The sequence below is a fragment of the Sturnus vulgaris genome, chromosome 18 (assembly GCF_052056855.1).
Source record: "Sturnus vulgaris isolate bStuVul1 chromosome 18, bStuVul1.hap1, whole genome shotgun sequence".
In the NCBI taxonomy this organism is placed as follows: domain Eukaryota; kingdom Metazoa; phylum Chordata; class Aves; order Passeriformes; family Sturnidae; genus Sturnus; species Sturnus vulgaris.
The window spans coordinates 6755313-6826258 of NC_142260.1; the positions used below are offsets into that span (position 1 = coordinate 6755313).

The 70946-nt window shown below is 44.0% G+C and overlaps 3 protein-coding genes across 10 annotated transcripts in view; 2 read left to right on the plus strand and 1 right to left on the minus strand.

Moving 5' to 3' along the window:
* FGF19 (fibroblast growth factor 19) overlaps positions 1-3912 on the plus strand; it is a 5357-nt gene extending 1445 nt beyond the window's left edge. The window contains exon 3 of the mRNA XM_014878864.2: positions 2058-3912. Within this exon, the coding sequence (XP_014734350.2) occupies positions 2058-2390 (333 nt within the window). The 3' untranslated portion in view covers positions 2391-3912. The remainder of the gene's footprint in view (positions 1-2057) is intronic.
* Positions 3913-6296: 2384 nt separating this feature from the next.
* LTO1 (LTO1 maturation factor of ABCE1) lies at positions 6297-28827 on the plus strand. 7 transcript variants are annotated; one of them, XR_015807565.1, is made up of 7 exons: positions 6297-6362; positions 7667-7772; positions 8626-8696; positions 9137-9254; positions 17093-17189; positions 23660-23811; positions 28263-28402. XR_015807565.1 is itself a non-coding variant. In XM_088175629.1 (6 exons), exons 1-6 carry the CDS (start codon positions 6322-6324, stop codon positions 28520-28522), a joined length of 693 nt encoding a protein of 230 aa, XP_088031755.1. In that variant the 5' UTR covers positions 6297-6321; the 3' UTR covers positions 28523-28827. The 7 variants fall into 7 exon arrangements, 6 of the variants coding, with proteins under 6 accessions (XP_088031755.1, XP_014734353.1, XP_088031757.1 ...); XM_088175629.1 differs by lacking the exon at positions 23660-23811 and having other exon boundaries at positions 28263-28827; XM_088175630.1 differs by lacking the exons at positions 6297-6362; positions 23660-23811 and adding an exon at positions 6472-6859 and having other exon boundaries at positions 28263-28827.
* CCND1 (cyclin D1) lies at positions 18568-35374 on the minus strand. 2 transcript variants are annotated; one of them, XM_014878863.2, is made up of 5 exons: positions 34897-35374; positions 32957-33172; positions 32321-32480; positions 27175-27323; positions 18568-22164 (listed from the first exon to the last, which is right to left on the minus strand). In XM_014878863.2, exons 1-5 carry the CDS (start codon positions 35092-35094, stop codon positions 22009-22011), a joined length of 879 nt encoding a protein of 292 aa, XP_014734349.2. In that variant the 5' UTR covers positions 35095-35374; the 3' UTR covers positions 18568-22008. The 2 variants fall into 2 exon arrangements, with proteins under 2 accessions (XP_014734349.2, XP_088031754.1); XM_088175628.1 differs by lacking the exon at positions 34897-35374 and adding an exon at positions 33263-33497.
* Positions 35375-70946: the final 35572 nt, after the last annotated feature.

Sequence of the window (70946 nt, forward strand, 5' to 3'; positions counted from 1 at the left end):
TTCAGTCAGGAAAGGACTTGGCCCATTCTCAAAACTCCCAGTATCTTTAATAACAGCAACATTGATGTTTCTGAATGCAGATAGAATGATAGAAGAATGATAGAATGTGGAGCATAGAATTAAGCCTTTCTTTCTGAATTTCTTTGCTTTTCTGGGCTCAAATCAGTCAATGCTGAGATGAGGTGCACAGGTTCAGATGATATGGTGGGTCAATTATTAGCTTAATTCTTTAACGTATATCCAAAACAAATCAGAGCCTGGATTCTGCTCCCATTGGAGCTACCAGCTGAACTTGAGCAATCAGAGAATTTTAAAACGGCTCTCCTGTAACACCATTTTGAAAGCATTCACGTTGACTGGAACTGCATTTGTTGGTGTAGAGTATTAGATGCAGGCTGGGGTTTTATTCTGAACACACTACCTCTCGTAGTTGTGCTGTCTCATCTCCGTGTTGTGACACCTGCTGTCACCTCTGTGCTCACAGCCCAGTCGGCAGCTCTGCAGGTAAATCTTTACCTTATCAGCACCACGCTGAGGACTGGGAGAACAAAAGGGCAAACACGGTGTCTGGAGGCTGAACCTGTGTTCCTGCAACACGGCCTGTTTTGACACTGGAAAACTGATGACTGGGGCTGGTTTCTGAATGTGCTGTGTGCTGTAGTCAGTAGTTCAGGGGAAATGCTGAATATACTGACGTGATTCCTCCTGTGAAAAAAATTAATCTGGAAATACTTTAAAAGTCTGTTTGGTACTTGTTTAAAAAAACAGACTAGAGACCATCCCAATGAAGTGAAGAGGGAAAGGTATAGCTGAGACATGGGGATTCAATCAATATCTGTTGTTTGTAGTGTCCACTTCTTGAGCAAGAAGCTCTTTTATTTCATCATCCTTTTTTTAGGGAGGCTGAGCACTCATAAAGACAGCTAACAATCCAGCCCTAATTTTTTGTCGTATACATATAGCTTTCTGAGATACAACGTGTGTGTTGAAGGATAAATATTGCATCATTTTATTTGGAGAAAACATTTTTTTTTAAATTACTTTATTCATTTAAAACATGCTTTTAAAAGATAACCAAATTATCTTTTTTAAGATAAATTAAATTATCTTAATTCTACCTTAATAAATTTAAATTATCTTAATTTTACTCCATGTTACTGAAGGTGTCTGAGAAAGGCCTAAATATGCTCTTTGTTCAGACAGGCATGTAAGGACATTTCTGTCTCTGCAGACTGAGACATAATCAGCAATTCTCTTTTATTGACCACAGGTTCAATCACCTGTAGTAGCTGAGCCTGAAATAGCACCAGAATTTTAAGCAATGCAGTGCTGGTGTAAAGATCTGGAGAGGTCTGACCTGCTGATATGGGTCTACTATACAAATATAATATATTATTTATATATTTTATATATATATATGTATAACTTAAGATGTTACAGATATATAATATCTGTACGGGCCTTTGCAAATGTAATCCTACAAATTCATACCTAAGGAAATACATTCTTCTGTACAAAATTCTAACTTGTGCTGGTATTAATTCAACAGTTCTCATGAAGATGGCACTTTTTTAAAGTGTCTTGGGCAATTTCAGCAAATTTTGAGTGGAAAAAGGCAGAAATTGCCTTTTAGCGGTGTTTTACTGATTGGCCAGTTACCTTTCTACAGACCTGATCCTGAAACCTTTGCACAGGCAAATATCTAACAGATCAAGAGTTCTATACTTGGATCAGGACTCATGACTGCAATTAAGGACAGTTCATCTAAATCACCACTGGCATCTGAGACTTTTTTCCAGTGCTCAGGACAGGATAAGTGTGGTGGCTGTGGAGAAGCAAATCCCTGGATTCAAAGCTTATGTAATGGTGTGGACATGGAAAGAACTTCAGGGGTTCTGGACTAGACTAGACTAGACTAGACTAGGGATTGGGACAAGCCAGAACGACACCCCCATTGAGGGACAAGAGCTTTTACCATCCAAAGTTTGTTTTGTGATTGAATACAACCAGCCTGGTGGGTATATTGTGGGTAATTCTCGCTATTCCTTGCTCTTCAGCTCAGGTATTCCACTGAAGACTGTTCCTTTGAGGAGGAGATTCGCCCGGATGGCTACAACGTGTATAAATCCAAAAAACACGGAATATCAGTGTCTTTGAGCAGTGCTAAACAAAGACAGCAGTTCAAGGGGAAAGATTTCCTTCCCCTGTCTCATTTCTTGCCCATGATCAACACCGTGCCTGTGGAATCAGCAGACTTTGGTGAATATGGTGATTACAGCCAGGCCTTTGAGCCAGAAGTGTTCTCGTCGCCCCTGGAGACGGACAGCATGGATCCCTTTGGCATCACCTCTAAACTGTCCCCGGTGAAGAGCCCCAGCTTCCAGAAGTGACTGTGCTCCCACACGTGTTTTTACAGAAATATTGCAGAGTACTGCAGGGTTTTTAGCTTTTTGTACAGTGATACTGGGGAACTTTTTTGTGTATTTGAGTATGGAGCCAGCCTCATTCTTGTACCTGTAAGAGATGAGTGCTAAGAGGCTGTTCTAAAATTTAAAGAATTGCCTATCCATAGTTTTGTTTGGAAAAGGAGGGTTAAATTCGAAAAGTTTAGCAGCTTCATCAGAACTCCTCCATAGGTGGTGATAAAATAACTGTAATTTTTCTATACCAGCTTCACTTCCACCTATATTCCCCACCTGTTATATCTGCTCATATGAGGAAATGCAGAAAACCTTTTCCTCTTCAGACACCTCAAATTCAAACATTTGGACCAAAACTAGATGAAGGAAAACATCCTACCAGATATAACTTCAGTTAATGCTCTTCTTGAAAGGCTGCTAACAACATTCTGGGAAAAACTTTCTACTGAAAGCATACTACTGAAGAAACAAATCTGGTTGTATATTGTGCTTTTTCTTCCCTTAAAAATAAGGGAATAAAGGGAAAAAAGTCTCCCTTCCCTTAGTGCTAAAAAGTACTTTAGGAAACTTGATCATTGATTTCTTTTGTGGGCTAAATTATGTTCTCTGTGGCATCAGAATCATCCAGCATAGAGTTCTCATCAAAACCAGTGAGAATTCAGTGTGTGGTTGGAAGAGTGCCCAGGGCTAGAATTTATGTTCATCAGGTAGGGAATGAGCAGCTCAAACAAATGTTTAAATGAAGATTCTGTTGTATATAAGCATGTATATGTCATTAGCAGAGATAAACACTGAGAACGGATGTATAGGTCAAATCAGTTGTAAAATAGTTTTTTGTGTTTAACCTTCAACCACCAGGAATTCTTTCAAGCCACTTCCAGGCTTGATTTAGCATCCATGGGAATCAGTGAAGAGCTGGTTCAGTGAGTGAAAAGCTGCAGAACTGGGTCAGGATTCTCCTTGTAGGAAGGGATCGTGAGTACCTCTGGCCAAGGCACCTGATGTCTTCAAGTTCTGTTCTCCGTTTGAAAAGATTCAATGAGGGAATAACCAAGGTGAAGCCAAAGAGAAAAAAAAAAAAAGAAAAAGAAAAAGAAAAAGAAAAGGATGGTTCAGGGATTCTACTTTTTTCCAAAGGTTCATTTGTAATAGATATTTCTGGACAGAAAAAAAAAAAAAAGCTCTACTGGAAATACCGGTGTTCTTCTGACCTAGCACTTCATTGCCAATGCAATATTTATAATTAATTTATTGAATACGTACATCTGTTTATTTTGTTACTGTTATTTATGCTCAAGATTCTATTTATATACTTCTGAAGGTGGTTTTTTTTAGTTGTAACAAATCTTGTGAAGTTTTGTAATCAATGGAATTTTAGCCAACAGTAGCCAATTTTTAGCCAATTTTTAAATAGCCTGAACTTTAGCCAATTTTTAAATTTCTGTGCATTATCAGTAGTGTAATGTGTACATTTGCAATAAAAGAAAATCATCTTCAACTCTGAAATCTGCTTGACTCTTTTGTCTCTCCCTAAGTGCCATATCCACACATCTTTTAAATACCTCCAGAGATGGTGACTCAATAACTTCCATGGGCAGCTTCTTGACAAAAAAATCCTGTGGGTAGAAGGCTACTCCCATTTTAAAATGGGAACCGTTCTAACCAGTGATGCCCGGAAGAAAATGATGAGTTTTGCCTGAAAAAGATGTCAGTTTCTGGCAGGAAAAGAGCCCGAATGTTTCCATTTTGAAATGCTGTGAGTCACAGCAGAATTCTTGGCTGGCAAACATCTCCCATGGTGTTTTCCCATTCTCTTTTGTGCTGAGCCACTGCCACACATCCGGAGGATTTCCACTGCTCGTGTGCTGGGAGAGGTATTTCTCATTTTCAGGTTGACTTATTCCAAAACTTTTCGATTTCAGGGGGTTTCATTTCCAGTTTTGATCAATCACTATATTTTCTTTGAAAGCTTTTCAAGACCTTTCTTTAAAGAAATACCAAAATACAAATGAACTTTTAAAGTTCGGTCAAAAAAAAAAAAAGTCACTTTTCTGCTAAAAAATTGCACAGATTTGACAGGAAACATGGCAAATAATGGAGTTTGGAGGCTACACAGTTTAACTGCACCAGTGAGAGATTTTTTGAGTGGGTGTAACATTGTGAGTGTTTCTCTAGGATGCAAAGACAAGCAACCTCACATTTTAGGAACAGCATCTTGAGCTCTCTCATGACTCTATTTGCTGACATCTTTGGATTACCATCTTCCACTGGCAGCACGATGATTTTTCCTGCAACAGCATGGTTAGAGGTTGGTTCAATATTTATTCAGAGGGAAGAATGCCAGGAGCTAAATTAACCCACACCGCTTCCTGGAGTGCTTCAGTTTTCGCTGGAGTTTTCCCGTCCCAGCTCTGACCAAACCTGGCTGTTCTGCTTATAAAATCTGACAAGATCTCGGCTTGAGGTGGGAGGATTGCTGGGAAATGCTTCCCCATGCCCTGCGACACCTGACTCGGTCAGGAACCGGGTGTGCAAAGCCTCCAAAAACCACCTCGGGTTCTGTGGGAATGTAAACACCTCCACCAGCCCTCAGCACACACGGCCCCTCTGTCCATCAGAGCTCCTCAAAGACAGCAGGACAATGGCGGTGCTTTCATTTGCAGCAGCACATTTTACTGCCCTAAAAGGTTTTTAAAGCTCAGGTGTCAAATGTCTCCTTGTGAAGTCTCAGCTGGAAGCTGTGATGTGCAAATACGAGTTGTTAGAGGAGTGGGGAGGCTGCAGGAAAGGAGATACTGAGCGTCTTCATTTCCACTTGGAGGAAGTGTAAAGACCTATAAATCAATTCAAAAGTCATAGTGTCCACTTTACCTCTGCTCAAATCACTGAAACCCTGTTGGTGGAAAATTTGAAGGCCACTCTTTCTACTCTCCCAGTGTACTTTGCATATGAATGGGGAACAACATGATAAATTAAATAAAATTTCCCTTTTTTTCCTCAAAAATATACATATTCCAACACCAGGCTGGCAGAATTGTGTGACCCAGAGCCACGTTTTCATCAAGTATCTGGAAAGTAATACTATAAGTTAACTTTAAAACACATACTTATAAATGAGTATAAGTGTTTCTTTTGACCGGCGTTGATCTGTAACAGCCCGTAAGTATTTTAACAGAGTAGCCTAGAATGGCACAGTACAGATTAAGTGGGTATTTACACCAAAAATATTTATGTTTTAGAACCATGGACTGGTTTGGGTTGGAAGGGACCTTAAAGATTATTTCATTCCAGGGGCAGGGACACCTCCCCATCTTGCTCAGAGCCCCATCCAGCCTGGCCTTGGACACTTCCAGGGATGGGGCATCCACAGCTTCCCTGGGCAACCTGAGCCAGGGCCTCACCACCTTCACAGGGAAAAACTGTGCGCATATGCACCAAAAACACATCTCCTGAAAGCCACAAATACCAGTATTATGTGAGAGGGATGTGCAAACTCCACCATTCCATGGGCAGCGACAGGACCCGAGAGAACGGCCTGAAGCTGTGTCGGATATGGGGAAAAGGTTCCACACCCTCAGGGTGCTCGGGCACTGGACCAGGCTCCAAGGCTGGCAGAGCTCAGGGAGCGTATGGACAGCACTTTAGGGCACAGGTTTTTAGGACATGGGGTGGGATTTTTAGGACACGGGGTGGGATTTTTAGGACACCGGGTGGGATTTTTAGGACACCGCCGTTTCCCCACGGACTCCCCGGGCGGCCTCTGTGGCGGCGCTCGGGCGCCCCCTAGTGGCCGCACGCCGCCGTCGCGTATGGGCGTGGCTCACCGCGAGGGGCGTGGTTCGTGCTCCCAGGCCACGCCCCCTCCCCCGCGCCGTCCGCTCCCGGCGTGCCCCGCGCCGCCATGGCCGACCTGTTCGATGAGATCGTGATGGCCGAGCAGAGGTGAGGGGACAGGGGGAGCTGGGGCGGTCCGAGAGGGGCTCCTCGGCACCGCGGGGCTCCCCTGTGCCTGTGCTTCCCTGTGCGAGCTGCCAGGGGAGCGTCAGGGAAAGAAGGGCGAGCGCTGAGCCCGAGGAGGAGGGCGGGGAAAATTCGCCTCTGTGCGCGTTCTGAGAGACCGAGCAGCGCGGAACGGCCTGAGGCTGAGTCTCGGGAAGGTTAGGTTGGATATCGGGGAACGGTTCTTCCTCCAAAGGGTGGTGGGCGCTGGAACAGGCTGCTAAGGGAATTTTTCTCAGCACAGAGTGGGACTGAGCCCGGCAGGCTGGATCGATGGGCCGAGACCAGCCGAGTGAGGGTCAGCAAGGCCAAGTGCAGGCTCCAGCCCTTGGGTCACCGCAACCCTGCAGCGCTCCAGGATAGCGGGAGAGTTCCTGGAAGGCATCTCGGAGAGAAAGGGCCTGGTGGTGCTGGCCGAGAGCTGCTGAACACAAGCCCAGGTGTGCCCAGGTGGCCAAGAAGGATAATGGCCTGTGTCAGCAATAGTGTGGCCAGCAGGAGCAGGGCAGTGACCGTCCCCCTGTTCTGGGCGCCGCTGAGGCCCCACCTCGAATCGTGGGATCAATTTTAGGTCTTGCACTACAAGAAAGACTTTGAGGTGATGGAGTGTGTCCAGAGAAGGGAATTGAGCTGGGGCAGGCTCTGGAGCACAAGTCTGATGAGAAGTGGCTGAGGAAGACTGCGGAGAGAAAATTTCTCAGCCTGGAGGAAAGGAGGCTCAGGGAGGACCTTCTCTCTCTCTGCAACTCTCTGACAGGAGCCCCCCCATGTGGGGGTCAGACTTTTCTCCCTGGTGACGAGTGACAGGACAAAAGGAAGTGGCCTCGAGCTGCACCAGAGGAGGTTTAAGTTGGATATAAGGAAGAATTTCTTCATGGAAAAGGTTGCCAGGCCTTGGAAAGGGCTATCCAGGGAGCTGCTGGAGTCACCGTTTCTGGAGGTGTCCAAGGAACAGCTATATGTAGCACTCGGGGCTCTGGTCTGGATGACACAGTGGTGATCATTGAAAGGCTGGACTCGATGATCTCAGAGGTCTTTCCCAACCAAAATGAGCCTGTGATTCTGGAATTTAAATGGGTTTTATGTGGTATTTCTAAGCTTTGGAGGCGATGCACGTTTCTGTTGCCTGGAGTTGCTTGTATGTAGTGTGAGCTCGACAGGACATTAACAAAGCTGTGATTCTGCATTCCCAGGTTCCATGGGGAGGGGTACAGGACATTAACAAAGCTGTGATTCTGCATTCCCAGGTTCCATGGGGAGGGGTACCAGGAAGGGCTTGCAGAGGGCAGCCACGCTGGGATGGCAGAGGGCAGGAGGTGTGGAGCACTCCACGGAGCCAGGATCGGCTCAGAGGTAAACGGGGAAGCGCTTCAGCATTGGAATCCTTTTGTCACTAGGAAGTGACAGGCACACAGAAACTTTCAGGCAAAGCCTGATGCACAGGCAGGCTGAGGCCTGCTGTGTTTCACTGCTCTGTCTCTGTCCAGGAGGACCCATTAAAGTGTTTTAAAGGTTCTGTTTTGAGCTGGAGAGTTGAGTAGATGTGCTTGTGTTGTTGTATGGAGCTTTGATAATATTTTTCCCAAATTTATGGCTAAAGGTTCTCCCCCCAACCCCAGTCTCCTGTGGCACAGCATAGGGAAAAGCATGGAATCTTGAGACATAAAGAGGCAGTTCTGTGTGTCTCATGCACTCTTTGTTAATTCTGATGCTGTGAGGGTTTGTGGCACTGTTCCCCTTCCTCACGTGGAGCCAGCTCTGTGTGCTGGCACACCTGGATTGATAACCATTCCTAGGAATTCAGGGGCTGGAGACTGGTAGGGAGGCACCTCAGCTCATCCCATATGTCTGGCTCCAGTTTGTCACAGCTCCAGGGTGAGAATGGCAAACAAAGCCAGCAGCTTCCAGAGCTGGATGGTTTTGTACAAAATGGTCCTGGACAGACCATAAGAGAGAAGTGCTCTAATCTGCTCATACAGGGAAAGCTGCAGAGGGAGGCAGGATTAGAGACATCAAGTGAGAAGATGGCTTGGGTAACCTTACACTTGTCAGCTTTTCCAGCTTGGAAACATTTTTGTGTATCCAGGGTTTAGTATCCTGAAAAGTGAGATACAGTGTAGTGCTTTATTTTTGTTCGACTGTCTATACTGTGTGTTCTTTGGGTTTTTTTCTTTCCCTCATGACACTCTTTTAAATTCACTTTTAGATTGGTTGCTACCTTGGGTTTGCACTGACGTGGCACTGTCTGCTCCAGAAATGCACAGATGAAAAGAACAGGTGAGGTTTAAAAGGCTAAAAGTCATTTTGCTGTGACTTCCATGTTTCTCATCTTGTTTTTCTGTCCCGTTTTGATTAATCTGTCTGTCAGAATTGCCTTTTTGGTTGCATTTCTTTATTTTGCCCAATCATCTAATCAGTATTTTTGTTGATTCCTGATTATTTCTCAACTTTGGACTGGTAAATTGAAACGGAAACCTTAAATCTGTCAGTTGTGCTTAATTCCCAACTTGGAATAATTCCTAGTTTAGATAATTTCTTAAATGTGTATGGAACATACCTGACAATGGGCTAAATGGGAGAAGTTGAGTTAAAGAAGGATGGGCTGGGTTTTGTCTCTGGATTATTATATATCAGGATAATTTTCATACTGTTGAATTGAAAATAATTCCTGTATGAGGCTCATTGGGGTTTTTTTTAATTTGATTTTTTTTTCCTAGCAAAAAGATGAAGGCTCTGGATTCATTGATAGGGATGATTCAGAAATTCCCGTATGAAGACCCCACTTATGATAAGCTGCAAGAAGATTTGGAAAGAATCAGAGGAAAATTTAAACAGGTTTGTAGAATTAAGTTGTTATTTTAGCACATAAATGCATTTTTTAAGATATTTAGTTTCTAATGCCACTCCAAAACACAGTATTTGTGTGGAGCAGTTATTGTTCCCCTTCTGCAATCATAGCAAAATACTTGAAGTGAAATAAATTAAGTGAAAATCCATGATAGTTGAAAATTTCTCATCCAATAACAAATGCAAAACAAAATAAAAAAATATTCTTTTAAAATCAAGTTGGAAATAATCTTTGACAATTTGTATTACAAGTGGGACCAGAAGAAGAGAAATAGAGCAATTGGAAGTTTTGTTGAACATTCTTCTTGGAAAAACAGACCCTTTGAAACACTTCTGTGTATTCTTTTTTTAGGTTTGTTCAATGCTAAATATTCAGTCTGATTTTAGAATTGGTACTGAGAGATCTTCACTAACATTTTGAATGCAACAGATGAAGATAAACGTGGATGACCAAAGAAAAAAAGCATTAAAAGAACAGAACTGGAAAATGTTTATCTACTTTTATATTATAAAAAATCAAAATAGTGAAGAGATGTTGTTAAAAGGGAAGAAGAAGAATCACTGGACTTGCAATGTTATTTAACATTTATTATCTCCAAGTTTTATTTAGGATATTACACACACTAGTGTGTAAATCTGTTATATAGAAATATTTGTTTTAAATCTTTGCTAGTCTTTTACTGATAATTCCTCAAAAGGAAAGCAAGCATTTGCACAGTTTCCTTATTTAAAGGATGTCTGTTACTTAAAAGTCTGTGTATGCAGATCATTCAGTTTACACAATGTGTAGATGCTGTGGGTGAAGGAAAATAAAATCAATTCCCTGCAGATTTTGCAGCAGGAAATATTTTTTGTGGGCAGAGGGTGGAATGCAAAGGAGAAGGATGAAGATACCTGCTCAGAATATGGAATTTGCACCTGGATTTTCCAATAGTTTTGCAGACTGACAGGGGGAAAGGAGCAAACTCCACAAAATCGAAGCCCAACAAGTCACCAGTTTAAATGGTGGGTGAGATAAACGTGACTGCCAGAAAAGTTGTGATTCTCATTGACTGTATTTATTAGTACCTCTTACACTGACCAGCCTTGAAAAGTGATCTCTTTAGTCTCATTCCAAATCAATGGATGCTGCCACCTGCATGTATTTAACTGTGTTAGTTGAGAGAAATGCCTGGGACAGGCTTTGGCTTGGCCTGCTGGATGTCTTTGCATTCCAGTTCTGTAAGGAATTCCAGAATTCCTTTATCAGCTGTACCCTGTGTGTGTCTGTCTCTGCCTGCATGGCACAGTGCAGCCTCATGAAGACAGATTTGAAGGTTTTGGTTCATTTAATTGTCTTACATGCGAATTTTGATGCACACAGGCAGTGTCAGAGCCATCTAGTGGATGTGTGGGATTGTAGGAGTTCACAAATATTTGTGTCGGTGAAATTGTTAAAATAGGCAGTACAGAACGTACACACTCATGATAATCCTAATTATGTGGAGAATTTCTTTGAAATGTAACATTGAGGTAGGAATTAATTTGTACTTGTTTCCTCATTTGCAAAAATGGCAGGGTTATGAGAGGTCCAAGTTGGAGAGCTCCAACTTCTATTTGTTTAATAGAAGTGTGTGATATGTGAGTGACAAGCCAAGGTGCTGCTCCAGAGATTGTATCAAACACAATTATTTTTGTTCAGCTCGGGAGAGAAAGGGTCTTTGGCAGTCAGGTGGTGACTGTTATTTGGAAGATTGACTTGGTGGCTAATTTCTTGCTTTGCTTTAGTTTTATTTTTAATAAAATAATATTACAATAAATTATTATATAAATGTGTATATACTGAACTGTAAGTATTGTATCAACCAGCATTTCCAGCTGGGATGCACCAAGTTTAGGGTTATCTATTAGGTCTTTAGTATTTTAATTAGGTTTTTAATTAAGTTTCATTTGTGTGTACACACAGATGGAGTCTCTTCTTCCATGAGTCTGTATTTTTCTGAATATCTGCTGTTTTACACCTTGTGTGAGCCTGATTTGGTTTATTAAATGAGGTACAGTTCAAAATTCTGTTGGATGTGAATTTTGTGCTTTCTTTGGTGCCAGTGTTTTTGTTTTCTGCAGTGAGTTGTGGGGGTTTGTGTGACGTTCAGGGCTGTGGCAGTGGAACATTCCCAGCATTCTGGAGAGGTGTTTTTATGCCTGATTTAAAGCCCAGGTTACATCAAGAATATTCATTTGTCTTTGTCTTAGGGTCACAAAGATATGGAAAAATATGCAGGTACATTATGATATTGGTTATTAATAAAGCAGGACATAGAGATTGTGGCTTGGTGCTGATTGTCCAAGAAGTTTGAAATTTTGCAGAGGTAAGACTTAAGAATACATCTCTGTATTCATTCACCACCCCTGCTTACAGCTCAGTAGTTAGGGAGGAATGTTTGAAACATTTCACTCCCAATTTCTGACTTGCCTGGACTGCGTTCTAGCTTGTTTTGTCTCTTCATGATCATCTCTCAGCCTGTGGAATATGGAATTTTATTAAAAGGTGGATACACAGCTCATTACTTCTAGGCTGCTGAAGTCACTGCAGTCCAGAAGAGTTGTGATTTTCCTTTCTGCAATGTGTGATGAGTACAAGAAATAGTGAATTTTGAGGCAGAGAGGTAAACTTTGAATACCATTTGGTAAAGTTCCCAAGCACAATTCTTGTTCTGTCTTCATTAAGTAACTTCCTTTCCATTTCTTGTCAACTGTGATCAATCAAGGTGATCAATTCCAACTTTAAATGAATAATTGCAATCGACAGAAATGGGTGAAATAAATCAGAAAAAAAAGAAGAATCTGGGTGTGCAATTGTTTGCTTCAAAACCAACCCTGTAGAGGTACTCTCGCTCATTTGAATCCTGATCTGTTTTTTGAAACAAGGTTGTGATGATTTCCACGTGAAGTTAAATTTGGATTTAAATTTTCCAGTAAATCAGTTTCAACGTTTATAGAGGTTTTAGTTTTTGAAGAGATGGAAGAGCGTGTTTGAGCCTACACTGTATTTATGAGTGCTAATTTACACTTTGGCTGGAAATACAACTTCCTGCAGTGGAATAAAGGGAGATCCATCTGTCAAAAGTCTGCCTGCACCCTAATATCCCACAGTGCTTTAGAGTAAGAACTTAATATTTCTGGTAATGTTCTAATTCTTTCTTTTCTTGGTGCCTTTTGAATTTTTTTTTTTTAGTTGCCCTTTGCAACTTCTTACAACTATGGCTTCTGATCTAATTGCAGCCTAAAACTTCAGCTTTCATAGTTTGGCAAGTAACCATGAAGATTCTCATTTTACAGTCTGCCAGAGTTGTTTTTTTAATGGATAAAGTTGTGACAGTACACATTCCCACAGAAGTGGATGTATCACCAGGGAAAATGGGGATTTGGGAGGTGTGAGGAGTTCAGCAGGTTCCCAGTTGCAAGTTGTGGTGTCTGGGACTGATGGTTCCAACTGGAGCAATGCACTGCTGAAGCACTTCAGTGTGTCCCAGGGTTTGGAATTGCAGACCAGCCTAGCCTGGGGTGATAATAAAAATAGTAATAAAAACTCAGTGTCCTGATTTGAAAGCTTGCACAGTCAGTCCATTTGTAGCTAACGTGAGTATCTCTTTGACATCACACTGTGAATGCTCCTACCTTAATCACTGTTTATTCCCTAAGTGTGGTAATTACAGTTTTTCAGCATTTTTCATGCTTGAATTCTTTAGTACTACTTCTCAAATGCTGCACTGCTGTGTAGAAAGAGACATGGTCACTAAGCTCATCTGAAACTTGGGAGACCTCTTAAATCATGGAATATATGAAAGGGGAAAAAACGCACACATTATTTCACTTGATTCAAAAGCACCTTGCTGTACAATGTTTTAAATTGTTTTGTCCTATTCTATAACCATAATTAATTGAGCACTAGTGCAGCATTCTGTGTATCTGATTTTGGGGAGATTTCTAAATAGGAATAAGAAATGGTTTTCATCTTGGAAAAATTAGAAAGCTGTGTTCTAGTTGTGCAGAATTTGTTTGGGTGGCATCTGAAATAGTGGCCTCCTGTCTGAAAGAATTTAACTGATACTTGTTCCTAATAAAATCATGGTGTTTTATTTTAGCAAAATGTTCAGCAGAAAGGATGTTGATTATTCAGTCCTTGCATCCTGACTGTGCATCAGGCAGAATCAACTCAGCATTTGTCACTGTCTTCCATTTCTGATTTTTAGCCCCGTATTTTGCTGCTTTATCTCAACACTTTTTAACTTCCAGCATCTTCAGGATTCTGGGGAATAATCAACACTATGTGGAATCTTTCTTGACAGTAGGAACTGTGAGTCAGCAACCCTTTAATTTTTTTAGTTGCAGCCATTGTTCCAGCAGCAAGCTTTGCTGCTATTGTCCACTGTTTGTCCAGCTCACGTTTACTGGACTGTGGGAACGGATTAGGGTTTCATGGCTTTTTTTTTCTTCTTGCATAAACTCTTGATCAAAGACATTCCTTGGATGACAAAACACTGTATACTGTGTCACACAGCCCTGACCAGACTGCACCAACAGTAGTTTAAAAACACATGCCTACATTGTTCTCTAAACTGGCCTGCTTTTTTTTTTTGCAATGTATGTGCAGACATTGAATTTTTGAGACCCCGCTTACCTCTGTTAAAAACAGACACACATACAGAAGTTATTATTAATAAGCACTTGGCAGTTTCTGAAATACAAGTGTAAAAGCAAATTACTCTGAGACAAGAACAGATAGAACAGAATGTCATTTCTAAGCGGAGCTAGGGGTTACATCTGCAGTGTATTTCCTTCCTGAGGACACCTTGGTTGTGGGGCAGGTAGTCAAATACACTGAAACCTGAAGTCACATGGATTATGGCATCATTTGATGTGTCATAGCCAGAACACCTGATGAGGGCAGAAAATGACTGGACCACGATTTGGGAGTTCATTAACCTGCTTCACCATAAATACATTGTTAGAATGACATTTTGAGAACCTGACTTACTATAGTTTTATGTCTTGGTTTTCTAAGTTCTCTTATGCAGTAGGAGGAGGACAAATTTCAGAAAATTCTAGTAGCATCATTATTCCTCAAACTAATGAGAGAGAAATAAATGGTGTTAGAGAAAAGCATGGAGACACTTTTCCAAGGAGCCTTGCCTTGTGATTTGCCTGAAATCCTTCTTCAGCAGAAATGTGGGGGAAAGAGATTCCTGAAGACACATTGAGCAGGTTTACAGAGACATTTAAAAACATGGCAGGGCTGAATTTGTGTGATTGGAAAGGAGAACATGGGTTGAATTTGTGTGTTTGTGGAGGACAGAAACAACGTTCCATGAACATGTTTGCGTTGTTTGACTCTGCAGCACTTTTCAGCACTGTCATGCAGAAGGGAAGGCAAATGAAACTTCTTTCACTAACACTGGAAAATCATATCCATAAGGGAAGAGGCCTTCTGATCCTTTGCAGTCCAAGGGTCTCCATGGAAAGAGAAGCCTGAAAAATATGTGGCTGATGGATGTGTTGTCTAACAGGAACAAAATGGTCAGAGTGAGTGACTGAAACGGCTACAGAAATATTGAGTCAAACCCATAAAATAAATGTATTACACTTAGAAGAAATAATATTTACTTAGGAGTAAATAATTTATGATGTCTTTTGGAAATTTAACAGCATACATTGGCTGAAGCTTTGCTCTTCATATTTAAAATAACCTACTATAAAGAACTTTGGTCTGTGAGTGTTCAGGGAGGAAAGAAAGCTGTTCAAAAATAATACTCTGTATTTGAACAATCTGGAGTGATACAATCTAATAAAGGGGAGAAATGAAACATCAAAAAGCTCAATTGCCCGTTGCAGACAGTTTGCCATCAGAGCAGTGGCTCAGGACACCAGGTCACTGCCTCAGGCTGGCTCAGGGCTGTTGTCGTAATGCCCTGCTGGTGCTTCCGTGGGCCTTGGGTGAGGATTTGCCCCTCTCAGCCCAGCTCCCCGCTAATGGTACAAATCCCAGACAACAAACAGCAACCTGGTGGCTGGCACAGAGACCAGGCAGCTCTGGAATATGGCTTGTGAGGGAATTAAGCTGAGTGTCACAGGGCTGCTGCCAGGTGGGGTGGATGAAACAAAACCACTCAGCAACACAATATCTAAAATGTATTTACTCAGCAGGGAAGGGTGAGTGGGTAGCAATTTCCGTTCTGTGATACACATGCCACGAACGAGACTCAGAGCTCTAGATCTCTGTTCCCCACGTGCATCCAGAGGAGGATTCCTCTGGCCAGTCCACGTGTCAGGTCCTGGCTTGGAGCTTGGCTCCTGCATGTCACAGTTCCTCCTTTGATTCAGTGTTCCTGGTGCTGGCAGAGATCTGTACCTGGGGCTCTCTCCAGCCCTGAGGGATTGCCCTCTTAGCCAGTTCTTGTTTCATGTGTCTGTCAGCATAAGCACTCCCAGGCCATTCTCTTTTTCCACACTTGCTGAGGAGGAGGCTCCTCTCGCCCTCTTCTCCTTCTGTAGTCGAGGTCCTGCCCCAGGCAGGGCCCCCACAGAGTAAAGATGCTGTCCATGTGCCTTATTCCCAATTTGCCATGGACACGGCATCTTTCTGCCAATAATTCCTCCTTCATGTGAGAGCCCTCAGGAAAATGATGCCTGTGAATACTTGGTGAATTCCCTGAAATATGAGACGTTTTAATACCTGGTCTTCATACAGGCAGAAAGGAGGACAGGTCTAGGTAGTGCTCTGCAGGTGCTATAGGATCAGCAAGGGACTATTTCTGTTTTCACTCTTAAATGTTTATCACATTAAAGAAGCACTTTTGCCTTCCTCCTACATTTGGTCCTGCTTGTCCATAAAGAACAAAATCAGAGGTCTAGCAAATGTCACATTTTAGGTGCAGTCCCATTGACTAATTTACAATCCTTTTCTCATCACTTGATTGCAATATGGTGTGGAACTCAGAAGCCACATGGGAATCTATGCTGGCCATGCCAATGCAATTACTACGAGCAATTATATTTGTGGGATCATTAAAATACCTTGTTTGTCTGAAGAGATACATTTCTCATAAAATGATGCTGACAGGAATTCATTAAAAAGCCATCATTTATAGCTTTACTGCCATTGTCCCATTGTAGGAATCTCAGAGTATGTAGCCCATGTGCATCGGTCATCCCTGTGACTTTTAAAAACAAGAGCTCCAACCTTCTCTTTCTCCTCTATCTTCTGGAGTTTTCTATCACTTAAAATGCCAGCTGTGCTTGAATGCAAGTGGATTATGAGTTTTTTTCATTTGCTAGTTCTTGTTTATTCTTTAATAAAGACCATTTGAATTTAAGTGTTCATAAAAGGTCCAAGGTTGTCAAATGGCCTGAATTTGGCAATGGAACTGGGGAGGTTTTAGGGAGGTCTGTTGGAGGTTTTTCTTCATGCATGTCTCAATTTGATACAAAAAATACAGTAGTTTTCCCTTTAATCAGCTACAGCATAGCCTAGCTGAACGTGCATTTTTTTACAGCCTATAGTAAATTGTTTTTCTTGCTACATTCTTGTCTTTCTGCCCTTTGCAATGTGAGTAATACTGGCATAGTTCACCCAACGTTCAAGTTTAGGAGTCTGCATTTAGAGATGATGTTCAGAAGGAAATTGTAAATAATAGAGCTGACTATGTGGGCTTAAACCTACTTAAGTCACAACACTTAGTCAGTTTAATAGCATTTATAAAAGAAATAAGAATGGCAAAACCTACTTAACACATTCAACCAAACACAGGTTTACATTTGTCACTGAATCACTGTAATGTTTTTATCAGCACAAGATTTTTGTCAGAAGTCAAGATCCTCTAAGTGTGTCTTCACTTGGTTTTCAAATGCCTAAGATCAGAGGGATGAGCCATCAGCCATACAAAAGTAAGCTATTTGTTCTTTTTGGGATTTCTGGGGTTTTCTTAATATGCTGGGGAAAATGAATCATTTTTGGCCCAGACCAATTTAAGCTTTGGCTTGATGTGATTTTGAAGCCCGTGTGAGTTTAGCTGAGGTCATCTTTCAGTGTTTTACACGTCCCAGTGTAACTCAGTGTACAGAGGAGCTGCCCCTTTCAAATGGAACAAACCAGACTCCGTTTGCACTGGTTTTCCTTCACCCACCTGATCTGAGATTTCACAGCAGGCCACACAGGCTTCAGGTTTCTGAAATGGCTGGGAAACCACCGAGCTCATCTGGGATTCTTCTGATGCAGGTGGTTTCCCATCTAGTGGTAACTGCCCTGAAAGGACCTTATTCTGCACTAGACAACGATTAACACGTTAGAAGTTAGCTCTGGAGTTTCATTTTTCATTTCCTGTGCTGCACTCCCTGCACAGAATGAGTTGTAACGTGAAGTTTAGTCAATGGGAAACTCAGAAGGCAGATACTGAATTTCTCAGTTGTGACAGGGAGGACAAGAACTCGGCCTTTCACATAGATTTTTTTAAGGCAGAAATAATTTCACAGAATAATCAAATACATAGGTTATAAGCTTGGCCATCTCCACTGAAAATAAGCTGTTTCTGCTGTGTTCAGCTCTGAAAATAATAATTGATAATGTGCACCTCCCATTTTCAGAGATACTTTAGAATGTGTATTGGAGCAGGTTATATTTTTTTTCTCATTTTACTTTGTAATAATATCTAATTCCTATCCTAGGTCCAGTTCTTTTTTTTTACATACTTGTAGTATGTAAATATATTTAAATATTTTTAAGGTTGAATTTAATATTTTATATTAATATTTTTCAGGCTTATTCCTTATTATCTTAGCTATAAAAGCTGTGTCTGAGGGGAAGGCACAGAAGAAGAAGGCAGCTTAACCATATGGCTTTTAAAACCACCTGTCCTGTTAAGGTCTTCTAGGACACAAAACCTTCCACTGATGAGAAAATAGCAGCAAGCATTCTGTGCCACCCAACACCTACTTTGTTTTACCCTTTATTCACATGAACCACACCAAAGGGCATTTTACTCTTGACTAATTTCCTTCAGTGTTAAAAAATAAAGTCTTCAGGCAGGAAAAAAATATTTTGCTGCTTTAAAAAGACACGTTGGTGTGACAGGCAGGCAGTTACCTACCCATGGCTCGAAACACCCACGGTTTCCTAAAATAACAACAAAAGGTCTTCAGCTATTAAAATGTGGAGAGTCAAATCTAGAAAATGTCATGTGCTTTACTCACAGCACTGGGGAGTTACAACCATTCAGCATTTTCAAGGCAATAAAAAAAAACCAAGTAAATTAAAAGATGACAACACTTGGGTTTTACCAATTTTATTTCTAGACTTTAGATTTTTTTGCTGGAAACTTGTCTGTTACAGGTCTGTTGGTGAAAATGTGCATTTCAGACCAGTGATGCCAATAAGTACAATATAAAAATGTACAAATCTGAATTGCTTTTGCTTACTACAGATTGTTATAATAACGTGACAAATAAAGCATCTCTGTTGGCACGTGAACCCACTTATCTGGATTTGGCCTTTTTCAGCACATACAATATTTTAAAGAAATTTGCAGTACAAACTGCCACTCAGTGTAACACATAATAAAACCAACAAGCACTAAACTCAATAATCATGTTTGGTTCAGAGACACAGAGATGCCACGAACAGAAGTGTTTTATGAGGTAAGCAGTAAGAAATGTTCCTGAAATTTGGACAGAATGTATCCAGTCCTCCTGGGTCCTGCGACTGCTAGTAGCCTTGCAATGCTTATTTATGCACTATGTAGGATCTTAACTGCATTTGCCTCAAAATGAGTTCTAATTCTGTTTTGGTTTAGCAGCATACAGGCAACAGCTAGATTATTCTTCAGCATACAACTCTGTTAGCTGGCTTATTTATGAGATTTACAGGCTTTTTTTAAATTAGCATTATGCTATAATTAAAAAAAAAAACCAAAACAAACAAAAAAACCCTAGTATATCATAACAGATTAAACACACAAAATACTTAGAGTTCCAGAAGATAACCTATCATACCAAATGATGTGTCCCAGTTGAGGGAGAACCACATCAGGTGGCACACAAGAGTTATATTATAATGCACCTTTCATATATCAATGTGGCTAATAACACAGCTTAAAACTACTATGATAATAAACCCCAGATCAGACAAAGAATCCAGCTTTATAAAATGCATAACAAAAAAAAAAAAAACCAAACAAAAAAAAAACCAACAAAAAAACCCAACCCCCCCCAAAAAAACCAAAACAAAAAAACAAAAAAAAAAAAAACCCAAAACAAAACAAAACAAACAAAAAAAAAAAAAAAAAACAACCAACCCTTGACATTACTTGATCTTCTGAAATGTCTGCTGGTTTTTAAATTAATGCAGAGACCCATTCAGAGCAACGTTCGATGCATTTCCGTTTGCAGTAGAAATATGAGGCACTGTAAGAACATCAAAACCTGGTCTAGACACGGGTAACTGAAGTATGAGGTATTGTGAAACAGGCGCCTTTTTTGGAATAGAGCAGTAATCACATTAAGTAAAAATTGATCACATAAAAAATCTACAAAAAAAATGATGTCAATAATATAATTTTCTATGAGAAAATTAAAACCTATTACATGGCAGTATATGACATTGTATAACATAAAAAAAAAAACTGATCCACAAAATAGCAGCAAAACACAATGACAAAGATACAGAAAAGCAATGTTAATTTTTTTTCAAACCATGCTGGGAATTTATCCATAGCAGCTCAATAAAAACGGAGCATCCACTCCTTTTCTTTTGTCTTTTTCTTTCTTTTTTTTTTATCTTTTGAATTTTTTATCTTTTTTCCTTTTTTTGTTCTTTTTTTGTTGTTGTTGTTTTTTTTTTTTTTTTTACAATCAACACCTCAGCGGCAGTTTTCTCACATACATTTCACCATCACATTCTCCTCGAGCATCAACTTCAACAGCTATGTCCACGTCCCTTCAGCTACTTTCTAAAATAATAATAAAAAGATACATAGCCAAGATGTGCAAATTTTCTATTTGTAGCTAAATAAAAAAAAAAAAAAGGGGGGCATATACTGGAATAAAAACTTCTTTCAAGTACTCCAATTTTCATATCTATTAACTATGGCGTTTTTTCATGGTTAGACTGCTTTTGAAAATGTATAGGAAGGGGCCAAATAGACTGCTTGGTTTTGGGTTTGTTCTTTGAAGCGTGTCCTTTTTTTGCTTTAATAAGCTGGGTTAAAACTGCAACATCAAGGGTAGAAAGATTTTCTTTTTCAAAAGGGGCGATTGCATTAATTTACAAATCATACTGGCCTTACGAACATCCTCTGCAATAAATATTCTTTTTAGCCTTAACTATAAATTATATATTTTAGTGTTTAAAAACCTTCAGTTGTAAAAACATCTAGCGATAATCCTTAAAACTATGTGTCCTATATGTGAACCTTTAAGGCCCCTAATTTATAAAGATGAGTTGGCACCAAAGGATTCTAAACTTCAAACTTTTCTATAGAAAAGGAAAGGAAGATATCCTGGCAATTTGTGAATGCAATTTTCTCTCACTGGAACACAACCTTCGGAAAAAAGAATCACCTCTCCTCTAACACCATAGTTAAATGCACTTGCTTTGCAATTCCAAGTTTGCCAACAAGCACTTTATATATTTCCAAACCATTCCATTAAAAAAACAAACAAACAAACAAAAAAAAATTCCCACACAATAAAAGAATGTATTTCCTATATCTAATGGACTGAAAGTGCTTTGAATGGAATGGTTTTAGAATATTACAAACGAACAAAAAAAAAAAAAAAAAAAGACTGAACTGTGGATTGAACCTGACCATAATTAGGCTGAATATCTGCGGGGTCAGACCAGCATTTTTACACAGGTAACTACAAAAATAGGAAGATTACAAAAATATAATATATTATGTCACTATTTCGGTTTCTCTTTATAATAGGGTCCTGTATGAGTAGTACATTGGCCTTTCCCAACCATGCTAAGCTGGAACCCTACAAATGCCTCAATGCACAGGCAATCCACAGGAACAAAAAAAAAAAAAAAAAGATTAACATATAATAATGCTGCATACTAACATACACTAACTTATGGGTTACGTTAACCATTTATAAGGTGAAGAGGATAAAAAAAAAAACCTAAGGAAATAAAATAAACATTTACAGATGAATTATAAAGTGACTAAATGCATAAGCAAGCAAGATACAGAAATGCCTAGAACTGCGTTAAAGCTATGCTTTTTAAAGAAAAAGAATATTTCATTTACTATCTAAAAAAAAAAAAAACCCTCTTCTACTTTAAAAATGGTTGGTTGGTTTGTTTTATATGTAAGAAATCAAATCTAATACCTCCCCTGGAGACATTTCGTGTGTTAATGCCTATTTTTACAACATACAGACAAGAACACTTTAATATAAAAACTAGTTGATTATTATTGTATAAAATCCTCTATTTTTGTAGCACAAACCCCTGGGGGCAATGCAAATACTATTTTTTTCTTTTTTTTAAGACAGTTTTTGGGGTATTTTTTGTTTATTTGTTTGTTTGAAGTCACAGATGGAAGGGAGACAGAGCAAGAAAAAATATAATGAGACTGGTTTTCCCTTCTGGTATAAAAATGTCCTGGAGAAAAGGGTTTCTGGGGGGGAGATCCTGATGCTGATTCCTTCTCAGATGCCCTTTCTTTGCTTTTCTTGCCAAGCAAATCCATTTAAGAAGAAGTCCTCTTTAAATGTTCACGTCTCGCACATCAGTGGGTGTGCAGGAGAGGTCTGCTTCTTCCTCTACAGTCTTTGTTTCTGAAGATACGTTGTGCTGCTGTGCCTGGCGTAGACTGGACTCCAGGAGGGACTCGATCTGTTCTTGGCAGGCTCGTAAACAATCCTGCAGGAGGGTGCAGTGGAAGGGGAGAGAGAGAGAGACCCAAGAGTCCTTTAGAAAGATCACAGGCTAAAACACCACTTTCTTGACAAAGCAAGAGAAATGTTACCAGGTTATCTGGGAGAGCAGCAGGCTGGAAAGGAGGGTGGGAAGAGCCACAGCACCCAACAGTGTGGATAAGGAATCCCCCTTTTTTTTTTTTTTGCACATTATACCTTGCACTGCTGCTTCCCTGCCTGTGCTGTTTACAGTTCTGTACAAGCCCATGTGATTTCTACTTTTTCCCCAGGAATCAGTAGAGTCTGCTAGAAGCAATGCTCACCAACAGTGACTTTTCCTCCCAGGCTAAATTCCAATGATAGGAAGTTCTTAGAAATGCCATATATATGTTTAGATGCCCATGCCCAAAGCTGCCTGCCTGCTGCTGCAATGTACAGCTGTGGGCAGCTGATAAATTCCTAACTCTGAAGCATCTCCAGAGAGGGACTGGACTGTACAATCCCAAAACGTGGAGGTCTCTCAGAAGCACCACAAAGCACCTCCCTAAACATGCACCACCAAGTCCATCCAAGCTTTCTGTGTGCTACCACATCCACCTGGAAATCTCAGTCAGGGTGAGACCTTTTCCTCTCACATCCAAAGTGTTCTCTCCAAGCTGGATGTGCACACAATCCTCCTGATGGTTCAGGAAGCTGCACAGGCTTTGCTGGCAATTAAAAAACCATGAAGTAATAAGAAAGATCCTGTCTGTGGTGGGCAAAGGTGACTTCCCCCAGGCATTATGCCACACCATGAGGAGATATATCAGATTCCCAGCAACCAGAACTGGAGAAGGCCTTTGAGCTCAACCTGCACAACTTCCTGCAGGTTGTGGAGGCGTGTGCACCCACTGCAGTGACACAGAAATGGTGCCCTAAATAGGCCAAACAGTCCCACAGCATTCTGCCAAAACTCATCCAGCATGCTGTTTACCCTTATCTTCATAACAAACATCGTAAGCTTTTCCCCCCCAACATTTTTAACTCTGTGTATTAAGGACTTTGAAGTTTCCTTTCAGCATTGCCTTTTCTGATTTAACCTATGACATGTGTTAGCCCTTGCGGTGAACCCAGTCTTCCATGATAAATTGCCGTCAAAAGTGTTAGGATGTGCATGACTGAGAATGAATGTTGTTTTCCTGAGAGGGTGACCTGCCTGCTGTTTTCTTTATTTCCCAGTTTCAATTCTGCCTTCATTCAGAGGCTTCTTGTGTGATCTACCAGCTTTTCACTGATTCCACTACCACAAGAATCTCCTCTGCCACCAATAAGGGCACATGGCATTTGGGGTAAAATAAGATTAGAAACCCAAGCAAACAATTCTCTGCAAGTCCTTTCTGAGAGAGAGGGAGGTTAATCCTACCTCTAAGCAGATCAGACCATCAGTTACAGCTCACTGAAAACACATAACCTATGACCTTTCCTGGTTTAAACCCTAGTGTAATATTTCCTCTTGACAGAGACACACAGCGTTTTAAATGACAAAAAGAAACGCCTCATATCCTAAAGTCATCATGCCTCTGGCTCCTGCATACCTCTGGCCTCCACAATAAGGTCTCTATGAAGTGCCTGCACCCAGCCCTCCTGCAGATATGACGGATCAATCGTGACTGTAAGGCTCCCCCTTGTACCACGAACCTCGCTCGCCCCTGGGGTCAGACCCATTGCAGAGGAGCACATCAGCACAGCTTTAGGTGTCCCTGGCTTCACAAAGCCACTTCTCACCATAATTCCCTTTTAGCACGTTCAGTGCTCCAAACTGAAAGCATTTTTTTTTTTTTGGAGCAAAATGAATCCTCTTGGGTTTTGTTTTGGGTTTTTTTTTTTTCAGGTGGGAGTGGATTTTTTGCTGAGTTTTGATGGGAACTTCATGGGTTATTTTAGTCCTGACCATTTGCATAGAGCGTGTTTGAGCTCTGAAAACTAAAACCATTCAAAAGAATTTCTATAAATACCTATTATTCTCCCTCTGGAGTCCAGTTATGAATAATTACATAGGACTATGTAATTCAAAGGTACTTTTTGGCCACAGATTTTTTTTCATTTAAAATTCTCAGAGTGCAGCATGCTGTTTTAAAAAACAATCTTTACAATTTATTATGAACAAACTGTCTTAAGCTACAGATGAATGAAAAGGTTTTTCACTCTTTTAGGCATTTTGTCCATGTCTTATTCACATGACTATTAAATAAATAGTTTGCCTGTAGGAATGCATTAGAGCTAGCAAAAAACAACTGCAAAACATAAAATTCACGGTGAAAAACCTCACCAAAGCTGTTTTCATTCTCAATACTTCCCAACACTGAAAAGCAAATACAAAACTTGTGCATTGCACTCTGATAACTTCTCCCAACAACTTTTCTGCTTCACTACCCAAATTTTCAATGCCCACAGTTTGTTCAAGGTCATAAACCCTTCCTGGATTAATTAAGCTCCTCAGTGAAAAAAAGAAAAAAAAAAAAAAAAAAGACTTGCTAGCTTAACTGATGTGGTCAAATACCTTTAAGACACAGTGGACATGATCAGACTCCAGGGTCAGATAGGAAAGGAAACAAACAACAACAAAAAAGGAACTGCTTGGAAATCCTTTGTTCCTGCCTGACCCGTTCTGGATAACAAGCACATGTTTGAAGGTGCCTCTGAGAAGGGGCAGGCAGGAGGCGAATTCCAATGCACTAACAGACAGCATGGAGACCCAATCTAATCTAGTTTAGCAAATTTCTGGCCTGGAAATGAATGTCAGGTAAAATTCCATCTGTTTGGATGATGGGGTCAAGCACAGAATGATGGAAGACAGCCCGAGACTTCTAATTGTGATTATCTGACTTCTAATTACCCCTGATCAAAGGCAAAATGGGAAATTGGACTTCTACCAACATATAAACATGAACCATAAAGGAATTCCAATCAGGTGATATTCATTTTACTTTAGATTCAGCTTTCTTTGGGACTAAAGGTAAAAAAAAAATAATTATGTAACCTGAAATCCAACAGACCTGCTGCTCCAGCTAACAGATCATCAGAGGGAACATCAGCCCTGCTCTTAACATTCCAAGACTATCCAATATAAAACATGTTTCCTGAAAAGAGGAACCACCACTGGGGTATAACACACTTCATACAAATCCTAGTGAAATGGGATGGGCAGGAACGGCATTTGGTACCATGGGTTATGTAGACAGGTATTTTGGGAAAGTCTCCCTGAAGGGGAATCATGCTCTGTATGAAGCCAATCAGATTCCTCTCAGAACAACTGCAGTGGAAGTTGCTGTTCCCTTATTCCACTCCAAACACAACGATATACCTGCACATACACAGAACTTTGTGATGCTTATTTTCTGTAGCAATCCACACAAAATCCTTATTTCTACCTAACAGGTGAATATATTTAGCACTGGAAGCGAGTTACTCCCTTTTCAAGCTTTTAACAAAGCCCAGGTCAAACAGATTGTGGCCTTGCAATGACTCAGGACAATTAAAATGAAATCAAAAATCCTCCTTCTTGCTAAAGCCATTTTGTTTTCTTTTTCAAGAGCTCTGTCATCAACTAAGTCAAGTCAAATAAGGACAGGCTGTTGTTCTGCACGATGTGAGAGATTCCACTTCAGTGCCCAGTACCAGGAATGGTTAAATCATCTTGTTTGAATCAAGATGCTGCCTGAACACATAGCAAGTATTTTCCCTTGGTACCTGCTTCAAACATCTCACCCTGGACAGTGGCCAACCACACACTGGAATTATCTGCATTGTTCACAAACTGACTAAAAGCATCACAGGTGCATACCAAACTGAGCAGCCCATTATTTCAGCATTTCTTAAAGAGTATTCAGCATTTCAGGTTCTTAGAGTATTTAACACTTCCACACTGTATTACCTCAGCTGCAGCGATATAAGTGGCAAAAATAACATGCTCAATACTGAGGTACTGTTCAGGTGATCAAAATAACAACTGAGATACTGCATTTTTCAGCAATTGTTTCACACAGTCTATCATAAGTAAAATATTATTTTGCGAATAATTAATTGCTCAATCCTGCCTACAAAGCCCAATCACACAAACCCAGTTTTGCAGTGGCTGGACTGGGACAGTTTTCTATTAATTAAAATTATTAACGTGTAAAAGAATTTAACAGCATCTCCAAGATTCTGCCCCTAACCACAGAGTTGTCTTTATTTGACTCATTGTCCAGCGCTTGGAGACCTCACAAGAACCTTTTTAAAGCATCTATTTATTGGTCTTCCACATTGTTACAAAACAAAGCTCAACTCTGCCCCAACTTCACACACCATTATGACATGGATCATTGACTTTAGGTCTTCCTTGTAGGCTCCCTTCCTGGCCCATTCACTCATGAAAGGTTTATTGCTCACTATTACTGATGTGCATCTCCTGGAAGCTGCAGGGCAAAATGAAGAGTCCTCTGAGGACCATCTACCTTGTCAGAAAGTCGTGGGACAAGCATTTGTTCCAAAAAGGAATTCAATACCAGCTACTGTCCAGCAGTAATAAACCAAATTAGATCATTAGAACTCTCTTAAGAAGAGCTTTTTCACACCACTTGGCACAATAAAAGAATGGTCAAAGATAGGGTCAGAGATACCACAAGGTCTCAGTAACTGTTTCCTGGTCTTATTCCCCAAGTTTTGTTTTACAGGGGCTCCTGGTTTAATGACCCCCAGTCAAACACAGCCTCTGCCACGTCCTAAGTCGGTGCAGGGCTTCCTCCTCTCCCAAACAGCAGAGCTAGATGTGCCATTCCCATCCAGGAACTGCAGCAGCAGCATCACAGATTATCAGTGGGCATCATGACAGCCAAACAAGCAGGCTGGGCACAAGAGAACACATTGAGAACCCCCACTCTGAGGCTTGACCTTTCCCAAGATTTACTGTCAGATTAGCTCCCGTGCAGTAAGCAGGCATTCATTCTTAAAAACCCTTAATGCAGGAGATCAACCGAGAGAAGGAGTCACTTACCGGATCACATTTGATAACTTGTGATAGGAAATGTGTGAGGCATTGATAGGAGAGGAAAGTGTTAGTGTTCCCCAGATGCAGGCCTTGCACAGCTGCTACCACGCTGCCAGCTGCGATCATGGAGGGTGGGTTTGAAATAAATTTAATATCTGCATGAAGAAAGGAGAGAAAAAAAAAAAAAAAAAGAAAAAAAAAAGAAGACTGAAATGATTGCTTTAGGAGAAGCCTGTCCATACACATACAGTCTTTGTACCAGCATGGCTTTCAGCTGCCAACTATTGCATCCGAAAAGGCAGGGAAAATGGTGAGCAGAAAGGTGCCTCCTGCTCTAAAACTCTTACAGGTCCCAACCTGCAAACACTTATCCACACGAGCAACTGCTCTGCAGAGAGTGGCCCTTCCTAGCACTGGGCCTGGGAGGCCATTCATCACTTCAAGGTACTTTTATCATAAGCAGGGCCCCCATTCTTCCAGTGTTAAAATACTTTGCTCCTGTGAATAATGCCACGGGGCTCAATGGCACTGCACATCTGAGAAAACCTGTTCACATCCTGCAGTGTTTTGCATGGTCAGATCCAAGGTGCATTCTAACAGTGAGTCCTGGGGCCCTTTAAAGCAGAAACCTTTGCTCTGACACTCAAAGGAATATTGCTTTAATGAACAACAACATCAACAAAAAGAAAGAAAAGAGAAAGACTGCTTAACCCTGTCAGGAGGCAGATAATCCATATTTAAATTAAGGTTTCATCTTAAAAATGCTTTGTCTCAACCGAGTCTCTTGTCAGTGGCTGCCATCCATCCTGGCAACAGGGATTTAATGTAAATGTGGCATAACTAAGTGACGGGGGTCCCAAGAATTGGCGGACAATCAGTTACATTCTGATGTGACACCATGCTGACAAGAGGCTGGGCCCCCTTCCAGACTGCATTGCTGTAGGTCTCTCCACAAAGCCACTCCCAGGATCCCTTAAGGGGCTATCTCTGCCATTTAGCATGTTTTTCCTTTGGGTTTGTTTGGTTTGGTTTGAGTTTTTCTAATTTTTTTTTAATAATAATAGTCACTAATAAGAGTCTTTTCTACTGAACAGGAATGCATTTGATCTGTAGCAGTGAACACCTTGGAGGAGAATCAGGAACAAAGGAAGCAAGTGGCACAAGTCAAGGTCCAGTTTTGTGGGAGAGAAAGGGAAACCAGAAATGTACACCAGAACCTGAGATACATTCCTTCAGCCTTTATCAGAATACAACTTCCTCTGCGTTGGAAAAATATAAACCATCTGTCAAACCCCTGAATGAAATCAAAGGAATGGACAGCTTAGAGGGCTCAGTGGAACAGTTTAAGTATTAAATAATGCATCTCCTTTATTATGATAAAATAACTTTTGTGTAAATGTTTTACCAGTGGAACTAAAGCCTTCAGGACTTGGTGGAAGTCCTGGCTCTGAATCTGTTTATTCAGACACTTCTGACACTCCACTGTGCCCCTGACCAACACCCACCTTCAAAGGGGCACTTTGCCCAGCATCCTGCAAACCTCCAAAATTAAACTGATACAAGAAATTCTGGCCGAGCTTTGAGGATGCACTGCCAGTGAAAAGGCAAAGTCCAGATCAAGTCATCTCGTTTATCTTAAAATAAACACATCAAAATAAATTTGGTTTGCCCCTTTTTCCTAAGCTGCCCATTTCCAGGCGGATATACACACACCCACCTTCCAGCAAGCTGCTGTCATTCCCCAAAAAATAATGCAGCAGTCCAGACTGCTTATTGGCACTGTACCCATTCCAAAGCCAGTCCTGAACTGAAATACTGACACAGAGCTGCAGGTGGACATGGGAAACAGGGGATTTCCAGCATGGATCCCACCAGGATGGGGTTGCTTAGAGGGGTAGGGTGGCAGTGCCTTCCCGACACTGTTTACAGAGCTCCACAAACAGGACATGACCAAAATGTGTCACTTTAATGAGCCAGTCCTGACAGGATCACGTTTGGGATTAATATTTGCGTTCTTCTTTTAAATAGAGCAGTAAACAAGAACATGAATTCATAGTCACACCCTCATTCTTTCCAAGGTGGAAAAGTGATAATGAAGTTTAAATGACCAGTTTGTGTCTGTCCCTATAACCACTCCAGACAAGCAGCATGGACTGCCTTTTTGTTGCAACTCAACAAGGAATTATTTGTGGCAGAGGCCACTAATTTCAGCATATTAATCAGGGGGCCCCTCTCGCCTGTAATTGGATGCCCCCAAGTGAAGAGTGTGGCATCATTGTCAGCCTCCATCGCCTCATCTTGCGCTATTGAGCGCTCAGGAACAAGGGGGCTTCGGTGAGATGAATTAGACCTGACACAGCCACAATGGGGTAGGGGGCCCCATCAATTGAAGCACACATCCCCAGTAGCCTATCTGAGACTTCATCCAAAAAGAATAAACAACTTCAGCGTTGTTAAAAAGAGAGAGAGGGAGAGAGAGAGGAGGGGGAGGAGAGAGAAGAATGCCAGCCACCCTGAAGGGAGGACAAAGCAGGCATATAGGCGCTGCAGCGCTTTAAAAAAAATTCCTAACAAGGCGAGTCACCCCTTTTCCTTTTTAAATGGAGCAGCAATTCCATCCGTCTGGAGAGCTGGGGGCTATGAATGAAAATCTTTTCATTGAGGCAAATCAAAACTGTGAACATAAATCACTTGCTGCAAGATGCAACAGGTTCCAACTGGTCACATACCTTGAGACTTCCAATTTTATAAAGGCCGGAGAATGGGAGAATTGTAACACGCTCGTTTCAAAGGGGGATCTTTCTTTCTCCTTCGGAGAGGACCAAAGCAACAACAATATTAACAGCGATAATAGTAATAATAATAGATAATAAAAAGGAGCCTGGTATGTTTTGATAACCAGAGGAACATAATGAAATGCTGAAGCTCCAATATTTGTTGCTATTCATTGTTATGCTTGTATAGAGCTGCAGTTCTCCCTCAACACCGGTCTTAACTTGGGCCAAAAGAGGCCTGCTTCCTTTTGAGCTCTCCCTGCCTTGCTCGGCCATGCCAAAGCCCCATTCATTAAGCTCAATTATGTGTTAACTTCAAACAACCCCTGGTAATTTTTTTTTTTTTCTTTTTCGCTTTTTCTCCTGAACCTACCACAGCACAAAGGCATCCTTTGGTGAAAATGGATTTTTCAAAACCAAACCAAATCAAACAAACCCACTTCTTCTACTAGCCAGACAACTGGAGAGGGAGCTTAGGAGGAATTCCCCTCAACTTCACCTTGCAGCGTAACCTTCTTTTTCTGGAGCAAACACATACACACTCATCTACAAACACTTCCACAGCCTTCACCTTGGTAAGCCAACTGGCCAAGGGTTTGTTTTCTAAGCAAGCATTATTTTGCAGTCTCTTCTTAGGAGAACCTCCTTTACAGAAGAGGACGCAGGCAAAGGAGAGACTGCACTTGCCCCTGAGGCCACTTAAGCGAGCTGTCAGTGTTTCCAGTGGACTTTGGATCAGGCCCCACAGCATCCAGGCAGCACAAGGCATTTGCAGTCCATCTAGGTTCGTTTTGGCAAGGGAAAACGCAGTACAACCCAGCAACAGCAAAGCAAAGTCCAGATGCTGCTTAAGCCACATGTGATCTTCACTAGCCAACAAAGAAGTCATGAGAAAAGCAAAAGGTAGAGAAAACCCCTGGCATCCAAAAATAACAATAAAAACACAGAGCCTAGTGGCAGCCTTCCTGAGCGCTCCGTCCCCAGGCAATATTCCCAACTTCAGTAGGGAGCTGAAGAGGGCCCCAACTCTGGTGAGCTCAGCGCTGGTTTTTTTTAAAAGCTCAGTAAAACTCCCAGAACATGGTTCTCATTTACTGATCCATTCTCCAGCTGTGGTGTGTAGCAGCGTTAAATAAAGGCTCTGGATGTGCTTCCTAAAAGAAACATAACAACACCGACAGTAGATCAAAGTACTGGACTCTTAGCAAGTCTCCAACCTTTGAACTACTCTTGCTTTCATCCCTGTCATTGCCAACACAACAACCTAGGTTAAACATCCCCACATCCAAAGGGGAGCCCGGGTGGCCGTTCTCTTTAGCAAATCACACCTCCAGACTTGCAGCAGCCTCGTATCTGGTAGAACCTGGCACGGAGGGGCACACTGGACTTTCCCAAAATGCTGCCGGTGGTTTGAAGGTTGTGGCGCTCCCAGCACCGAGCATTACTCCAGGCAACCTCACCTACGAGCTGCCCCTCACGCTGAGGTTAGGCCCAAGATGAAGAGCAACGCCAGTGTTTATAAACTTCTCTTTTATGGCTTGGTTGTTCTATCTTTAGGCCTTGCAGCGGGGCCATTTCTGTGAAACAGGACTTTTTTTTTTTTTTTTTTCCTTTCTGAGCGCCTGCCATCTTCCTTCAACCTTTTTTTTTTTTTTTTTTTTTTTTTTTTACACCAAATCCAACCTCTGGAAGACAAGCCGGACGGCGTTACAGGGGTTTCGGAGCGTGGCTACCACGACTCTTGGGCGTCTTTGGAGGCCGGCCCCGCTCACGGCTCCAGCTCAGCACGTGGTCAGAGGGTGCGGATGGCAGCGGCTCGGTCCCGTGCCAGGAAAAGCCTCCGTGCCGCGTGGCCCTCCTCCAGTCCACCAGCCACCGAGGAAGGGGGGGAAGAGGCAACTTGAAGAGGGAAGGGTTTAAAACCCCCCACACGCGGTGCTATTCACAGGGGGAGAAAAAAAAAAAAAAATCTCCCTCCGCCTTTAAAAACTCGTCCTAAAGAATGGATCCACACGGGGAGGGATTCCCCACACGGGCAGTAAGCCTTTTGCAGCCCCCACATAAACCCGGGCTGGGGAGGCGAGGAAATCGTGCCACGCTGAGCTACAGAGAGCGGGGCGGGGGGGAGGTGGTCCCTCTCCCTCCCTGACAACCACACAAAACTCCGACTCAGAAGCGAAATATCTTCTGAAAAGAAAAACTTACCTCTGGCAAAGTAATCCACCTTCTGCAAACAAGGGGCAATAATCGGGGCTTAAACTACCTCCCCGCAGCTCTGCGAGCGCGCCTGAGACCAACAGCTACGGGAAGCTTTACAAGCCGGGGGGCGGGCGCGTGTCGGGGAGCAACGCGCTTTGCGCAACGTGCAGGGCTCATACCTGTAGCGCACAGAGCCACAAAAGTCTGAGCATGTTTACGGATGATCTGCTTGGTGTCCTCTGCCAGAGGCATTTTAGTAAGGAAATGTTCAATGAAATCGTGGGGGGTCATTGCAGCCAGATTCCATTTCAGCTTATTCACCAGCAGCAGCTCCATTTGCTGCAAAGAGAAGAGGGAGGGGAAGGGGGAAGGAGAGAAGAGGAAGAAGAGGGAGAGGGGGGGGAGCGTGGTTAGAGCCGCTCGCACACGGTGCCGGGGGGACTCAGCGCTGTCCCGGGGTCGGGGCGGGGTGCGGGGGTCCCCCCGCGCCGGGGCAGCGCCCGCCGGGGCCGGCAGGGGGAGCCCGCGGGCCGCCCAGCGCCGCCCAGCGCGGGGGGGTCCCGCTCCCCATCCCCATCCCATCCCGGCCCCATCCCGGCCCCATCCCGGCCCTATCCCAGCCCGCCGCCGCATCCACAGCTCCCGCCCGCCGCCAGCAGACCCGCAGTCGCGGCCAGCGCTTCCCAACGTGCGGGGTGTTCTTCTGTTTTCTCTTTTTTTTTCATGTATTTTATATATATATATATATAAATGTTTGTTTCGATTTTGGTTTTTTTTTTTTTTTTATTCTTGAAGCGACAGGAACGTGAAATTACCAGTAATTCGTCGGGTCTAATGGAGTTATCTGTATAAATGCACAGTTTTTCTGCGGTCAGAGGAATAGTTTCCTTCATTTTTGAAGCCACAAACATGCAGGTAGCTCCCAGCAATTGCAATCGGCTTTTCTTGAGGGGTTCAAACGACAAAAATCTGTCCAAATAATTCATAGCCAAGGGGAAAACTTCCTCTTCGCACTTCTGCTCCTCGCAAACCTGCAAGAAGGAGAGAGATCGTTGAAGAATAATTTAATTGAGGCGAAAGCCAGGCTTGTCCCGCTGCTCTCGCCCTCCCTCCTCCCTCACCCCCAGGCTTTGCAGGGCAAGGTTGAAGTAGACGAGGGGAAAACGCAGTTGGGGAAAATGGATAAATATGGGAAACGCAGCGGCATCAAAGAAAATGAAAGTCACGAGTGACAAAGTGGGGGGAAATGTTGCGTTAGAAACCCGCAGGCGATTCATGGCAAAAGGGGAGGGGGGTAATCGAAGAAGAGGTCTGTGCCCAGTTTTCCAGCCCCTAAGAACAAATTTTTTAAAAGGGAAGAAAACGGAAAGCGGAGGAAAATGCGAACCCCCGTGAGTGGTAACGGGGTGCAGAGCCGGGATCGGCCCCGGATTTATTTATTTCGCTTTTATTTTCTCATCTAATTTGCCGTTGTGCTGCCGATTCCCCTCTCTGGTCGAGACACAAAGGTGGCGTCCAGCCTCATTTCGCCAGACGTCATCTTTTCAAAAAATATTTAAAAATATTTAAAAAATTATTCGAGCCCTCAAAAAAGGCTGAAAATGAAGCGGCGGGGGTCCTTTACCGAACCCCGTGCCTCTGGTCCTGCTGGGGGGCTCCAGGGGGATCCCCCGAAGTGAAATTCACCGCCTCCCTCTCTCGCCCTGCAGCACAGCCGGGCGCGACATTTCCCAAAGCAAGGCAGGGCGCTGCGGTTTCAAAAATTAATTAAAAATACATCGCGGGCACCCAGGGCTTCCGAAAAGGCATGAAAATGTAGCCCAGCTCCTGGGGCTCCCGCTGGGAGCCCCCCCAGACGTGTCCCGCCAGGGACGAGGCCCTTTCCAACTGGCTTTTCCCAGGCAACCTTGCCGCTCGCCGCCGCAGCACAAGCGTGCCTTTGAGGGGTGACCGCAGCTCCAGCCTCTCTTCGCGCTGAACAAAGAAACTTTCACCCTGCAACTCCCCCCAGAAACGCCGGAGCCCCTCCGGCCGGTCCCCCTGCCCGCAGCCCCAGCGGGGTCCCCCGGCCCCCGACCTTCCTCCCCCGGCCCCTTCCCCCGCTCCCCCCCGCCACACACACACACCCTTGGCTTTGCTCCCCGGGACTTTCTTCGTTTTTCTCCCGATTAATAAACACTTTTGCTTTGCAAATAAAAGAACAAAGATGGCGCATAATACTGGCACGGGCAGCCGCTTGCATACGTGTACAAGGATATTAATTTAAAATAAAATCCCCAGAAAACACGAGCTGGCAGGGGCTGGCGGCGGCCCCGCGCGGCCGGGGGTTCGGCGGCCGGGCCGGGGCCGCTCCCCGCCGGGCCGGGGGAGCCCCGAGCCGGCTCTGCCCCGGCTCCCCGCGCCGGCACCGCCTCGCCCCGACGGCCGGAAAAGGTGCCAGGCACCCCCCGACCCCCGGGGGCACCGGGCGGGGGCGAGGTTGGGAGTGGGGGGGGCTCGTCCGCCGCCCCTCGGCGCCGGGACCCGGCTGCGGCTGCGGGGACACGGAGCCGGCGACAGCGGCGGCGGCCACCGCCACCTCGGGCCGCTTCCCCTCGCTCCACGCGGGCGTCTCCGAGGGCAGGCAACGTGTGCCGCGCCGGGGAAGCGATCCCGGGGGAAGGGGAGGGGGGGGCAGGAGATGGGGCAGCAGCTCCCCGCATTAATTCGTTTCGGTGCCGCAGCTTGCAAGAAGGAGTCCCCGAAAGATACAAACCTCCAGCATCCAAGTGGCAACTATTTTCCTCATATATGGCAAGATTTCTTTCTGCACGCACTTGAAGTAGGAGACGGAGGGCGAGCAGGTCTCCTCCGCCTTCAGCATTGTCTGCAGCACCCTGTCATTGAGGAGGTTGGCATCCAGGTAGGCTCGTCGGATGGTCTCCACCTCGCAGCACAGCAGCTGATGTTCCATGTCTGCCTTCGTCGCCTCGAGTCAGTTCTCTGCAGCAGGACTGAGTCAGTCGCTCGCTCGCTCTCTCTCTTCCCCTTCCAGGAGTCCCTTGGATGCTGCTTCTGCTACTGCCGCTACAGCCCTCTGGAGGCTGCAAAACTTTCTAACTTCCAACAAAACTCTCCTGGTGTAGTCCCTGTGACGTTACTGTTGTTAAGCAGAGATCAAAGCACGAGAGAGAATGAGAAAGAGAGAGAGAGAGCCAAAAGCAAGGGGCAGAGCCCTAAAGCCATCCCATAGGCTTCAAGTCCTTCCCCTTTGCTTAGCTTATAGAGAGCAGGGTTTTAATGCAAATGAGACAAGGGCTCGCTTTCTTCAAGGGCAAGGGAGAGGTGGGGGAAACCCAAATTGTCTCTTCAGTGGATCATGCATAATTTTAAAAATGGAGCGAGTTCTGCACTGGGAGCCAAATGATGAATGGGGCTAAGGCCACACACAGACACCAGGGAGAGAAATGCAAGGAGACTTAGTATTATTTTACGGGGGCGCCAGGGAGGGGAGCGGAGCAACAGTGCCTTGCTGTTTGCTACCAATATTATTATTATTATCATTATTATTATTATTATTAGTGCTGTCACCGGCACGTACCTGCCATACTGTCCTTTAAAAAGGCACGCTCCCAACCTGAACGCCTACCCTTTGTAGCTGATCCCCAGGGAAAACCTTTCTCCAGTTTCCTCACTCGTGTTTTTTCCCAGCCAGCATGGTTTTGCTGCACACCAAAATTTTTAAACAATTGGGGTGTCCACCCCTCTGCCGAGATGGTTCTTTTTCTAATTTTTATTTTTTTTAAGGCCTTTCCTTTCACTTTAAAGGTTTCACCTTCCCAGAGGGGCACAGAGGTGGCAGGGGACAGGGCGAGAGCTAATCCGAGGCGCAGCCGGTGGCAGCGCACACCGGGGAAGGCCACGCTCGGCACCCCACCCCCACCACTCACCAACACCCAGGAAAAATATCCCAGCGGAGCAGCAAAATGGTGGCCAGGGCTCCCTCCAGCACCCTTGGGGAGACGAGCTGGCAGGGTGGGAGGGAGGCGCCGGCAGCCGCCGGAGCCTGCAGGGGCCTCATCTGCGTCTCCAGGACATTCTGTCCACGCGTGATGGGGCCCTGCTGTAAATAACTCCCTGTACCTGAGAGCGCTCTGCTTCGCGCTGTTTCTGTTAAAAAAGGGCATCTCCTAAAGTCTCGCTTTCCGAGGGGCTGACAGCACAGCTTGAGGCCCGCTGGGGAACACTGGAGGCGAGGCCGATGCATGGGAGAAGAGACTTGTCCTGACCAAAGCAGCATAGGGAGAAGCGGGGAGGCTGTAAATTGGGGTGCACAGATTAGCCTCGGTGCTTTAGCATCACCCGGGTGCTGCACGGGTGTCTGGAATACCTGCCAGTGCTACAACACCAATGGCAGAAACTCCAGCTGGTGGCAGGGGCTGCTGGCCATGGAGGATACAGCATCTCTCCTGCGTGACCCTCGGGGAGAGCAGTGCCAAAGATCACAGGGCATGTTGTTGCACAGTTGTGTGTTTATGTAATCTCTTTGCATGCACTGTCTGCCCATCTTTTCTCGTTTACTCGTTTGCTTGACCATTTGTCTCCATTTTGTCTCTGGCTGTCAGGAGGAGGAGGAGGATGTCGGAGGCCCCGTGCTCTCAGTTCCCCTTGCACGCTGCAGCCCGTCGGGCAACTCTGGAGGGTCCCTCAGCGAGGAAGCTGTCCCCTGTCCCTCCGCCTGTCTATTGTGCTTCACGCACAGGACGTGCACTTCTGTTTCAACAACTTTAGTTGGCCAGGAAGGTTTTAATATTAAAGGAAGAAACACACACGACCCTGCGCTCTCAGGCCGAAATTGGACGCGTCTCCGATGCACATCCGGGGGGACCCTATTTAATTAACAACCCTGCACCCCCAACACCTTCCTGGCGAGCAGCTGGTTTGGGGAAGCAGGGCCAGCCCTTGGGGCAGCCGGTCGCATTCCCTCGGGTCGTGCCAGCTCTGTCCTTCCAACCATTTGTCCCGGGCCACGCTGCCCAGGCACACGGGTCCCTCTCCCAGCACCCACACGCCGGCATCCTCCCGGTCGGAGCGGGCTGTCCCAGGTGCCTTTCCCCCCTCGGAGCACGCGGCCGCCGCTCCATTCATAAAAGCGGCGCGGCGGGGCGCGGGGCTGCGCGGCGGGCGGGCGGTGCCGGCGGCGGGCGGGGCTGGCGCGGGGCCCGGGGAGCCCCCGCGGGGCGGCGCGGCCGCAGGAAGCGGCGGCGCGGGAGCCAATGGGGGCGCGGGGCTGTTACCGGGCGGGACGGGCAGATCTCGGCCGGGGCTCGCCCGGTCCCGCCGACACAAAGGGGACGGGCCGGGCGGCAACGCCAGAGCCGCCGCCGGGCCGCCCCCGCTCGCCCCGGTGGCGGCACCGGGGGGTCCCGCACCTGCCCGGGCCGGGGGGCGGTGCCGCCCGTCCGAGCCGTCGGGACCGCCCCGCCGCTGCCTGCCTGAGCTGCCGTGCCCGCACCGGAGCCCTGGGGTGCGCTCCTTGCTCCCGTCCCGCTCCCGAGCCGCCCATCCTTGGATGCGGGATGCGGGATGCGCGCTGCGGCCGCTTCCGCCGCTCTCGCCCCCGGGGGCTTCCGACAGCGCTTCCTTCCTGCCCTCCCTCGCTCGCTCCCTCCCTCGCTCTCTCTCTCCCTGCCTGCCCGGCGCTCCCCTCCCCGCGGCGCCCGCCCGCTGCCGGCGACGCCGGGGCCGGCCGCCACTTTCTCATGATGTCATCCCGCCCCCGCCGCTGCGCGCCGCCGCGCCGCGCGGCCCCGCCGCGGGAGCGCGCATTCCTGGCGTGCCGCCGCCGCCCGTGCCCGCCGTAATGTCGCGAAGAGCCGCGCAGCCGGGGCGCCGCCGCGGATGAGAACACCTGCCCCCCCAAAAAACCCCACTCCTGCTCCGGGCTCCTCTGGACAAGAAAGAGAAGGAGCTGCTGGAGAGGGCCCGGCAGACAATGACGGGGGCTGAGGGAGCCAGGGTTGGTCCGGGGAACGCTGCGAGGGCATCTCATCAATGCCTGTAAAAATTCCCAAGGGATGCCAGCAGGAAGGTGCCTGAAGAAACAGGATGAGGAGCAATGGTCATAAACACGAAACACAAGAAATTCCACCTCAGCGGGAGGAAGAGCTTTACACTGAGCTCTGGAACTGCTGTCCAGGGAGGGCGGGGGTCTCCCTCTCTGGAGACATCCCAAACGCACCTGGAGGTGTTCCCGTGTCACCTGCGGCGCCCAAACCCCCAGGCCAGCCGTGCGGGGCCCGTGAAATGCGGGATTGGATGGAGCAAAGCTCATCGGGGTTTCTGTAGGGGAACCATCGCCAAGCTGGGGAGAGGCACAAGCCCGGGATGGAGGGAGACAGGGATGGCTGCGGTGTCCCGAGATGAGGAGGTGTCACTGATGGGACCAAACAGGCAGGGACAGACACGGAGCTAAAATGGAATTTAGCCCAAATTTATCCGGGGGGTAAGAGCATGCAAAAGGGCTCAGTGCAGGGAGGGGCGAAAGAAGCAGGGAGCAAGGTTTTGTTTCTTTCTTCATTGAGGGAAATTTCTATTAGGCCATGCCAGAAGTGAGCCAGTGGAAGGAGAGGCACCAGAGGAAGCCTGACAGACAGTAACAAGGTGAATAAACAATGTATTTAAGCACCAGCATCCTTAAAGTGAAATAGTGTTTTAGTGGAGAATATTTTGATTTTAGAGTCAGAAGCTACAGTTTCTGTTTCACTCAGCTGACAGTATGTTTTGGTAATACATCAGCATGAAAATGGCCAACACAGACACTGGGGTTTGAGATGGATATGTGAGGCAGGAAAAATCACATCTTGGCCACACAGAGCATTTACACTTGATTTACAAGGTAAAGAAACATTTTCTCTATTCCCCAAACTGGCACTCGCTCTTGTAGCATGGGCAAGGCATCTCAAAGGCACATAACAAATACCATTGGAAATTTTTTGTTGAGCTGTTTATTCAGAAGGTTTTGAAGTAGAATGTTATTTTTCTTAAAAAAAAACAAACAAAAAACCCCAAAACAAACAAACAAAAACCCTAAAAACAAACAAAAACACCCCACAACACAGGGAGATGTTTTGTAGCAATTTTAGTCATAATTCCCTGTAAGTGACAGTAAATCAGTATGGATCACATGTGCTGCAGAAATGCTCTTAGAAAGGATGGTGCCTCATCCTTTCTGTCGAGTTGAAGTGAGGGGTGCTGTTGTTGGGAAGACCCTGGAAGCTGGGGTTGCTGTGGTCACCTGCAGGATGTTTGCACCCCTCACACCATCCTGAGATCCTCAGCCACGCTGCTCCTCGGTTGTAAAGAGGATTGGCACCTCTCTGAAGGACAAGCATGCGTTCTTTGAACCTTTAGTAAAAATAATTTGGCTCGGAACCAAGTCGAAAACACTGGATTATAGTTTTGACCTGAAGCATAGATGACAAAATGATAAATTTGCAAAACTCAGGCATTTTTCAGAGCACATGAATTCAATGGGAGTAATACCACCAACTTCAAAGGGAGCAGGATTGAACCCGTAATGTGTAACACTAACGAGTGCAGTCAAATAAACTCACTTTGCCTGGGTTTTCTACCACCTTTAGCCTCATGTGTGTGAGTGTCTGTGCACTTTTGTGTGTGTGCCAGAGGAATGGATTCGGGGTGCTGCCATTTCAAATCTGCAGCACCCATGCTAGATTGGTGAAAATATAAATAATGATGCAGAATGATGAGATTTGGGGAATCTGGTCCACTTGTTTCCAGAAATCAGTAAAGAAAGTGAAGAATTGAGAACCTTGAGAGATGAGATTATAGTCTCAGTGAAGCCTTCAGAAATATTTATATTTAATTTGAGCTGTTTGTGGCAACTGGTATTTTCCTATTTACTGGAGGTGCAGCTTGATTTGGTTAAAAATGAGTATGGAGTAGCATATTTTGGGGGAAACAGATAATCCTAGAATTACATCTTCATATCCTATTTATTTTATATTTTTTTTCTGTGTCTGGAACACTACACAGTGTCAGCAGTAGCAGCTTGGTCCCCTCTGGTTGGCTCTTAACCTGACTCACTCTCCATGGAGTTACAAAAGAGGATGCAACACATGATAATAACCTCCTATTTAACTCAAATTAATTTCCTTTGTTGGCTAATTTTCATTTGTGTTTACACCATTGACCAAATTGCTCAGATTTGCAACCTTGGACTGTGGCTTCTCTTTTCAGAGAAGAAAAATAAAAAGAGGAATCATCTTTCTGAGTGTGTATTCCATTTCAGAGGGATTACAATTTAAAAAAAAAATCAAAATAAAATATGAATGTCAGTTTTGATCAACAATTACATCACCCCAAAATACACACTGAGGTCTCCTCCAGCCACGAGCTGGTGGTGTCATGGTGTGAGTGCTGACCACCAGAATGTCTTGAAATTAACAGATAATATCCCAGAATATTGAGCTGGGAAAAAGGGGGATCTGGAAAAGGGGAGTGGCTGCATTTTTGCTTGAAATGCACGATAAAGCTATGCTCCCATTTTATCTCTCCTCTTTAAAATCTGTGTATAGTTGGAGCATATTCCCTTCACAATCAAAGTATTTCATCAAATCCCAGCTTTGCCTTTGTGTTCAGGCTGGAGAAGGAAACTGGTTAAAAAAGCTGAACCCCCAGAAGAATGTTGGTATGAAAGCAGGAGATTTTTCTCAAGAAATTATCAAAAATATTTTTTCCTACTTGTGCAGTAATCATATGATGTAGCACAATGATTTGCACTGATGAAAATGAGGCTGAATTGTGAATTAGAAGCTAATTCTGGAAAAGACTGAAACATGTGCCTAAATTTAAATAAGTAAGTACACCAGAATTACTCATATGCCTAAATATTAAATATATGTTTGAATACATTGCTAAGCTGGAGCCTAAGGGTATGGTTGAAAGTTAAGTCTAAACTAATGTAGACAGTAGCCGCTGCTGAAAGTGATTATTCTTCTCCTGGTTGACTTCCCTGAAATGCCCACCCTGGAGTAAAAACCAACACAGCTTATTGACAATAACAGCTACTTCCTCAACGACTTTGAAAAGCATCCATTTCTCATAAAAATGAAAGTAAAAGTCTCAGTTAATGCTAAAATGCACGGAGATGGGCTGGAGTCAGCTTTTGTGCTAACATGCAGCCCCTGTTTGATTTCACAAGCTCCAGCCTGTTGGAGACAGAACAGAGGGGAGCAGTTCTCACGCCGACTGGGATACTTTTATTTCCTGTGCTCGTGGGCTCTTCCATCCTGCCAGGGATATCCAGGGGGAAGGGAACAGCAGAGAAAATGTGTCAGTGAAACTAAGCTGGCTGCAAAGCAAGTGAGAGGAGACAGGGTGCTTTGAGATGCTTGCCCCTCTCAGTGGGATGCAGGAGATGCTGGAGTTTTGGGATTCTTGCCCATCTCAGTGGGATGCAGCAGATGCTGGAGTTTTGGGATGCTCATCCCTGCCTCCTGAAAGACTAACTGGAATTTTTCTGGAATAAAACCACAGAGATTGAAGGGTGTTGACCTGACACAAAGGCATGTGGCTTCTTGGAAAGGTTGAGGCTTCCTGGACACACCCCAAGAGGTCATGGGCTGGGCAGATGATGCTTGCAGAGCTGTCTGTATTCTTGAGGGTGGTGATAGCAGATCTCAGTCATTGCAGATACTGAAAGGCAGCAGAGGTCTGAGGACCCCAGGTATCCTTCAGGCCAGCTTTCTGTGGAAGGACTTGGGGGCCTGTGGATTCCCATCATGGGCCATTTGTGCTGCTGCTCAGCACTTGGCTGCCTGCCTGTGAGGGCTTTGTGATAAGACCCGGAGCAAAGATCTAGCAGGTTTTTAATCAAATGTTTCCATTGGCTTTAATATGTTGTAGCCATCAGATTAGAGTCACTCAGCAGAACTCCAGCCTTCCACACAGTGTCTCATTTATCCTTGTTCCTGCCATGTGCCCAGCTCCACTCTGCTGACGTTGGTTCTGGTTGTGCAGTCCTGTTGTGGGGCTTTTTGGGGTGGGGGAGTGGCACAATTAGCCTGGTTGAAGCAACTAGGCCAAGGAACATCGAGCAGTAAAATAAAGTCTTGATGACATATTTGAACTCTTGGAGACCATGGGTTATCTGATCTGCAAGGTCACTGCTATTCTCTGGGAAAGTTTAAAAGAATCTGCTCCTGTTTCAAGCTTAAAGGGCCCTTCTTGATAACTGTAGGATGCAAATTCAGTTTTTCTGTAAGTATATGCAGTTGGTGAGTGTTTCAGACTATTTAGTACCTGAGTCTTTATTTCCTTTTCTTTTAACTGTTCATCAAAAGCAAGCAGAATAGAATTAGTTTTAATGAACAGAAAAAAAAGTGACTCCAGTAAGACTCCTTCTGCTACCAGAGCTGAATGAAATGCAGAAAGGAAAATAACAATAATATGAAAATGAGAAACCTACAAAGAACTTAAAAATTCCTTTTAATCATTTAAGCTGTCATCAGTAGCAGAAATAAGGAATTATATTTCAGACATGACTTATACCAGGCATGCCTTAAAAAGAAAAAAGGCAAATTGATAGTGCCTGAAGAATCTGTGCCTGGGAATAAAAAAGTACAGAATTAGGCCCTTGGAAGCCAAGTGCCTTTTCCACCGTTCAGTCTGTAGAAGAAAAGAAATGATGGCCCTTGATCTTTAGCAGCTCTAACAGATGGACTTGGGGAAGCAGGGGGAAAATAACATCAGTGACAGTTTTGTCTTTCTGTATTTCTGAAAAGTCAAAATGTTAGCAGCTATTCTATTACAAAGATTCATTATGAGTATGATTAGCTTAACAGTGTTCTCCTGTAATACAGATCATAAAGTCCTGTCAGAACGGAATCAAATGCTAAAAACGTTGCATAATATCTTTCACAGACCATTAAGCTTTAAGGCTACAGCGTGGGAGTTTGTTACAAAGAGACCCTCTTACAGCAGCAGATACTTTAAGTGAGAGGTATTTCCCACCCCGGGCTTTATTTGCTGCCAAGTCTGATTTCTGGCTGTGTTTATGTTCCTATACGGGCTGGCTTAGCTTGGCAGTGGGGTTGCTGCAGTGGCACGAGGAGAGCTGTAGGAAGGGATTGGGCAGGCTGTTATTTTCCTTTCATGGGAAGCTGAATATGTAAACTCCTGGCCATTTTATCCTTGCTGGCTGTGGCAAACTATCCCCCCTGTGTTTCCCTCCTATTATAGTAACAGCATTATTCAGCAGGATGAGGTTCCCGGTGTCATTCATGCCACTCTCCGTGCTTTTGGGAACAAGGATAATGCACTCCCTTGCCTCAGGGATAATGAATTCAGTGTCCTTAAGGAACATGCAGTTTATCTACAAAGCAATGCACTGCTTGTGCCATAAAAATCCCTTATCACCGGGTAGGAATATGGATTCAGATCCAATTGTTTGGCTTTCTGTAGGTATCAGAGTTTAAGAAAGGGATCCTATTATCTTGCCATTATCTCATTGGACTGGTTTTATCCTGGTATAATTCCATGTAGCTGCTTCTCACTCATATTGGGCAGGAGGGAAATGATTGAGTGCTTGGACTTGATGAAGTTACAGTGATAGCAAAATGTGAGCAGGAGTCTTTGGCAGGGAAATCTTTCATTTTCCATTGATAAAAAGTTTATGATTAATCACTGGCTTGATTACATTACCGTTTAATTAAGCTTGTAAGTGCCGAAGAGTGGGGACTTTGGTGTGCTTTTCCTTTGCTGTCTCCTGATTGTGGCTCTGCTGGTGTGATTTTATAGAACCACAGGATCATTTAGGCTGGGAAAGATCATCAAGTCCAACTGTTACAAAAGGTCTTGAAGTGATTTCCCCTCACTGTAAGACTTCACAGGAATTTAAGTCATATTACTCCCTGCTGATGCTTCCACAGCTGGAACAACCTCAGTGGAAAGCAAAAATGTAGGTGAAAAAATGTGTTGGTTTGAAATCTTGGGATTTTCTTCCACAGAAATCTGCTGATTCCAAGCACGGATCTACAGCCCAGGCGGCTGATGGTTTATGGTAAACTTCCTCACACACAGGATCCCAGTGCACCTCACAAAGTCACCAAAAACAGCACCACTGACTGCAGGAGAACCAGGGCTGGTCCCCAGCATGGACTCTGTGGATCAGGATAGTTCCATCCTGAGCCACGGGAGCCAGGTCCATGTCTGGTGAGACATGTCCTGGGAAGACCAAGAGACAGAATGACAAAGGCAGAATTTTAGTTCTGCATGTAGGAACCAAAGGAAAGGCTGGGTGCTGTGCTTTGGGAGGGCTCCCTCACAGAACTGCAGGAAGTCTCAACTGCTTTTGTGCTGAGGAGGATTTGGTGGCTGGGCTCAGTTAGGAATGGCCATGGGACAGGGTGATGGAAAGAGAGCAAACCCCCTTAGGTCTGGGTGTCATCACAGTGCCTCAGCCCTCCTAAAAATCCAAACTTTACCCACTTTCACAAGTCATTCACTGCCTAAAGGGACAATCAGCCCCAAACCAGGATAGACTGAGACCTTCGATGGTATCAGCCTCAAGATAAGGAGGAGACCTGCCAAGACAGATGTTGGTTTATCTCTTCGTGCCTTGCAGGCAGCCCTCGAGGCATCCACCCTTTTACAAGTCACCAAGTCACCCTCAGGAAAAGTCACTGCTAAGATTTACCCACTGGAAAGTGCAGGCAGGAGTTGGAAGAGGGCAGGGCTCGGGGCACAGGTCTGTTACCCACTCTGAGTTCAGCATTTTGTCGCTGGCAGTGACCATTGTGGGGCTGCTTCAGACAGCACTGTCAAACTGCCAGTCCTCACCCCAGTGCAGCTGGCTGGAAACACCAGTCAGACACAGGTCTCTTCTGCTCCAGTGCATCTTCTTAGCAGGAAAACCAGATTCTCAGCCTAGGCTGGATTTTCTTTCCTGCTCTTCTGACAGAAGAGTGTTTAGAAGCCCTCTCTGCCACCTTTGCTCCCAAGCTGAGGGAGCCCAACCAGCTCAGGGCCCTGGCTTCATTCATGGCATAATCTCTTATGTCTGGCTCAGCTGATCAGGAGAGAGATGCAATTACACCCAGGTATGCAATTTTGGACTAATTTAAATGATATCACGCAATAATAGTAATGATAATGACGATAATATCTTATGCCATATGTGAGAAAAATTAGCTATTGTCTCAGTACCTGACAAGCAGCACAAATGCAGTGTTACATACTCAAGAGGGAGAATACAAGTTACTTCACTCATTTTCATCCCAGCCTAGGGCTTAAATCCGGGAGACAGAATCATCTGCATGAGAAATGTGGCATAAAGCATCAGCCTGGGCTGATAGGAGCTGCAGGCTCCCACACAGCCCACAGGATGATAGCACTATCAGATGGAAAGGGGTTATACACAACGTGTAGCCTTGCAGCCTCAGCTGAGTATCTTTGCAATGGTTTCCCACATCACTTAACAGCTTGTTTAACCTACCATGATTAACCAGCAGGCTCTGCAAGAATTTCCCACAATCAGTAAAAATGCAGCAGAAGGCCTAAAGGACCACAGTGGAGGGCAAGCACAGGGTTGGACAGTCAGTGCATGCTCATCCCTCTCCTGAAAAGTACCCACAGCTGTCTGCGTTCCAAAGTGCTCTAAATTCATTGCTGATATTTTAGTTTCAATCCTTTCCGCATATATTGCAGTCAGGTTTAGGAAAAGCAGCAGAAATCTTGATCATTGAGGTCCTATTACATGTGTGGTAGAGCTTTGCAAAGCCACAGTTTTTTCTCAGGCTGCACAATTAATCAGTTATCTCCCTTTGATTCTCAGAAAGACTTGATCATGAAGTGATTGCAGCGAGGTCTTTTACTTGAGTCTGAAAAGACTTCTATAAAATGTGACAGTGGACAAACGCCTTATCTGGTATGCCAACTTACTTTATATTGAGATCATCTGCAGAAAGACAGCATGTTTGTTTTATGATGCTTTTCACCTCATTTTTGCCATGTACCTTTGGCTATTTACTCCTTTGCAAAGTTTGGCAATTGGTAATGGATATGGAACCATGCAAACTAGAAAGTTTCCCTCTCTGTTGTTAAGACCAATGGTTTCTTCTCACTCTAATTGCAAACCACTTTCTTTATCATGAAAATTTTAAATTTCCATAAATAGCCACCCTGAAGTCTAAGTGAATGCTAAACAAAGCTAAAAAACAAAGTGAGAGGAAGTACAATGTGCAGAAATAACCCAAATGCATAGCCTGAATTCTTTCAGGAGGTGCTGAGCACCCCTGAGAGCTGCTTGCATTGATAAAGTTCAGCAGTGGAGGTGCAAAAGCATCCTACAAGGCCTCTTTAAAACAGCCCCTGTGAAGCCTGCTTTCTTAGATCAAAGTCCAAAGCTAGGCTCTATCAAGCCACGGAACTTTAGTCACAGAGATGCAGGAAGGAAGGGCTGGCAGATGAAGGTGACAGATAGCAGAAATGTGTCTTAGATGAGAACTCTAGTTACTTAAATACTGTTCAGCTTAAATATTGCCTTTCCATAACTTAACTCCTGGAAACCCAAAAATATTATTCCACTCAGAGAGCTGGCGCAGGGTACGTCAGCTGTGATGTAATATTGACAGACAAATACAACCATTGTATTCACAAATGTTCTCCTTACAGAGCAAAGAGCATTGTGGCAGCATATACTTACTGCCAGCATGGTAGACTGCAATGTAATCAGTGCCTTGGATGCATTGGGAACACAAACAAAAATAGATTAGCTAACAACCAAATTGTATTTATCTTGCTTGACAGGGCTCGCTCAATAGTGAGTCACTTTCTGATCTAATGGTGCTGCCATCCCGGTGCTGTGGGCAATGGCTGCTGCTGGGAGGAGGAGCTGGAGCAGCCCAGATGCTGCAGAGTTGGCCTTTCTGAGGCAGCAGATCCCCAGGAGATGCAGGGCAACATTCCCTGAGCTGGGAATGCCAGGGGCTTGGCCTCCTTACAGATCTCATGGGCTTTTGTGGGAGCAGAGCTGTTTTTGCAGGCAGGATCGCAGCTGAGGGCTGACCCGGCCTCCTCCTTGTGCTGTCCGTGCTCTGCTGACTGCAGCATCCCTCACCTCCAGAGCACAATCCCGGCTCTGCTGACCCCAGGAGTGCTGGGAGCCCTGGGATAAAGCCAGGGCTCAGAAGAGTGGCTGAAGCTGACCTGACCTTCGGCTTCATCCCAGGGCTCTCAGTGCTCTGGGTCAGCAGAGCCGGGATTGTGCTCTGGAGGTGAGGGATGCTGCAGTCAGCAGAGCACGGACAGCACAAGGAGGAGGCCGGGTCAGCCCTCAGCTGCGATCCTGCCTGCAAAAACAGCTCTGCTCCCACAAAAGCCCTGGGATGAAGCCGAAGGTCAGCCTCAACCACTCTTCTGAGCCCTGGCTTTATCTGCCCCCAGGTGAGGGCCTCCCAAATGCCAGCACAGGTATCGATAGCAGCATCCCCAGAGCTCGGGACAGCCAACATCCCGGGGATTTCTCCAGGAGCCTGGCTGGTTTTGCTGGCCACACTTTGCTCCACCCAGCAAGCTCAGACACATCTCCATGGCTTGCATTTCTCTGGGATCCGATCCGCAGCACTGAGGGATCTATTTGTTGGTAATCAATGGGTATGTGCAGGAAATTGTATCTCCCAGCACGGCTGCTTTGAGGATTAAAAGCGCCTCGCGTTCATAATGAGAGCAATTAACTGGTTTGAAAATAGTTGTCAATTTAATGTTAAATAAGAAAGCTTTGTGCTGAGGTCATTCGGGTTCCAGGTGGAAGCCTGCTATGGAAGACAAATATTCAAAGCAAGAATGGGCATGAATGTGATTGGGCTTGGTTCTGATTGAGTTTACATGTGTTTAAAGGCCCAGCCCAAAGCCTGTGAGAGTAATTTGGAATAAATCAGCTGGAGTCAATGGGATTACCCTACTGCCAGCCCCTTATGGGTGAGATCAAACCCCAGATCATTATCTTTTTGTGGTTTTCCTTTCCGCACACTGAGAGGGAGTCGGTGCGAAAGGCCATCGATTGTTTTGTAAAACATCCTTTGGATTCGGGGGGAGCCTGCCTGCCTACAGGATATGGCCCATACAGGCTCCGGGGTGGGGAGGATTCCTCCCTCTGCATGTGCCCGGCTTTGCTGCCAGAGGTAATCAGAGAGTTAACAGAGGGACAATTGACTGTGAGAGCCCAGCCAGGCACTAAAACACAACAGAAAGGACGGGTTAAACCCCCACATTCTTCAGGGAACGCTGATGGGAGACACTTTCCTCAATTGCCACCTTGGTCTCCTGCTCTTTCATCAGAACCAATTACTTAATCTCTCTTTTTGTGCGTGAAGGTGGGTGATGCTTCCATGGAAAACGAGTCTGTGGAAATACTGAATATCGGTAAGTCAGAAGAAGGGAAGGATGCAAACCTGCAGTTTTCCCATGGCCTGAAAATGACTCCCTCCCTGGCTTAGGGCAGCCACAGGTATGCTGTTAATTTTAAGTCCTCTTGCCAGAAGGCTATAAAATGTCTTTTCATCTTATGTTACATAAGTATCCAACAAATAAGAAGACTGTTATTACAAAGGCAACCACACCGAAAAAAAGGTTTCATTTACTCTGAAAACCTGCATTAAAGACTTCTGATGTCTCTGGAACTTGCTGAACACTGTTGGAGAGGAAAATCCATTGGATTTTTTTTTCTTTTTTCAAAAAAGAAGTAAATTTGATGCAACATCAAATTTGAATGCTGTGAGGAACCGACTGTGTGATAAATCTACTGTTAATCATGGTGATCATCTGCTCTCAAAGATGATGAGCTTCTATATTCCTTCAGTTTCCTCCAGGCAGCATTCTGGAAAACAGTGCTAATATCAAGCACTTTCTGATTAAACATTTCAGTGATCCTTCTGAACTAGTCAGAAAAGTTCAATGCATGTCAGGAGTGCAAACTGCGAGGTGCTAAGCACATCTCAAGACACAAAACCACAGCTGAGTCTGACGATGCTCAGCACTGGAGATAAAGTGCTCAGCAGCCACGGGAAGGGTCTTCAAAATCCTTATGTTTCTTGTCATCAAGGAAATAATTCTGCTTGGCTTCACTGGGTGCTGAATGGTTGCTTTGCACTTTGACCCGATTTTCTCCAGCATAATAAAGTGTGTTTTTGTGCCGGTAAGGCAGAGGTTGGCACAGTGAGGTAAGGCACAGGAGGAAGCCTCTGTGGAGGTGATTCAGCACACACTCAACATACCTTCCAGCAATTCAGGCATTCTTCCTGAAGTTGTTTAGTTGAGTTATGCCCTTCTACATCTTCGCAAATTGGTTAGCATCAGGTATATTTAAAATGTATCCTAGGTCAGTTAACTTTCAGGCTGTAAGGCATCCTCACCTGCTCATTTCACAGGGAAAAAAAAGGCCCCACACAATAGAAAGGTCCACGTGGGTGTTGACATCCTGCTTGTGAACCAATATTGTCACAAGCAATAGGCTTGGAGAGAACGGCACAATCGATGAATATGAACTGATTTACACTGAGCTAAAATTAGACCCAATATCCCGATTGAAGATATTACAATTAACTAAATAAACACAAAAGCTCAGATAATTAATTTTGTAGTACCATGGTGCCTAGAGGCCACATCTCAGACTGAGAGACATCTATGCTAAGCACTGAAAATACATCCAATAAGATACACCCCTGATTCTGAACAGCATGCTGCTCCTATAGACAAAAGGAACAAAGGACTGGGGACAGAAATCATTCTTTATTGCCTCCATGTCAGAAAAACTGGCCCAGAGAAATTGAATTGTCTTGCCCAACACTATAAGAATTATTTGGCAAGAATGAGAAGCAAATGGGGAACATCAGTATCCACTTCACGGGTCTGCCCACCCTTTCTCTAGCACAAATTCTTTTTTTCTTTTTTTTTTTAACCAGGAGGCTGCTAAGGCACAAGACAGCTCTGGACTCTTGTTTCTTTATGTTACATTACTACTCTTTGCAAACACAACAGGAGCTTTTGGTTTCTGAGGTCTTTGATGAGCCTGTGTCCCGTGCACCTCCCCAGAGTGAAACACACCTCTGCTCCCTATTAACCAATTATGTTTCTTCAGCAAAATTTCAAGGCCTCAAATGCACAAATCCATGAGCACCCACATCTCTGCTGCCTGCTTTCACTTGGATCAAGAGCTCCTACATATTCTTCCTTAAACCTGGGAGTCCAGCTTTGCCTCCTTTGTGCACATTTGAAATCAGCTGTGTAGAGAAATCCTCTCAGATCTCACAGAAAGGGGAGCAAATGTGCCTTGTAAATCTTACAGTGGCATCTTATAGACCTAAATCCAAGACATTTCCTTTGACCTTTCTCCCTCTACTGTCTCTCAACCTTTCAAGATCAATGATAAAATGGTGGTGGCTTTAATTTAATCTAGAGTTTCTTCTTCTCCAGAAAAGCAGTGCATGGTTCTCAAAGTTTCTTTCCCCCTTTTTCTGCAGAGAACAAAACTGAGAAGAAAGCTGAAAATCTGAGGTTTCAAAAGTACTATTCCTATGTCTTTAACCTCAGATTTTTGTTCCAGACTTTGATAGGTTCATTTTGCAGTCAATAAATTATTGTTTGGGTTTGAGGAGGTTTGAAAAATTGGCTCGAAATAAATAGTCTGTTCTTCTTGTAATCTTAAATATGGAGATATTTGTTGTGATTCTGTAATGAAGATTTCTTTTTCCAGCAGTCTAGCTATAAAATATGACTTTATGTGAATCATTGACTCCATCTGGAACTCCAACAAGCCAATGTCCGTGCCATCTTCCTGACCATAAAATTATTTTCTGCCTCTTTGCCAGGCTGAAAGTTCTAGGAAAGGTCCTATTGACAAATTACAGAACAGTGAATCAAACAATAATTTTTTTCCCAGATAGCCACATATCTGAAACAAAATTTTCCTTTGGGTAGCATGGAGATATAATTTGAATGCATGCTTATTTCCTAGTTCTGGAATATTTATTTACCTGAAATCCTGCAGCTGTAAGAACCATATTGTGAACTGAAGAGGAAGATGGCCTGGACATCTCCCTTTTTGAAGCCTCCTGGCTGAGAGAGTGAAGAAAAAAATATTCCTCTGATGCAAGAACGAGGTTTCCAACCATGGAAAAGCCTTTAGAGACACAAGTGAGGTTTTGATCCCTGGCCCCAGTGTCATGCATCTTGGAAAACCTTCTGGTTTTATTATTTCAAACAGGTCAGTGAGAGCGGGGTGGGAAACTGCAGTTTCAAAGCAGGCACCACTGCAGTGTTTTCAGCAAAACAGTGCGAGATTTCAATGAGAAATCTAACTTTGGTCCTGGATCCCTTGCAAATTCCTTCAGGCCCCAGCACCTCTGCCTGTCCCAGTGGTTTGGAGCTCAGACCTGGAGCTGCCCCATGCCTTGCACGTGGCCAGGATAACCCTAAACCCAGGGTGCCACTGCAAAGGGAAGTCCTCAGCCATGAATGAGAGATATTTTCCACTTTCAGCTCTGTGTCATATGAATGGAAATTATGCAACTTGCTCAGGCTGGTGCAGTTTGGGGCCGTGCATTTGCTGGTGTGAACAGGAACATGGGAGCTGTTTTCTGTTTCCTGTGTTTGAAAGCAGTGCAAACACGATCTGGGACTTCTGCAGCGCTGCTTGCTGAGACACTTTCTTTAGGAAAGCACTTTGGGAAGAACAATAAGGAATTCTCCCTGGTAGAAAAGGTTGTGGTTGCCTCGCCAGCTCTCAAAATTAAAACTATGTTCCAGTCAAAAATGCCTATTCAGGCTGACATCAAAGAGAAAAATGCGAGCAGGTCAGGGAGTTTAATTTCCATGGCACTCGCATTTGTGATTCACATGTCGGGCGCAGTAATGACTTACATGCCCATTGGCAATAATGGAGCCGAGGGCCAGCACAAAGGGAAAGCATCCCGAGGTGGCAGTGCCGGGAGGATCCCGTGTGGGGCCGATCAAGGAGCCCCTTGAAGTCGGGGGGTGTCACCCATCAGTGGCTGCTGGTCTCCCATCAATGAGAACCTTGTGGAGCCCCCTGGCCTGGGCTGAGCCTTTGGGAATGGTGCCCCTGGGGGGCCTGATGCCAGAGGGCTCCTTCTCATTGTCGAGAGACCAGGTCCTTTTAAATACACTGAACACAGCGGGTGACTCCCGAAAATCTGGGTATCCTTTGAGGTGTGGATTCATACCAACTTTGTAACTGCTCCAAATCTCCAGTCCAGGTGAAGGGCTGTGTCATGAGGTTTGAAAGCAGGAGGTATGTAAACTTTTTAACAGTGTCTGTATATTCTCCTACTACTCCTTATTTGCTTTTCTCATGGGACGATCCAAGTAGGCATTACACACTGTTGATAAATAGATTTTCAGCCCATTTCATTTAACCATTACTGCATTTCCATATCAAAGATTTTACACTTGGCATGCCTGAGCCTATTTTATTTATAATCTGTTCTCAAATGAGGAGTTTGGAATGTTTTTTTCATAATGTGTTTCATCTGCAATGTACTGCCCTCGTGTTATTTTTTAAGATGAGATCTTATACGCTACCTCAAGTCATTGTACAACTCATTGGCTCTTATTTATTCTGGCCTCCTAATCTAACACTATTTCTATGTTGAAACTTGTTGCTATTTTTTTTTTCCAAGGATACACCATAGGATGTTAAGCATGTGCTCTATATCAAAGTGCAAATATAAACTAGTTGATAGTCTCTAGTCACACCCTGGATAGGTGTGGCATTTGGGAATTTTTCACTTGCTGGCTGGAGATCAGAATGTGCTTAACATGGTTCCACACACAGGATCTGGGTTTTGGTTTTGGGGTGGCTTTTTTTTTTGTATGTTGTTTGAAGGGTTGGGAGCTAAAATAGTTGTACAGTTTCCAGAAACAGATTTTTACATGTTTGGCTATATTTAGAGCTGCAATTGGGATATTTGAGGGTACGATAATCCAGTGCCTCGCTGCCTTTCCTTTTCTCTTTGTAACACTTTGTGATGGACAAGCCTGATTCTAGTGCCAGCCTAAGGCATGGTGCAGGGCTGCACCACTCCAAGAGAAACTCCGAGGAGGAAGTATGACTCAGAGAGCTGCAATTCCTTCCACAGTTCCTCCTTGTTCCAGCCAGGGAAGTAAGTTACTTCGGTGTTTGAGCTGCTAGACTAAAGCTTGCTTCTCCCCTGGTGCTCACAAGCCTCAGCTTGCAGGGCAGAGAGAAAAGGGATGAAAAAGGTCTGTGCCAGGACGAGGTGCCACCAGCCTGTGAAATGGTGGCACCACTCGAGCCCCCTGTGGGGTTTCACTGAGGGCAGTCACCTCCCAGTCACCCACCTTTAATTCCAAGAGCAAGCCACCCACCTTTCTGTACTTAGAGACTGGCAGAGAATTTGCAGGCAATCATTTTCTCACCGAAACAGAAACACTAATGAGGGCATTCCTGGTGAAAATGTTCAAAATCAGTATCTCCTCACTGGTAGTGCAACTCTGAGGCCTGAGGACATCCACTGATGCAGGATCTGTTTGCAAATGGTGCACATGACTCTTTCACCTGCCTGACATTCTGCTCAGCATCAACATGCTTTGGGGAAAAATGTAAAATAAAAATAACTACAATCGTGGAATTCACAGCCTTTTTTTGGAATATGGTTTTTCATGGATGGCAGAAATGCTGTACTATGGAGGGACCTTCAACTGAGCACTATTTTAAAATAATTTTTAATATGGCAGTAAAATACTGTGGTGAAACAGTGTCAACTGAGAGCACAGACTAAATACTGAAAGATAAAAGGGACCAGGAAAACAAGAGTGAAATTTATCCATATGCACGACAGCTAGATGATCAGTTAGGAATGAGACCTTGTTATTAAACCCTCTAGGATTACCAGGGATAAATTTTCAGAAAGTATTTTGCAGTTTAAAAAGCAAAAGCAAAAACAAAAACAAAAAAACCCAAACAAACAAAAAAAACCAAACCAACCAAACCCCCAAACAAATAAACAAAAAAGCCAAAACCAACAACAAAAAAACACAACGAAACAAAACCAGGAGCAAGAATCAACTTCAGAAAACAGATCTGGCCCTCATGTGGTGCTCAGCAGCACAGATACACACACTCACACTTCCTGCCCGAGTTATATCAGTTTCAAAAATAGCTTGTGAAAGAAGATTCAGGCTATTGGAGCAACTTCTGCTTTCAGTAAAGTGGACTGAAACATGGAGCTGAATTTATACCTCCATGTGTGATTTGAGGCACCCACACGTATAAAGCTCATCCTTCTGCTGTGAGCTCTGCATGGCATCAGTGCTAATTCACCTGGGTACCTGACAGAGATCTCCAGAGAGATATAGAAAGAGAAAAACCATTCACTTTAGCTGAACACTTTATTCCTACACTGAAAATAAATGATGTAAAGGAAGCCTGCAGTTCAAACGTGCAAGAGTTGCTTTTGTTTTGCATCAGCTTATTCAGGTATTTTAAACAGGCTTAGTTAAAATAATCAGTTGAGCCTTTCTGACATCTTTGTAAGAAAGCCTTATGTGGCTAATTCTTAAATATCATCAGACAGCAGGCTAATTGTGTCCGAGTGCACATTGTTGCCCCAGGTTGCAGATAACTTCCTGTGTTGAAACGATGACTTGAGAGTGATATCCTCAGAGACAAGGAAATATCATCTTCCAGTCCTGCTGGGTCTTACAGTAATCTGTGAGAACCCCCTTCAGCTCTCTGCCTGTGCTCAGCCAAGTTATTAGGCACATTCAGGATGCATTAAACTCATCATACACATTCTAAACTACTGGATGGGTTTGAGTTCACACAGCCAGCTGATTTAATCGTCCCTCTGGTGCTAACAAAAATTGAATACGCTGACCTGCCAGGAATGTTGCCTGTATAGGTACATAATAAATGTACTTGGATGTGTTTAATCATACAGATGTGCAATGGGCACCTTTACCACCTTCTGTAGTACCTATCCTGTTCTCAGTGCTTAGTCGTATCCCTTTTGAAAGGGGATAATACTTTGGAAGAGATTTCTGAACACGTAATCAATCAAAATATGGCAACATAATTGTAAGTGGACCAAGGTATGAACCCTTTTGAACAGAAGTAAATTCAAAATAATTCCATGAAGTCAAGGCAGGGGAGAACTTACTCTCCCTGATAAATAATGGAATAAAATTGGATGGATGATTCACTGTGAACAGTTCAGTGAAATTATTATCTGTTTTGTATAGCCTTCCTTTTTCTTTTCTCCATATTCCTCTTTCTCTTCCTCATCCCCTTTTTAGCCTTTTCCACCTTGTGATGCCATGCAGAGAAGACTAAGAACCAGAGTGAGACAGAGGGAGTGGTTTGGAAAGGATGAAAACAAGCCACTGCTGGAAGTGCAGGAGATGGTGAAATACCAATAATCCATATTGATATCTGACATGGCTGACAAAGGAAAGGCTCGTTCCTTGTATTGTCTGGGTTCCTGAGAGTGCCCCTTGCCTGCTCTGCTGTGCAATACAGACAAATGCATAAATACGGATAAAATGCAGCTGTGAGAGGGAAAAGGTGACACTGATCCTGCTCTCAATAGGAGTCAATACTGTGCTCATCACTGCAGTGTCTGAAAGCAAGACATACTATTGCTGCTGCAGGACAAAGTTCATGGAATATCGAGTGTTGATAGTCTGTGCTCAGAGTCTGTAAATGTATGTACAAATGGGTCACATCCACAGCTGGCATCTGTCTGGCTCCAGATCTGGTCCAGTAAGTTTCTAAAGAGTAGTTCACGACAGACCATTGAAAACTTCCAAAGAAAGTCCCAGGGCACATGACAGAAATGGCCAAGTGGGACAGCACAGTAGAAGAAAGAAATCCTGTGGGTTCATTTCTTTAAAGCATAGAAGTCATTAATCATTTCTATTCCTTTCCATTTGAAACAGCTGCCTGCCTGCATTTGCTAAGTAACTGCTTTCCTAACCACACAGCAACTAAGTTGTGGGCCCCAGAACGCTCATGCTTCCAGATATTAATAAACAATTTCCCTCCTTCACTGTGTCAATGAAAGCACGTTAACATTCCTAGCATCTGGTTTTGGTAGGGAAATAAAACGCTGACGGTTCCACACTTCATGAATTCCTTCCCCCAAAAAATCTTTCTTACTGCTTATCTACTCAAGTGAGGCTCCAGCAGTCCAAAAGCTTGGTGTGAAAAATCTCAGTGGCCTCGTAGTCGTCACCTGCGATGCAGGACGCTGCTCGTTCTCCAGTTAAGAAAACGCTCTCTCCAGCGGCGCCTGTCTGCTCGTTTCCTTGCGGAGCCGAGCGGCATTTCCCGGGTCAGCCCGCTGTCATCCCGGTCCTTGGAATGCCAGCCAGCAGGTGGAGACGCACGAAAGCAATCCCAGCCCGGACAGCCTGCCTCGGCACCGCATTCCCAGAGCCCGGCCAAGCGCTCCATCGCTGCGCGGAGGAGCTCGGAGCTCCGACCTTGGATCGCTGACAGAGCTGTGACGGAGCAGCCCCGGCCGAGGAGTCCAGCACCTTTCATGTCCCAGCGAGGGGGGGCCGGGCGCTGACTCTGGCCTGACCTTGATTCATTCAGTTTGTTCAACAGTTTAGAGCTGCCTGTCAGCATCAGCTGTGCTGAGTGATGCTGGAGCCACACACGTGTGCTCCGGGCTGGGCACATCCCCTGCCGGCTCCAGAGCCCCCAGTGCACTTACAGCCACGGCTCCAGAGCCCCAAATGCATTTACACCCACGGCTGTGCAGGCTCCAGAGTCCCAAATGCATTTCCACCCACGGCTCCAGAGCCCCTAATGCATTTCTACCCACAGCTCCACAGGCTCCAGAGCCCCCAGTGCATTTACACCCATGGCTCCTCCGCCTCCAGAGCCCCTAATGCACTTACACCCACAGTTCCACAGGCTCCAGAACCCCAAATGCATTTCCACCCTGGCTCTGCAGCCTCCAGAGCCCCAAATGCATTTCCACCCACAGTTCCACAGGCTCCAGAACCCCAAATGCATTTCCACCCTGGCTCTGCAGCCTCCAGAACCCCAAATGCATTTCCACCCACAGTTCCACAGGCTCCAGAACCCCTAATGCATTTCCACCCTGGCTCTGCAGCCTCCAGAACCCCAAATGCATTTCCCTTCCACCCACTTGCTGCAAAAGCACAGCCTGGGATGGTGTGGAAGCAGCTCTGCTTCCTCTGCTCCCTTCAAAACTCCTCCCACCCCGTGTTTCCCCTTTCGGAGTGGAAACACCATTGTGATGGCTATTTCTGAAATGTGCCTGCCAAGATCAGGAAGTGCAGAGGGATGCAGAAGTATGAGGAGGTGGGAAGGTAGTTTGGGAGTTATTTTGGGAGGGGGGGGGAGCTATTTACATGAGTTTGGGAGCAAATCCAGGGATAATTCAGTGTCTTCAAGCCAGTGGTTAAGTTTCTAACTCTAATCTCTCTAGAAATGATAAGAAACCGCAGTACTGGGTCTGCAGAATACCTGATGTGAACTGATTGCCTTCAGTGGAAATATGCACACAATGGGAGCCAAGCCTAAATGCCATGCCACAGAATGCTGGCAAACCCTTCCCATACACCAAAACTGATTGCTCAGGCTGTGAAAGACGAATTTTAAGTGACAGCACATGTCAGCATCCACAGGGAGGTATGGAAAGAGGGGAGGAGATGCTGTAAAATAAAGAGAGCTTTGAAAATAGCAAAAATCACCTGCAGACATTTTGAGAGATTTCAGTGTTTCAACACATGAAGTTCTGTTAAATTATGTTCATTGTGAAGATACCTGAAAACACGGTGTCTTGTTTTACAGCTCCAGACCCCCCAACACTTAATCATTTGTGGTAAGTCTATTGGAGTTTGTTATTTTTTCCTTTAAATGAGAAAGGCTCTTCAAATCTTGAAAATCCAGTTTCAGTGTCCCAAAAGAAATGTATTTTGCAGCTTTTCCATCTTTTTGGAGTCTTCTCCTCCCCCTCCACACTGCTTCTTGCACTCTTTTCTTTGGAGAGCAGAGTTTAACATGCCATTGAGGAGATAGCCTGCATGCAAAGTCCCTCAAACATAAACACACTTCAGGAACAGATTCACCCCAGTGTGCTTCCAAATGTGGAAACCACATTCCATCTGCACCCTTATCAGCTGGTCAATAGCTGGGATGTTGAATGGACATTCCTTAAAGTGAAGATTATGAAAACATACATTACTGCTCAGCAGTGATTCACCAGCTTCCCAACTCTCTTGGCCCAAGAGCAGTTGAGCTCAGAGTAGCTCAGGCTGGGGACTTTGAGAATGCTGTGCAGGAATTTGCCACACTGAGCTGCAAAACTCTCTTCAGGTGACTTCTCTGGTGGTTAAGAAACCCTTTTCAACTCAGGTATTATTCTACATTTTCTGTCCTTTTAAAAGTTTGTTATATCTTACCTTATAAATTATATATAATTATAAAAAGTGTTTTTTAAAACCTGTCTCTGATTTTCCACTCAGGTTTGCAGCACTGTGACATCAATGACTTCTGGGTTGTCACCCCGAGAAAAAAAGTCAGAGGCAATGTGAGCAAGCTTGTCACACACCCTGCCTAGGGTAATGTTAATGATAAGGCAAGTTATCACCATTATTCTTTGACCTATTTTTTGGCTTGTAAATGACTAAGTCTAAATTCCCAGCCAGAGTCTGAAGATATTGTTTATTGATCTATTGTATAGGATTGCCTTGAAAGAGTTAGCATTTGTCTTAGGTGACTCACAGGTTGCTCTGATGATGGATGTGTGCTTTGGTTTGCTCTCAGTGCATCTCTCTTGCTCTCTGTGTGCATATATATCCTTAAATATATTATATATATACAAAAGAAATGGTTTGCTCTCATGACATACCCTTTAGAGTCTTGATTTCTTTGGGGAATTGTTTTTGAAAGAACCACTATTAGGCAAGCAAAAGTTACTGAGACAGATAGAAAGAAACTACCAAAAGTATTTGAAATAGAGGACAGTTTATTATTTAGGACAATGGGATAAGGGTGCAGGAGAGTGGAAATTCAAGTGCTGAATCATGTGGACATGCTTAGTATGTAGTTGGTAAATTGTTTAATTGTGGTGACTCAGTTCCTTGTTTATGACAGGAGGACAAAGCTTAACAGCCTTGTTAATAAAATAAAATCTATGATTCCATGTGAATGAATATGGACTGTGGACACTCAAAACTTACCCAGTTTATCCCTCCCAGCCAGACCTTGCTGCTGGATCCTGCCTTAAACAATATTCTGTTGAAGATCTCTTAAAATGTTGGTCTCTGTGGTACCTGTTCAAACTGAAATTAGGTCCTCACTGGGTTGTGACATAAGACAATGAAATTAAACTAAAGACATAACTCCAAATGTGCAGTTTTTGAGCAAAACACCAAAGTAATTGTCCCAGAACAATATAGGTCTCTAACAGAGAAGTGTTTGCACCAATCAAACACATTAATGAAGGAATACAATTTTTGAAGGAACAGTTTGAAAGCTATTTTGGAGGAATCTAAATTTGCTATACAAGTACTGTTCAGCTGCAGGCTATGAATCCTTAGGATCTACTTCCAGAGAGTATCAGGTGCTATTTAATGTGAAATAAGGGTTTCCTTTCAATCTGAAGTTCAATTGCCTGTATTTTCTCTCTCCCATCCTTAGCTCCCTGGGTCTTGAGGATGTATCTTGTACCTGTATATTAATGGCAACATTTGGTTTGTGTCACAAACCTCTCCTCCCACAAGTACGTGGCGGTGTCGTGTAGAACGCACATTCCCATAATCATTTCATATGTTTTCAGTCTTAAAAATAAAGTTTATATAATGAAAATACAATATAATTATACACATGGGAGTTCTGGTTTGGAAGAGGTTCAGCAAAATTCTTTGATAAAACAAGCCCCCAACCACAAAAGCTGCATGCAGTGATTTGACAGTCAAACATGTATAATCACTTACTCTAAATTAAAGGCAGTGTCACCACGGTAAGAGCAGCACACTGAAATTCCTTCTGTCACTTTTGGCCAACAAGTGACAAATACTGTAAACCTAACCAAAATGCATCCTTGTATAAACTTTGAGGAACTTTTGAAAAAGGTGCTTGAGGGTGGTGAGCTATATAAGGAAATGGGAGTGCAAAAGATCTTTTTAGACAGGGTTATTTATGATACTAATTGAGCTCTCACCAGCCTGGTCCTTTTTTTTTTTTTTTTTTCTTTTTTGCTCTGCACCAATTTCTAGTACCCAGAAATGGATAATATAAGGGTTGTCAGAGAGAAAAATCATCTCATTAGACAGAACAGAGATGTCAAAATCTGTGAAGTTTAACACCTTATGGTTTAGGTGAGATTTGCAAATTGGTGTTCCTGTCAGCATCTCTCCCCAAAACACATGAACCCTTTTTCACTCCACCCAAACTGCCCCTTTGAGCAGAAAGTTCACGGGCAAGATGCTCCGTGGGTACAGCATTTTGCAGCTCCACTGAGAGCAGCAGGATGATGCTGATTTACACCAGATATGGATCTGGTTCACAGCATGTCTCAGTCTGAATTCACAAAGCATGGAGTAATGTGAAACAAGGAAGTGACTTTTGTGAAAAGCATTTTGGAAAGGAAAACCAAAAATGATGGATGTACCACTGGGGCACAGGGAGTGGAGCCCGCCTCAAAGAAGACCTTGTAGAGCTGCCAACCTTCCCACAAAATGTGCTGCTGCCCTCAGAGAGGAGGGGGAGGTTTCCCCAGGACAAATGCAGCCACACCAAGCACCCTAATAACCACTTTGTAGATATTTTTATGTACCGTCACATCAAAACCAGACAGAACTTCCAAAACATTTGAATTTGACCCATCACTGATTAATGGAAGGAGGAGAAGGAGAATGGGTGGGAAGAATAGTCATTGTGAACTGCCATAACACTGGGCAGCAAGCCATGCTATTCAACAAATGAGACAATACATTAAAAAACAAAACTCTGTTTTCAGGGGCCTTCTATATATATCAAGAGCTTGATTCACAGACCACTGAAGTTAATGGGAATCTTTCCTGTGACTTTAACCAGCTACTGGCCCTGCTGTTACAAAAGAGGACTTAATACAACTTTGCACCTACTTGGTGCCTCAAGATTAGAAAATTGCAAGGTTGAATAAAACAGCAATAGCTAGTTGTTAATTAAAACTAATTAGTCAGAATGCACACTCATGTTGCCTACCTGTCTGGAGTGTATTTTACTATTGGAGCTATTAGCATGAACCAATAGCAGAGAAAAGATTTAGCAAAAGACAAAAAATGCACATGATGACAAGAAAAATAGTTAATAATTTGTGTTTCACCTGACATTTAAAGTTCTGCAAACATAATTAGTTGGGGGGTTGGAGGGGGAAATCTGATTTTCAAATATTGGATAGCTTTTTATATCTTCTTTCTGATTCTTTCCCTCTGGAAGCAATAAGCTCAATCATATTACAAACCTTATGTCTTCAGCTATGCAAGTGACTATATTGCCATTCCAGTGAAATGTGCAGCAGTCCTGTGTGAGGAACAGGATTTTTCATTTCCATAGGAGTTTAGGATGAGGAGAGTAAATCATCCTTTTCCGGATCCAGCCATGCAAATGGGAAAGGTGACCCTCCTCCTTTTGCCATGACTCAGTTGGAGCTCCTACCTCCACTAATCTACCAGCAGAGAAGGTTGTATGAAACTTTCCAAATTACTTAGCTGTGCAAAGTTAAATTCTCAGTCTAATTAGGAGAATTAATTTCTCCTGGGGGCTGTAACAAATTTTACCCAAGTTAGCTCATCAAAGAAAAACTGAGCTGTGAGGACACCTGGGACAGCTCACTGTTTCCACAGGCAAAGAGGTGCAGTCACCAGGGAAATGGAAAACAATTCCTCATTCCCACTTAAAGGGATTTCCTCCAGGATGTTCTTGGACCAAACTTCTGTAAATACACAAGACAGGCATTAGATCCTCAGACCTGTTCAGCTAAGCTCTCTTCATCAAGCTTAAAGCATGCATAACACTCAATAGTATTCCAAATAATCTTAACCATGCACTTCCATTTTTCCAAGGGCTCCCCTGGTATGGAGTATATCCCACAGTATTGCTCTCTGACTTTGGGAATTTGAAGCTGCAGCTACACTGATTCCACCAAAACAGCAGAAATTCTTGTGTTTTCCTTCACTGATGATTTCTTTTCTCTCTTATATTTGTGACCTCATGAATAGAAAATCGATATTTAATGTCACTAAGGATCAGAGCTAAAGACATTTGTGGAGCAGAACTTTGTCAGTGAGCCAGTCCCAGCTCAGCTGAAGTGATGTTCTGGTGTTTCTGCAGTACAGGAAATGCTTGTATCACTTTTCCCCTTCCTCTCATATGTATGTGCAAGCATATTTAGTATCCTGGACACTTCCATTTGGTAATGTTGGCAGAAAGTGACACTGCTGACCTGAAGTGAGGGGTTGACACTGGGAAATAAAATGGCAGCAGCAGTTTAAGGTGGCACTAAAGTTACTGTAAATATTGTCATTCCTTCCATGGCACTATATGCCAGTAAAGAAGAAAACAATTCTCCTCATCATACTTAATGTAAATATCACAAGGATTATGTCTGTGTTTCATCCAAGAAATGCCAGATTCAGCAATTTCACTGTAGAAGACAGGAACAGCTCACATCCACTGAATCCTACACTTATGTACCCCTGAAATACCACAGATGTAGATATTGCCACTTTTTACTCTTCATGGCAAAAAGGGTTTTTTCTTTTATTTTGACTATTCTGTCTTTTTGAAAGGATTTTTTCCCTCTCATTTCTTTTTTTTAATTGGAGAACAAATGTTTAATCTGTTTAATCTCCTTGTTTAGGGCCAGCAGTAGCTCCTCATCCAAAAGCCAACATGGAGGTTCTCACTATATCCAATTGACTTTTTTTCTCTTATTCAAGTAAAGGTCTCAGCATGTACTGAAGTTTAAATACAAACTTTAGCTCAAACTGGGGTACTTTCCAAAGCAAAATCCTAAATTACTCCTGCTAAAAATTTTGGGGAAAAAATGCAAGGAGAAGCTCAAATAATTGCTGGGAAAAGTAGATTCCTGGAGAAAGGCAAACAACCTGGCTCCCTGTTGACTTTGCCTAGGTCAAAGGGAAAAGTTGAGTCACTGGCTTCTGCTTACATTTTTTCTTTCATCTTATTGATAGCAGGAATATGAGTCCAGCTCTCCAAGGTTTTCTGTCCCAGTTCCTCCCTTTGCTCACCCTCCTACCCAAGCCCAGTCCATTTCCTCTCTTTTATCTTACACTGCAACTTTCAGCTTTGCATGTTGAAGAGGCTTGAGCCGACTGTGCAGAGGTAATGGCTGGCTGGAGGAAGACCTAAATGCTCATTTATAAAAGCATTTTGGCACATGAGTAGGTAAAAGGGTTCCAGCTACATTGCAGGAAAAGAGGCATTTTCATTCTTCCTCTTCTTCAATAAGTCCTTGAAATAAATGATTTGATATTTGGAAAATAAAGAGGCACCTACATCTCTGTTTCACAAACTGCCTGGATGGGAATGGTTGCCGCTGGTGAACTTCCCTGGAAGTGTAGCAGTTTCATGATTTTCTTATATAATTTGGCCTCATAATTGCTAATAATGGTTGAGGTTTCCATGCAAGGCACCAGCAGGACTGTGGCTGAATGCCTGGTGCCCAAGCCAGGCCCTTCAAACCCAGCAGAGTTCCACTGTGATGTTCCAGCAGGATCTCTGTGGCTTTCCCTGGGAAGTACGAGGGGCTGTTGGATGTGGAAGCACTGGTGGAGGTGAGAGAAGCTGCTAATCCTGAGCAACCCCACACACACCCACTGCACACCCAGCCAGACTGAACCTGCAGTCCTCAGCCTTCTCCATCTGCTCTGTCCATCCCTTTTGACTTATCTCTTTTTTAAAGGCAGCGATTATGCGCAAATCAAATGAGTCTGTTTCTTTAGGTCCATTAATTATTACATTCCATTTACATTTTCTGTTTACTTTTTCCCTTCTCTATGGAAGCTATTGAAGGTCTGACGATTCAGAATGCTCTGGGAACACTATGTGGCTTTCCTTCTTGTTTGCCCATTGTAACAGAGCTCATTTTTCAGTGGAGGTTTCCCATTATTTCCAGGAAAAATGTGGTCAAACCCATGTACTCCCAAACCTTTTGATCTCCTGAATCCTCTTCATATCCCAGATAAAAAAGTCAGTGATTAAGACAGAGTTCCTAAAAGGACACATAGTCAGGTTTCCCTTTGACCAAAATGGTTTCCCAGTGAATCAAACCTTTCTCAGCTCAGGGGGGGCTCGACAATAGACCCTGAAAAGATGGATAGAGCAATTGTCCTGCTTAGTGATCCACGAAAGGAAAGGGGTCCTTAGTGAAGGGAGACCTACACTAAGTCTGACCTGACACTGCAGGAGTAAGACAATGAAAGGTCAAGGAGACTAACGAGAGGAAAAATGCAGACAATGGGTGCCACAGCCAGCACACAGCTCCTGCCACGCAGACTATGGGGCAGCAGCGTTAACTGCCTCAGACATGTGAAGGGCAACTGAAGCGGAAAGAACTTGAAGTTTCCTTCTTAAGAATTGTGGCCCAGCATCTCCAGGATTTACCCAGGCCTCACAGAGAGGTCAAAGTGATGCAGCTAGGCCTGAGGTGAATGAAAAATAAAGATTATCTAATTGGGGAGGAGAAAAATATAGACGTGTTTTAGACCAAACAAAAAGGGCAACTACTTGACAGTTGGGATCTGCAGCAAGTTCCCAAGGCATTTTGTGGGAGGAACAGAGAAAGCTTTTGCCTAATTATTTGGAAAAAAAGCCCCAACAACTTAATATTAATGTAAGACTTGCAACCATCGTATTTTTCTTCTGCATGAACAAAAGATTCGTAGTTTACAGTATCTGGGGCTCAACTGAATTTCCTTCAAGCACCCAGCAATTGTTTCTTTCTGTGTGTGAAAGAATCCTGGTCCTTGTCATCTGTCTGGAGACAAAAGGAGGAATCTCTGTGGCTTCTGCAGGCATCCCTGTCCTCAAAGGCATCTCCATTATTACTTCTTTGTAGTTGGGCCTTGCCCTCCTGAAACAGCTCCTTCCTCCTTAGGTCAGACCAAAGTACTACTTTCGAATGTGTACACCAACAAGACACTCTTTAGTTAACAAATAACATTTTAAAAGCTTCATCAGAGGACTCAGAAAGAAAGTCTACCTCAATTATATTTGTCATAGCTGAATGTTTTTTCCATTCTAAACCACATTTTTCATCTTTTCAGTGACCAGATCTTTCGATAGCAGACACAAGCATTGAGGTTTGTCACAGTTGTCATTTCTGTGGCAGGAACTGACAGGTGGAATAGACATATTCTTACCCATAAAACCAAAATAAAACAGTATTTTAATATTTGACAGATTCCGGTATGACAACTTGCTCTTCTGCGGAACCTTGCACAAAAATTGCACTTTTCCAACATTGCTAAAATCAGATATAGCTGCAGGGAGAAGGAGTTGGGATGGCGGTGTTGGTTAAAGGATGGCACATGGAAGTTAAACAGTACACCTGGATTTTACTCTCAGGTCAATTGCTGGCTTGTGTGTGATCCCAGATAAAGCCCTGTGGCTCCTTCTGACTCATCTTCCCTGCCTGGAAATTAAATCCAGTTTCTTAAGGAACTTTTTGGATCTTGGGTTAGGGGCACAACAAATTATTACTTTCACCTGTGTATTCTATTCTATTATCAAAGGAAGTGAAAATTTAAGAAGCATGTGTTGGGTTGAGGAACGGTGTGAATCTCAACCAGCACTAGGCAACTAATGAAAATTACAATTGAAGAGTAAAATACTTTTCCTTATTCTGAGATGATGGCTGAATCAAACCCAAATTCTTTCAAAAGCCATCTCAATTGGAAACTATTAGGTAATTTCTTTGGAGAGTGGAGAAGGGGGTAGATGATATTCCTTCTACAATTACTGAGCCTTCTATAAATTAAATGATCTCTTTGCATTCCAGTGATGACCCCAGCCATGGATGAAAGCTGTGTTTCCCATCTGACCTCTTGTTTTAAGTTTCCACCTGTGTAACTCTGCATTGTGGTTGTTAACTCTCTAGGGCCTGTAGGTGAGCACAACACTGAGAGAAAATGAAAGACGGAGCTCTCATTTAATGAACTTTAAAGTTTAAGGAATGTTATTCCCAGAGTTAACTCCGTTTGTGCTGGAAGGAATTCCCCTTGAGATTAAATTCTAAAGTGATGAATTCTTACAAAATCTACGTGGTTAGAAAAACCCAGGCAGGGAGAGAAGTAGGTATTTCTGCCGTGCTGGAGGGGATAATTTTTCTGAAGAAAGAGAAATGGATGCCCATGAAAGTATGGTTGGGCCAAGCCAGCCTGGTCTGGGAGCTCCTGGGGGCTCAGGCTGGGCAGAAGCACCAACAGCTGCAGCTTTTCCTGAAGGCAGCACCTAAACCAGGTGGGAAACCCAAGCAGATGCCTCAGGGCAGGCACTGGTGTCAGGCTCCATCCCCAGGGACCCCACCCTGGGCCTTGCAGGGCATTTTCCATCAGGTAGAGCTGCTCCCTCCAGCCCTTTCCTGGCTGCTCAGCGCCAGGGCCAGGACACAAATTTGAACTGCCACACACCCTGCAAATGTGATTCATGCCTCCAAACACGAGGTAGGTGCATAACTAAGATCCAGTGAATCATGCTGGGGAAGTGCCTGGTTTTTTCCAGCGACTTTAGCTCAGATAGAGGAATGAAGACCAGCTGAAGCGTGGTGGAACTGCTCCCACAGCACATGCCTATTATCTCCATTTGTCAGGTTATGTTCAGACACCTCACAAGATCTGGAAGGGGATGGTAATTCTTCTAATCACTCTGCTGGCCAGGGTTTTAAAGTGTGTTTTTGTATTAAAAAAATAAGTGACGTCACACAGGTGCAATTGACCTGTAAAAAACAAATGAATCTGGGCTCCTTCTCTGTAGCTGATAAGGACCCCTGTGAAGCTCCTTTCTGATCATCACAGGTTTTTAATTGAGTTTAATTAGCCATTAAAATAATTTCCTGACATTTATAGCCTATTTTCCCTCACTGGAACATTTTAAATCAAGATGATATCTTTTTCCAAGAGGTATGCTCCAAATCAAACAGGGGTTGATTCCAGGGGCTCAGGAGGCTGATGCACTCACACCCACCCCTTGCAGCCTTCTCACTTCCAAGCAGGTAGTGGGAATGGCTGTGGTTTTTCCATGCAGGATGCTGGGGTGAAGGAACAGGATGGGATGAAGGGGGAGGCTCCACTGCCCCCAGACTGGCAGGATCAAAATTCCTTTAGGGGTTTGTGCCAAGGAATATTGTCAAACGTTTGCCAGAAGCTCAGAAATCCTTAAAATTAATGTACCAGAATTTTCTTTGTTAATTTTTCTTATTTCCAAATTCTTCCAAGGCATATTGTGCATGAAATGAAGACCCACTAAATTATTTTTTAGAGGTGAAGAGATACAATCTTCAATATATTCCAAAAACTTGGTTTCATTTCTCACCAGGAAAGATTTTTTTGCTAATCAAAGTGGAAATTTGCTACATGGAGCTGCTGTTGCAATGTTTTAACCCAGCTGGATCTGAAGATACTGAACATTTTGCTGTATTAAGTCATAAATTTGGGCCAGATACTGCAATCAGTCTGCTCTAGACTCCTAATGATGTCAGTGTGAGTGCCATACCTAGGTCAGCTACAAAATTAGGTAATTTTTTACAGGAAATGTATTCTCTCAGAATATGTTATGATTTGCAGGGCTCTCACAAGGCTCCACCTCAAACATTTCATGAAGTGATGTGCAAATCTAATTGTGTATCCTCCAAAAATGGCAGCCACAGAACTGACTTTGCAGTTCTGTTCTGGTGTGTAAGGAAACACAAGAGTGCAAGTTTCCCTCCAACTGAACACAGCTACAGTAATTGCTTCAATAACACAATGTTCTCCACCAGTTTTTGGCCAATACCTGGTGTAAATAACCCTGTCAGGATTACCCTGATTAATGAAGAATAATTCATGCCAATCAGACATCCTGTGAGGTGGCCAGTGCCACATTAACCAGCTCAGTTCTTCTCAAATATCTCCTGACACTGTGGCCCTTTGTGAAAGGACAAGACCAAGCAGGACAGTAAAAATTGCTGTATAAAGGTTAATTACTCACATGCCTGCTCATTCTCACTGTTACCATTTGATTCTCTTTCATCTCCCTGCTTGAATTTGCTGTTTTCTTTGCTCAATTCTCAATTTGCCCCTTCACTTGCAGTTTTTTTACTGAGTACAGATCACCTCTCATTACTGATCTACCACTGTTGATATCTCATAATTCTCTAGCACCTTCCACATACTTATTTTTATATTTTTCCTGTGTACTAACACACAAAACGCCTCAATAACCTCTCTGAGCGAGGATGGCTCTGTCTGCTTTTCCATGTAGGTCAGCTCCACTGAGCTGGGTTACAGTTCATGACTTGCCCAAGGTTACACAGGAAATGTGTGGCAGAACTCAGAATGGAAACCAGATTTCGCGCTCTCCTGCCTTAACAACAAGGTTATCCTTTCCCTTTGTGACGCTTTTGGGCAGTTCGTATGGATCTACACATATGTTTCAAATGAGTTAAATTTCCATGAACTTGGTGCTTCGAACAAAAGTGGGTGGATAAACGACAAAGGGCTGAATTATCAGAAAATGGCAAGAGCTGCTCGGAGATTTGCATACCTGGTCACAGAAGTTGTGCGCATAAATAACTAATTGATTACATGCATAATCGTAGGAGCGGCGCGTGCAATTTTCTGAAAATTTAGACCCAAATTCACAGAAGGGTAACTGGAGAAAAGAAGTTAAAAGTTTAATTTGATTCACATGCCTGGTGAGCATGGTCTTGAGCCTCAGAGGATGCTGTAACTGGGCTGAGGTCTGGTGTGTGCAGCTCACAGACCTTGCTGAGCACGTGGTCACCCTGTGCTGGATAAACTAATTTAAAATGTGTTTTAATTTGCATGTTCCTTCACTGAACTAAATAATGATTTGCCTCTCATGCCCTTTAAGGAAACAGATAGGTATGTTCACCACTCGCTTTTGTGGGATTTGTTCATCTTGTCTTTTTAAAGCAAACACTGTTAGGAAGTCTGGGGATTTTTGAGGCTCTTTCCATTTGCCAGTGGCTTGAAAACTGAATGTGATGATGAAAACTGAACCCCTGGATGAAAACTGAACCTCCTAATTATTAGAACTTTATTGAGTAAAAGTGCTAGGAGGTGAGATGCTGAGCAGTGGCACAAAGAGACTTCCTCAGTTCGAGCATTCTCTGAAGAACTCCGCACTGAACTCCACATTCTGCTTGCCAAAATAAAAAGGTATGAAAATTTCCACTTAGAAAACTCCAGTGATTCCTGTCTGAGGGGCAGTTTCACAGACAGCTCTTTCCCCAGCTAGAGAGTAATAGCCAAATACTCAGCTGGTGTAAATCAGAAAATGATGTGGGTGTCCCAAAAGCTGGTGCTTTACACCCAGAGAAGATCTGGCCTGTAGTTTCCAAGGTGGCAAGAGACCCTGTTTTCATTTGCAGCATGTCTGGGACAGATAGAAATTTCTTTAAGCCTGAAAGTCTTCAGGCTGGGTTTGTGTTTTTTTGCTTCATTGAGCCTGTTCCTCACTGATTTGATAATGAGAGAAAAGTGTGCTGTTAATAGCTCTGGAGCAACGTGCTGCAAATTTAGGGAAATGAAAAATCTTTAACAAGAATTGAAAGGAAATCATTGATTTGTGGCAGGAGCTTCAGCTAACCGTGGATTAATTAAAAAGCAATGCAAAGATGAGCATGGGTCAAGAAATGAGCAAAGATTGAATTTTGCCAGGAGCAGGACTGTGAGAGGACGTGGGTGGAGTGATAACAGCACCTGGCCATCTGCAGAGAGGGTGAAAAAAATCCTGTTGGCAAACGCTGAAATGTTACAAGTGAAATGGAACCAGCAAAGTGTCAACAGCTGGTCTGGAGATGCTGCTCAGAGAGAAACATAGACATTCTCTTACATCATCCCCTTAGGTGTGTTTTTGTCCTATTTATAGGACTAAGGTAATCGGGCAGCTCTCCGCAGCCAACATATTTGGGGAGTTATAACAGGAGATATTCCTGGCACATGGTAGGGAAACACAGAGGCAGGGATCTGTCTCCAGCTCCAGCGATGGGAGCAGCAAGGAAAGGGGAGCTCCTGGCAATCCCCAGGCACCCACAGCACTGCTGAGTGGCAGGGTGTGCTCATGCACACACACAGTGGGGTAGATAGGGAGCAAGGAGGTGTGGATCATGCATTCCCACTCCAGCGAATTAAAAGATTACCATTTTTGAAAATGTGGGTTCGTTGTCATGTTACAGTGATGGTGGTTTCACTTTATGGACTAAACATAGGCTGGCTTAATTATCCAAGCTGCTTAATTTGTGAAGTGGAGGATTTTATGAAGGCAGATATTGTGGCTGTGCTGGTGAGGCAGTAATAATTCAGAGCCACAGTTATGAATTGCTGTTTAGTAGTGGTGGGTTTAGGCTTTTAGTTATTGTGTGCACTTATTTTTCTTTATGGTTTTGTAATTATTTATATTGGTAACAGGGAGTTTGTGAACACAACTCCATCATTGTGTTCATATGAAGGGACAATATTGTTTGCGGAACAATTATTTGGATTTTTTTTCCTCTA

Bases quoted from the DNA above. Each gene is read 5' to 3' on its own strand.
- LTO1 (XM_088175629.1), top strand. From the start codon at position 6,322: ATGGCCGACCTGTTCGATGAGATCGTGATGGCCGAGCAGAG. The intron at 6,363-7,666 runs GTGAGGGGACAG...CTGCATTCCCAG, and splicing joins ATCGTGATGGCCGAGCAGAG to GTTCCATGGGGAGGGGTACC. The intron at 9,255-17,092 runs GTTTGTAGAATT...TGTTTTTATCAG, and splicing joins TCAGAGGAAAATTTAAACAG to CACAAGATTTTTGTCAGAAG.
- CCND1 (XM_014878863.2), bottom strand. From the start codon at position 35,094: ATGGAACATCAGCTGCTGTGCTGCGAGGTGGAGACCATCCGACGAGCC. The intron at 33,173-34,896 runs GTTTGTATCTTT...TCCTTCTTGCAG, and splicing joins TTGCCACTTGGATGCTGGAG to GTTTGCGAGGAGCAGAAGTG. The intron at 27,324-32,320 runs GTATGAGCCCTG...TTCTTCATGCAG, and splicing joins TGTGGCTCTGTGCGCTACAG to ATATTAAATTTATTTCAAAC.